Consider the following 72089-nt stretch of genomic DNA (forward strand, 5'->3'; position numbering starts at 1 on the left):
CAACCATGCCTAGAGGTCAAAACCTCGGTTCGATCCCGTGCGCATTGTTAATTTGTGCCAGGAAGGGCTCTCAACAAGGGAAGTGTCCAGGCATCTCGGAGTGAACCAAAGCGATGTCGTTCGGTCATGGAAGAGATACAGAGAGACAGGAACTGTCGATGACAAGCCTCGCTCAGGCCGCCAAAGGGCTACTACTGCAGTGGATGACCACTACATACGGATTATGGCTTGGAGGAACCCTGACAGCATCACCACCATGTTGAATAATGCTTTTCGTGCAGCCACAGGACGTAATGTTACGACTCAAACTCTAGGCTGCATGATGCGCAACTTCATTCCCGACGTCCATGGCGAGGTCCATCTTTGCCACCACGACACCATGTAGTGCGGTACGGATGGACCCAACAACATGCCGAATGGACCGCTCAGAATTGGCATCACGTTCTCTTCACCGATGAGTGTCGCATATGCCTTCAACCAGACAATCGTCGGAGACGTGTTTGGAGGCAATCCGGTCAGGCTGAACGCCTTAGACACCCTGTCCAGCAAGTGCAGAAAGGTGGAGGTTCCCTGCTGTTTTAGGGTGGAATTATGTGGGGCCGACGTGCGCCGCTGGTGGTCATGATAGGTGCCGTAACTGCAGTACGATACGTGAATGCCATCCTCCGACCGATAGTGCAACTGTATCGGCAGCATATTGGCGAGGCATTCGTCTTCATCGACGACAATTAGTGCCGCCATCGTGCACATCTTGTAAAGACTTCCTTCAGGATAACGTCATCGCTCGACTAGATGTTCTCCAGTCATGAAACCTATCGAACATGCCTGGGATAGATTGAAAAGGGCTGTTTATGGACGACGTGACCCACCAAGCACTCTGAGGGATCTACGCCGAATCGCCATTGAGGAGTGAGACAATCTGGACCAACAGCGCCTTGATGAACTTGTGAATAGTATGCCACGACGAATACTGGCATGCATTGATGTAAGATAACGTGCTACTGGGTACTGAAGTACAGATGAGTACAGCAATGTGGACCACCACCTCGGAAGGTCTCGCGGTATGGTGGTACAACATCCAATGTGTGGTTTTCATGAGCAATAAAAGTGTTGTAAATGATGTTTATGTTGATCTCTATTCCAATTTTCTGTACACGTTCGGGAACTCTCGGAACCGAGGTGATGCAAATCTTTTTTTGGTGTGTGTATTTTTGAGAAGAAAAATTCTTGTTAATGTTACCTTTCTCTCACTGTAACATCATATGCGGACAGCCACCATTATTTTTATAAAGAATAGCTAGTCGGCAACATAGATAATGACAGTTAAGGGGAGTAACAAAGGTGATGTGTGTGTGTGTGTGTGTGTGTAAGATGTCGATTTTTATTTTTTATGGAAATTTGGTTTTTGGCGTCTTCTCCTTAATTTGGTGTATATATCGTTGGTTTTGAATGACTGATAGCATTTTCAATTTATTTTGAAATAATATACTGCACAAGTAATTTCTACAAGTTCCATGAGCACTTGTTCAGTTATGTCAAGGTATCTGGGAAACTGTGGGCTCTAGTAGGTGGTGGTTTATGCTGAAAACTTCCTGATGCATAGGTTGGTTACACTGATATCACTTCCTGTCTGTGGTAAAACGCTTGGTATCATCCACGTTTTGTAAGGCCTATTACATCTTTCGTTGTGTATATTTTAACTTGCTGGTTATTAAGTTATGTTTCTCTCTCTTTAAATAATTCTACCAAAGGGAATATTTAAGAAAATAAGAAATAAGGGAAAAAGATTCTGTAGAAAATATCCTGTTGGAAGTTTACATCTAGAGAAAGAGGTTATGGCAAGCAATCAAGTGCTGCCAAGGAGGGGCTTGTGTATAGTAATGAAGTGTACAGTGAAACCTGTGGTAATGATATCTGTTTAATATCAGGTTTAGGTGTGCTAAAATGAATGTTTAATCAAAGTGCATGCTGTAATTTGTGTGGTAGAGAGATAATAATTTCTGAAAATGTCTTCAAAAGGAACAGTTTAGCTGAGTGTCAAGCAGGCAACGGAATTGCCAGATTCGGTCAGATGCTGATAGCACTGAACAGGATCTGACGGACCCAATGGTGCGTGTCTACTGAGCCATGCTTCCAGTGGCTCTCTACCGCCAGCAATATAGGACACAGCCCACTTGCACGTGGAGCTTCTTCGCTATGACACGGTAGTTCGTGCTTTAATACAGAAAGACTAACCCTTGTTGACGTTGATAGCTGGACTCAATTTCTTGCTGCATTATTTGTAATGCGTCTTTGTACACATGGAGAAATGCAAGTTAAGTAAATCTTCTGTGTTAACTTGTTCGCTGGTCATTTCTGCTCCTGTCCAGCTTTGCTATGACGATAGTTGCCATATTACTCTGCAGCCCACCTCTCCTTAACGCTGTGTACGAAGTCGTACACAACAGTCTGAAAGAGTCTTGTTCGAGCTGTGACAGTGGACAACGGAATAACGTAAAAACAACAGCTTTCTTGAAACGAACGTCAGATATTTCTCTGGGATGAGGTGCGTTAGTAAAGGCCATAGGTCTGAAAAAATTTAGTGTGCTCTTATGAATCTGTCTTGCCCCCTTACTAATGTTTCAAGATACACCGATGCTTTAGGGGAAACCGTAAACGTAATAGCAGAAGAAGTCTGCAGTAGTGGAAGCGACTGAAGAAAATGATGGTAGCAACGACATTTGCATAGCAATTGACGGATCATGGCAGAAAAGAGACCACAACATAAAATTTTATGGAGATATCATAAGTATTGATACCAGGAAGGTGCTTGATGTTGAAGTATTGCCAAAACATTGCCATGGATGCACAGAAGTAGGCACCAATAATGAAAAGAAACAATCGCATGAACACGTCAGAATACGTATGAGGGATCCAATGGAGGAATGGGAAGTGTTTCAGCTGTGAAGATCTTTCAGCGCTAACAAGTAGAATGTGGTGTTCGATATGTTAAATTCATCGGAGATGGTGATTGCAGTTAATTGAAATCAATAATTAACAGCAACCTCTATGATGAGCTAGAACAACAAAATTTAGAATATTTCTCCTATGTGCAGAAACGAATGGATACTCAACTGCATAAAATCGGGCAAAACTTTTCTAGCAAAAAGCTTGAAGATGGCAAGGCTATTAGAGGACGTTTGACTGACAAAACCATCAGTTAGCTAATGAACGTTATGGGCAAGCCATTAGAAAGAATACAAACAACCTGGAAGGAATGGGAAAAGCAGTATGGTCAATGTTTTTCCACATTACGTCAAGTGACGCGAACCCACTACACAACTCGTTTCCACTCGACTGGTCGAAATATCGCAAGTTGAGGCAGTAGGAACCGAATACATCCATAGAAACACCATCCCTGAAGCTGATAGAGCAATAATAAAGCCACAATTATCATCTCCTAATCTTCTGAAGAAATATCTCACAGGAAAAACTCAGAATGTAAATGAGTCCTTCAACAACGTTGTATGGACCAGGGTACCCAAAGACGTATTTGTGGGCTAGAAAACACAAAACACTAAGGTCAATGATGCTGTAATCACCTTCAATGATGGAAATGCAGGAAGAATAGAGGTTCTGAAGCAATTTGGAATTATGTCTGGACATAATAAAGAAGCATTCCTGAGCCGTGCGTGACTCGTGTTCGTGCCATATATTACTTAACATCCAGTTTTTAGCCTACTGTCACCTTGTTACGTTAATTTCAATTACTGGTGTCACTGAGTTCCTGCTTTGCCTGCCCGTGAGTGGCAGCAGCAGCGCTTATCGATATAAGCCTTGCCGTATTATCTTCGCTGCACTGCTATTACTTTCCGGTCGTGGTATGTCGTCGAGTGGGTTGGAACGTGCCAGCAGTTACAGGGTGTTTCAAAAATGACCGGTATATTTGAAACGGCAATAAAAACTAAACGAGCAGCGATAGAAATACACCGTTTGTTGCAATATGCTTGGGACAACAGTACATTTTCAGGCGGACAAACTTTCGAAATTATAGTAGTTACAATTTTCAACAACAGATGGCGCTGCAAGTGATGTGAAAGATATAGAAGACAACGCAGTCTGTGGGTGCGCCATTCTGTACGTCGTCTTTCTGCTGTAAGCGTGTGCTGTTCACAACGTGCAAGTGTGCTGTAGACAACATGGTTTATTCCTTAGAACAGAGGATTTTTCTGGTGTTGGAATTCCACCGCCTAGAACACAGTGTTGTTGCAACAAGACGAAGTTTTCAACGGAGGTTTAATGTAACCAAAGGACCGAAAAGCGATACAATAAAGGATCTGTTTGAAAAATTTCAACGGACTGGGAACGTGACGGATGAACGTGCTGGAAAGGTAGGGCGACTGCGTACGGCAACCACAGAGGGCAACGCGCAGCTAGTGCAGCAGGTGATCCTACAGCGGCCTCGGGTTTCCGTTGGCCGTGTTGCAGCTGCGGTCCAAATGACGCCAACGTCCACGTATCGTCTCATGCGCCACAGTTTACACCTCTATCCATACAAAATTCAAACGCGACAACCCCTCAGCACTGCTACCATTGCTGCACGAGAGACATTCGCTAACGATATAGTGCACAGGATTGATGACGGCGATATGCATGTGGACAGCATTTGCTTTACTGACGAAGCTTATTTTTACCTGGACGGCTTCGTCAATAAACAGAACTGGCGCATATGGGGAACCGAAAAGCCCCATGTTGCAGTCCCATCGTCCCTGCATCCTCAAAAAGTACTGGTCTGGGCCGCCATTTCTTCCAAAGGAATCATTGGTCCATTTTTCAGATCCGTAACGATTACTGCATCACGCTATCTGGACATTCTTCGTGAATTTGTGGCGGTACAAACTGCCTTAGACGACACTGCGAACACCTCGTGGTTTATGCAAGATGGTGCCCGGCCACATCGCACGGCCGACGTCTTTCATTTCCTGAATGAATATTTCGATGATCGTGTGATTCCTTTGGGCTATCCGAAACATACAGGAGGCGGCGTGGATTGGCCTCCCTATTCGCCAGACATGAACCCCTGTGACCTCTTTCTGTGGGGACACTTGAAAGACCAGGTGTACCGCCAGAATCCAGAAACAATTGAACAGCTGAAGCAGTACATCTCATCTGCATATGAAGCCATTCCGCCAGACACGTTGTCAAAGGTTTCGGGTAATTTCATTCAGAGACTACGCCATATTATTGCTAAGCATGGTGGATATGTGGAAAATATCGTACTATAGAGTTTCCCAGACCGCAGCGCCATCTGTTGTTGAAAATTGTAACTACTGTAATTTCGAAAGTTTGTCTGCCTAAAATTGTACTGTTGTCCCAAGCATATTGCAACAAACGGTGTATTTCTATCGCTGCTCGTTTAGTTTTTATTGCCGTTTCAAATATACCGGTCATTTTTGAAACACCCTGTAGTTTGGACATGGCAGTGTTTGAGCTGGCACGCGGCCCAAGTTCAGTCGGGGCGCGACAGCAGTGAGGCCCGGACCGCCGTGACTCGCCCGACGGTTGCCGACACGCATGATTGGAGTGGGGACGACTCTGCATGGTCGTCAGTCGGCCGTCTTGCCGGACGACGTGTATTTGGCTGGCGATCGCTTATTGGTTGGCTGTGTGTGCCGACACGTGATTCGTCTCTGTTATTGTGCAGTCACTGCCGTTAGCATTGTCTAGTTCGTCGTGCAAGAAAGAGTTCGTGAAACTGCGTGTAGGTTGTGTGATTTTGACTGACAAGTTATTTTAAATGTCGCTGGCGTACTGGCTATGAGGATTCGGTAGGCTGGCGTGGAGCAGCGAGGAATTCTCGGCGGGGCGTAGTTTGGCCGGGGCCCGCTGGCTGTCTGTACGCGGTGTCGGAGTGTGTGGCGCTGTTTCCATTTCTACGAGGTCCGTGGCTCACCGACCCTGGACACGAAGGTTGAGTTTTGATTTCACCTACCAGCAAGTCAAGATTGTTCACATTGTGTCGTTTGGAGTTCGTTGTCGGCTGTTGGGATATTCCCGCGAGTAACAACGTGGTTTTCAAGTTGCATAATTCTAGCCACCCTCCGGTGGAGTTTCATTGTCTTTGGTTATTTGAACTGAAGTGGACCATCGGAATCTTCTGCGGTTACCTGCCCTGATCGTTGACGTAAATTTCAGGCAGTGTGGTTTCTTCATTGTGTTGTTGCTGACCAGCAAAGTGTGTAGTTCGACAGCTCCGTGTATGATTGGTTGTGGGCGCCAATATATTCTACGTTGTTGCGTTCAGCTCCCTGTTGTGCCTTGGTCGGGTGAAGAGGAAGTTATCTTGTCGGTGGGTCCGCTGACTGTCAGTCGGTTGGGTTGTCGTCGGATCGTGTATGGTTGCCCCGACTGACTCTCACGTAAGCGAACGTTAGTGTTCGAATTACATCTGGGCGCACTGGTGTGTGGACTGCCTTATTTTTTTTAATTGGTTCTTGTTGTTGGGCCGAGTGGGATTAGCCGAGCGGTCTAGGGTGCTGCAGTCATGGACTGTGCGGCTGGTCCCGGCGGAGGTTGGAGTCCTCCCTCGGGCATGGGTGTGTGTGTTTGTCCTTAGGATAATTTAGGTTAAGTAGTGTGGAAGTTTAGGGACTAATGACCTTAGCAGTTAATTCCCATAAGATTTCACACACATTTTTTTTTCCTTGTTGTTGGTACTTTTAAGGCTTCTAGCCGGTGCGGTGTTTTAAATTAGAGTTGTTTTACTCTTAAGGCCTTCAGCCTAGTTTAAAGTACTGTTTTACGTAAGCCCTTTGAGATTTTAAATTTTTAAGCCTTTGGCCTTCAGCCGATTTGAATTTAACTTGTTTACTTCAACCTATTGAATTTTCAAGTCTTTGGCCTTCAGCCTGTTTGAGTTTCAGTTGTTTGTTCTTAAGGCCTTCAACCTAAATTAAAGAACTGTTTCACCTAAGGACTTTGGTATTTAAAAAAATTGATGTTTTGGAGTTTTAAGTGTTCGGCCTTCAGGCGATTTGAATTTAACTTCTTTACTTCAGCCTAACTAAAGAACTGTTTTAAGATAAGGCTTGCCTTTTAAATTTCTGATTATACTTGCGTTTTTAGTTATTGGCTTTCAGCCGTTTTTAAATTAATTAATCCCCAAAGATTAAAGCTGCGTGTTTGAAAAAAATTTTTTGGGCTCTTGTAATGTTTGATGAAATAATAAAGTTGTATATTCGAGTGTAACTGGCAGCCTCTTATTTTGGCCCCTTTCCACAATTTATTCTATCTGTCCTGTCCTGCGGGTTAAGCAGGGCGTTTCAATTCCTACATGAACTGGATAGACAGCGAGTCTTCAAGGCAGAAACTATGGCAAAAAACACAGCGGAAACAGCAAGATCCCTCAGACGGAGAAAGAGACTGCGTCTGTTTGATTCTCAAGAAGATAAAGATTACAAAACTGGAGAATTTTAGGTTGTCTCTTCATTTAATGTTAAGTTTTCTTTACTTCAACTTTCAAGTGCGATTTCTGAAAAACTACCTTTTCTCCAAATGTTTCCCATTATCTCAGAAACTACTTAAGCTAAACCGCCAAAATTTTTAGTTCTTATTGACAGCGGTGATATGTTGATGTGAATGTGCAATGGTAGAAATAGCACTCGTAGTTTGATCATAACAGATATTTCTTAAAAAATTACGTAGTTTTTAAAAGCTTAATTAAAATATTCATATCTTGATTCCTAATAAAGGTAGATAGTAAATCACTGAATGTGTAAGATATGACTCTACAACGTGACATAGTTCTGTTTTATCTTGCGTAGTTCCTGACAAAATGGGACAGAAGTATGTTAAACACAACATTAACAGGATAGAACATTGACACTGCCATTAATGATGAGTGTATTCATTATTGAATCAAGCTACAAAACGGGGCAACACGACATATTCGTTTAACCTAGTTCCTTAATTACTTCTTCCCTTTGGTACTCTATACGATATCTTTTTATATAAGTGCCTGGGTCTCGACCAAGCACAAAGTTAATAGTTGTGTCACTGTAATACAATGAGACCCATAGAGAGCAATGGCTAGCCGCCTGCCTACGCCGCAAACAGGGAAGACGGAGTCCAATAAATCTGCTGATCACGACAAAAGATTAGAAGATCGAAATTGAAGCAGTGATAAATTAAACTGTCTCTCTCGCCGCTGAGCTTCAAAGATAATTTTCTGGGTGAAGACGATACTAATATTTCGTAAATATAATAGTGGATCGGGTTATGGTACCTCAAAGATTCCAGAGGTTGTTGGTGTTGTTGTGGTCTTCAGTCCTGAGACTGGTTTGATGCAGCTCTCCACGCTACTCTATCCTGTGCAAGCTTCTTCATCTCCCAGTACCTACTGAAGCCTACATCCTTCTGAATCTGCTTAGTGTATTCATCTCTTTGTCTTCCTCTACGATTTTTATCCTCCACGCTGCCCTCCAATACTAAATTGGTGATCCCTTGATGCCTCAGAACATTTCCTACCAACCGATCCCTTCTTCTGGTCAAGTTGTGCCACAAACTTCTCTTCTCCCCAATCCTATTCAATACTTCCTCATTAGTTATGTGATATACCCATCTAATCTTCAGCATTCTTCTGTAGCACCACATTTCAAAACCTTCTATTCTCTTCTTGTCCAAACTATTTATCGTCCATGTTTCACTTCCATACATGGCTACCCTCCATACACATACTTTCAGAAATGACTTCCTGACACTTAAATCTATATTCGATGTTAACAAATTTCTCTTTTTCAGAAACGCTTTCCTTGCCATTGCCAGTCTACATTTTATATCCTCTCTAGGGGACTGATGACCATAGATGTTAAGTCCCATAGTGCTCAGAGCCATTTGAACCATTTATCCTCTCTACTTCGAGCATCATCAGTTATTTTGCTCCCCAAATAGCAAAACTCCTTTATTACTTTAAGTGTCTCATTTCCTAATCTAATTCCCTCAGGATCACCCGACATAATTCGACTACATTCCATTATCCTCGTTTTGCTATTAATGATGTTCATCTTATATCCTCCTTTCAAGACACTGTCCATTCCATTCAACTGCTCTTATAAATCCTTTGCTGTCTCTGACAGAATTACAATGTCATTGGCGAACCTCAAAGTTTTTATTTCCTCTCCATGGATTTTAATTCCTACTCCGAATTTTTCTTTTGTTTCCTTTACTGCTTGCTCAATATACAGATTGAATAACATCGGGGAGAGGGTACAACCCTGTCTCACTCCCTTCCAAACCACTGCTTCCCTTTCTTGCCCCTCGACTCTTATAACTGCCATCTGGTTTCTGTACAAATTGTAAATAGCCTTTCGCTCCCTGTATTTTACCCCTGCCACCTTTAGAATTTGAAAGAGTGTATTCCAGTCAACATTGTCAAAAGCTTTCTCTAAGTCTACAAATGCTAGAATCGTAAGTTTGCCTTTCCTTAATCTTTCTTCTAAGATAAGTCGTTAGGTCAGTATTGCCTCACGTGTTCCAGTGTTTCTACGGAATCCAAACTGATCTTCCCCGAGGTCGGCTTCTACTAGTTTTTCCATTCGTCTGTAAAGAATTCGTGTTAGTATTTTGCAGCTGTGATTTATTAAACTGATAGTTCAGTAATTTTCACATCTGTCAACACCTGCTTTCTTTGGGATTGGAATTATTATATTCTTCTTGAAGTCTGAGGGAATTTTGCCTGTTTCATACATCGTACTCACCAGATGGTAGAGTTTTGACAGGACTGGCTCTCCCAAGGCCGTCAGTAGTTCCAATGGAATGTTGTCTACTCCGGGGGCCTTGTTCCGACTCAGGTCTTTCAGTGCTCTGTCAAACTCTTCACGCAGTATCATATCTGCCATTTCATCTTCATCTACATCCTCTACCATTTCCATAATATTGCCCTCAAGTACATCGCCCCTGTATAGACCCTCAATATACTCCTTCCACCGTTCTACTTCCCCTTCCAGAGGTAAACAGCCGTATTCTCCATAACCTCTGAGCTACCAGCAGCGCCGGTCGGCCGTTGGTCGTGACTAGTGCTGCGTCCACGGAAGCAGCAAATAAAATGACCTCGCTACAGTCGCATCGTCAGATATCTTTCACACAGGACATCAGCAAGCCGTCTGATACATTTTCGCAATGTCATTTTATGAACAAAATACGATCTTGGCGTGTATCGACCAGATATCTGATTGCATTCCGGACTTCCTCGGAGATAAGACTCAGTGCGTCTTTCTTAACAGAACAAAATCGACAGATATAAAAGTAATTTCGAGAGCACGCAAAGGCAGCGAATAGCACCATTCTTATTTACAATAAATATAAACGATGTATTTATGCAGACGGAAGCGACGAATGAAAATTTGTGCCAAGGTGGGATTCGAACTCCGGTCTGCTGCTTTCTAGGCAGATGCGCTAACGAGATGTTGCATATATAGGGTGAACATTAATAAAACCGACAAACGGCAGGGACGGATTTCTGACTTGAAATAAAGAAAAAAAAGTCGTATGAATATATGTCTGGAAACGCATCGTTGCCACGGTAAATGACGCTGACGGATGGAAGTTCATCTCATCACACGCCGTGTGTTCCTTGTATGTTGCATCATCGATGTGCACAATCGTCATTTGTGGGCTACAGAGAACCCTCGGGGAATGCTTGAGGCGATCATCAGCGACGGTTTAGCATCAGTGTGTGGGCAGGAACTTTTGGCGATCACATACCTGGAGCCGTTATTATTCCACAACGCCTCGACGGAGGACCGTACCTCTACATCTACGTTTGTACTCCGCAAGCCACCCAACGGTATGTGGCGGAGGGCACTTTACGTGCCACTGTCATTGCCTCCCTTTCCTGTTCTACTCGCGTATGGTTCGCGGGAAGAACGACTGCCGGAAAGCCTCCGTGCGCGCTCGAATCTCCCTGATTTTACATTCGTGATCTCCTCGGGAGGTATAAGTAGGGGGAAGCAATGTATTCGATACCTCATCCAGAAACGCACCCTCTCGAAACCTGGACAGCAAGCTACACCGCGATGCAGAGCGCCTCTCTTGCAGAGTCTGCCACTTGAGTTTGCTAAACATCTCCGTAACGCTATCACGCTTACCAAATAACCCTGTGACGAAACGCGCCGCTCTTCTTTGGATCTTCTCTATCTCCTCTGTCAACGCGACCTGGTACGGATCCCACACTGATGAGCAATACTCAAGTATAGGTCTAACGAGTGCCTTGTAAGCCACCTCCTTTGTTGATGAATTACATTTTCTAAGGGCTCTCCCAATGAATCTCAACCTGGCACCCGCCTTACCAACCGTACCTATGCTTTCTGCGGAATATTCTGCCTGGGTTGCTTGAGACTGTGCCTTTGGCAGTTTGACAGGTTATGTGGTTTCCTCATGACGGAACAACACCCCAACTCCTATCTAGAGTTCGCCGACACCTTATCAACATATTCAACGTTGGATAGAACCTGTATCATGGCGTGCTGGATCACTGAACGTAAATCCCCTGGATTTTTACCTCTGGGGCTATCTGAAAAGCATTGTGTACCCTGAACCTGTTCCTGATGTCCAGATGTTCACAACGCCTGTGACGCTATTCGGAGACAAGTCAGAACGTGCTAAAGAGTGCGGCAGTCCATCATGCGACGTTTGAACGCGTGCATTGCATCCCATGGAGGTCACTTAGAACATACGTATTGACATGGCTGCGATGCAGCTATTTACTGTGTTCCAGGATGATTTGCTGTCGTTGCACTCACGCCATATATTTCCGGATATATGTTCATAGGACCATTTTTCCTCCATTTCCGGTCGGGAAACCCTCCCTGCAGTTTGTCGGTTTTATTAATGTTGGCCCTGTCCACATAATAGACGCCTAAGACTTGAAAAGGTCTCTGGAACCATATAACTTCAATTGATAAATATATATATCATCTAGTGGAGAAACTCAGAAGACCCGCGAAGGTATTGGCAGATGATGCAGTTGCCTATAAGGAGGTAGCAACGCCGTAAGATTGCAGTGAACTGGAGCAGGAAGTTCAGAGGATCCATGACTCGTCCATGGACTGACAGTTGACCCTGAACGTAAATAAACGTAACGTCCTGCTTAGAAATAGGCGAAGAATTAGACTGCTGTATGATTTCATTATTTTTTACTGTCAACAAATCACTGGAAACACCTAACTACCGTAAAATACGAAGAACTAACAAGTTACAGCGAGCTAAATTGTAGAGAAAGAAGGTGTCAGACTGAGATTCATAGGAAGAATCTTAAGAAAATGTAATTCATTCGCGGTAGAAAAGGCTCACAAAACATTTGTTTGACTCTGCCTCGAGTCCCGCTCATCCGGCAGGGACTGTTACCATGTTGCACTGGTCGAAGAGGTGGCGGAGATGCGGCGTATTACTTCATGGAATCGTTTAGTAGACGCAACAGCGTTGCGAAGATGCATCACAAACTCCAGTGGCAGACACTACAAGAGAGGCATCGCACATCACAGAGATGTCTGCTGTTGAAAGTTCGAGAGAGTACATTCGGGGGAGAGTCGGACGGCGTATGAAATAACACTGGTAGACGAAAGTTTTGTCTCCTATGGCACACCAGCCAATATTTTACTTGTAAAAACCATCTTCAGACGCACCACTCTTCCGATATTTTGGAATCTTATTGTACTCGTTAACGTAAATATTTCGAAAACTTCTAATTGTTGCTCTCGCAGTTGTCACATGACACTTTGAAACGTCCCCTTAGAACAATTATACACGACTGTGCTTAAACTGACACAATATTTTTAGCGCAACGCAATCTGACTTTCAGAAATCCCTACAAAAGAATGGCCCTGACTAACATTAACCTATACCTTTCACAAATCACTTACCTCACAAAAATCATCATTACTCGAACTACTGCAATACAGCGAGCGCCACTACTGCCAGCTAAATAAAAGATTCAAACTACTGAAGGCACTAACTACTGATAGGCATAGTTAGCAAATGAAAGATTTTGATAGAGAACGAACAATGTATTTACCTTAATAGTGTTGAAAAATCATAATATACATAGCAGTTCATAATGTCCAGTATTACAAATTATCAAAACTCCGTAATCTCTCTCCCCACATCCACCACTGCTGGCGGCTCACCTCCAACTACGCAATGCTACGCGCTGTTCACATCCAGCTGCCGCTGCCCAACACTACAATGGCAGACAACAATGCAAACTAGCCACAGACTGCACACAGCACAGCCAGTGATTTTCGTACAGAGCGCTACGTAACGTTGCCAATAAGAAAACATAAACAGCCTACTTACAACTTCATAATTTATTGCACACATTCGACAATTTGTATAGTGCTTTGTCTCTCAAACCACAATCTTTACACATCTTGCATTTATTGGGTCAGTTTTTAATTTATTTGTCCACACACGCACGCACACACACACACACACACACACACACACACACACACACACACACACATTTATATACAGGGTGTTTCAAAAATGACCGGTATATTTGAAACGGCAATAAACACTAAACGAGCAGCGATAGAAATACACCGTTTGTTGCAATATGCTTGGGACAACAGTACATTTTCAGGCAGACAAACTTTCGAAATTACAGTAGTTACAATTTTCAACAACAGATGGCGCTGCGGTCTGGGAAACTCTATAGTACGATATTTTCCACATATCCACCATGCGTAGCAATAATATGGCGTAGTCTCTAAATGAAATTACCCGAAACCTTTGACAACGTGTCTGGCGGAATGGCTTCACATGCAGATGAGATGAACTGCTTCAGCTGTTCAATTGTTTCTGGATTCTGGCGGTACACCTGGTCTTTCAAGTGTCCCCACAGAAAGAAGTCACAGGGGTTCATGTCTGGCGAATAGGGAGGCCAATCCACACCGCCTCCTGTATGTTTCGGATAGCCCAAAGCAATCACACGATCATCCAAATATTCATTCAGGAAATTAAAGACGTCGGCCGTGCGATGTGGCCGGGCACCATCTTGCATAAACCACGAGGTGTTCGCAGTGTCGTCTAAGGCAGTTTGTACCGCCACAAATTCATGAAGCATGTCCAGATAGCGTGATGCAGTAATCGTTTCGGATCTGAAAAATGGGCCAATGATTCCTTTGGAAGAAATGGCGGCCCAGACCAGTACTTTTTGAGGATGCAGGGACGATGGGACTGCAACATGGGGCTTTTCGGTTCCCCATATGCGCCAGTTCTGTTTATTGACGAAGCCGTCCAGGTAAAAATAAGCTTCGTCAGTAAACCAAATGCTGCCCACATGCATATCGCCGTCATCAATCCTGTGCACTATATCGTTAGCGAATGTCTCTCGTGCAGCAATGGTAGCGGCGCTGAGGGTTTGCCGCGTTTGAATTTTGTATGGATAGAGGTGTAAACTCTGGCGCATGAGACGATACGTGGACGTTGGCGTCATTTGGACCGCAGCTGCAACACGGCGAACGGAAACCCGAGGCCGCTGTTGGATCACCTGCTGCACTAGCTGCACGTTGCCCTCTGTGGTTTCCATACGCGGTCGCCCTACCTTTCCAGCACGTTCATCCGTCACGTTCCCAGTCCGTTGAAACTTTTCAAACAGATCCTTTATTGTATCGCTTTTCGGTCCTTTGGTTACATTAAACCTCCGTTGAAAACTTGGTCTTGTTGCAACAACACTGTGTTCTAGGCGGTGGAATTCCAACACCAGAACAATCCTCTGTTCTAAGGAATAAACCATGTTGTCTACAGCACACTTGCACGTTGTGAACAGCACACGCTTACAGCAGAAAGACGACGTACAGAGTGGCGCACCCACAGACTGCGTTGTCTTCTATAACTTTCACATCACTTGCAGCGCCATCTGTTGTTGAAAATTGTAACTACTGTAATTTCGAAAGTTTGTCCGCCTGAAAATGTACTGTTGTTCCAAGCATATTGCAACAAACGGTGTATTTCTATCGCTGCTCGTTTAGTTTTTATTGCCGTTTCAAATATACCGGTCATTTTTGAAACACCCTGTATATATATCACTTGCTCCACCAGAAAATTTAATAGTAATATTAGGGCCTTCTTCGTACAGTTACCGATCGAGGTGGCGCAGTGGTTACCACACTGGACACGCATTCGGGAGGACGACGGTTCAATCCCACGGCCGGCCATCTTCATTTAGGTTTCCCGTGATTTCCCTAAACCGCTTCAGGAAAATGACGGGAAAGGGCACGGCCGACTTCCTTCCCCGTCCTTCCCTAAACCGATGAGACCGATGACCACGTTGTCTGGTCCCCTCCTCCAAAAACAACCCAACCTCGTATAGTTCCAGGAAGTGACAACTTTTTTGACGGTTTTCCAGTATGAAAATGAAAATACACTGAAACCGAATGGACTACAGCAGCAATTGTTACGTTCAAATTGGGACAGAATGCTGATTTCGGAATACAAGCACCGAGGAGCAGCGGGATGTTGTTTCTCAGCGGAGAGGCAAAGCGTGACAGAAAGCAGCAGCGGCGTAGTGACGCTGTCGAGAACTGGTTGTTTACACAGGCGATTGCGGCGTCGGTGCAATGTGCCATGAGCAATGGCGTCACTTTGTTTGAGTGCGTGAAAGGGCTTTGGTTCTACTCACACTGCAACGGAAAGGAAAGAGACGTCACCGTCAAACGATGTCGTGTTCGCCGGACAGTGTGGCCGAGCGATGCCGGCACGGCAGCTCAGCGTGTTCGGTCAGAGGGTTTAGCTACCCTCTGTAATAAAAAAACTGAGTAAACGGGTCAACGAACAACCTGAAGGAGTGTCCTCGGACGTCCGCCACGAACAAATTCAACAAGCAATATAGAACAAAATGAGATTTTAAAAAAAAGAAAAAAAGAAAAAAAAGCGGTTCTAGGCGATTCAGTCTGGAACCGCGCGACCGCTACGGTAGCTGGTTCGAATCCTGCCTCGGGCGTGGATGTGTGTGATGTCCTCAGGTTAGTTAGGTTTAAGTAGTTCTAAGGTCTAGGGGATTCCTCCACACCTAATCAGACTTTATCACAACAGCATCCTAGCTTCAGTTGTGGGTTACGGCTCGGGAGTCTGGGCGCACAGGCTCACGAGTGTAGTGCCCGCCATGGCAGTGAGAAGAGTCCAGAGAAGCATGCTACTAAGAGCTGTGGGTGCTTACAGAACATCTCCAGGGGGGGCCCTATTAGTCATAATGGGGCTCTGCCCTCTGGACATTAAGATAAGGGAACAGGCGGCCTGGTATTGGGCCAAAAAGGGTAATTACGAGAAGATTGTACATATTATGGGTATCAGGGTGGGGGACAAAAGAGAAATAAGGAAAAGAGGGGAGGAACTCTGGCAGGAGACTTGGGTGGTAGAAGAGGCTGGACGACGAACCTTCCAGTTTCTACCTGATATGAGGGAACACCTGGGTATGAAGTACTTCGAGCCTACACGAGGTCTGATTCACTTTCTCACTGGCCATGGACCCTACCCGACATACTTATGTCGATTTGGGAAAAGGGCAACACCAGCGTGCGACTGTGGCGATCCGGAGGGTACACCCGAGCATGTTGTTTACGAATGTCCCCTCTTCAATGATGTCGCAAACACACTACGAGACAGACTTCCTAACCATGACACGTATCAACTGCTCAGATGTGAGGAAACTTTTCAGACCCTAAACACCTTGGCAAACGAGGTATCTCGAAAAGTTTTAACTGAATATTTAAGAGAGATACAGTAAATAACAAGGATAATAATTACCGATTGCGACCAAGAGCCCTAGTCCCATACCGCCTGTGCGTGGACTGGCCGACTTCATCCGAGTTGGAATCCGCCATGTGCAGGACTAGGAGGAGTAGGGATCAACCACCGATTATGACACACCAGACATGACGTAGGATAAGTTAGTTTGTAGGACTTAGTTATAGGAAATTAGGATAGGTACTGCAGCGAATTATAACGTCGAGGCCTGCCCAGTGCCAGGGGCATGTTCTTCGGGATTAGCTCGAAGAACAAGGCATATTATAGTAGGTTTATATTCTTACTGGCACACATGTGACGCTGCAGAATATACATAAATTCAATTAGTTATAGGAATTAGGTATAAACAATAGATGTAGATATTAAATGCCCATTGTTGTTAATGTAACTAAAAACTAGCTGCACAATTTAATATAAATGTATAACTGTTAGGACCCACTAATTAGCTTAAGGAAGTGGGTTAACTTGTATAATTATAATGGTTATCAATAAAGAATTTTTAAAAAAAAAATGGTCTAGGGGACTGATGACCTCAGTTGTTAAATCCCATAGTGCTCCGGCCCTATTTGAACCATTTTTTTATGGTGTGTTCACACCAGACGGAACAACAACACAATCTCACGTCGGTTGGTCAGTACCGAGTGGTGAAAGTGAGATTATGACATACCGTCGGTCGCAATTAGTATCAGGATTAAGAAACTAGCAGTGATAAAGTTTAGAAGCGGCCAAAGCAAAAATCATAAGTAATGTTCTCGACGACGTTTGTACGGTTAAATATTGAGAAATAAGACATATAGGACCAGTGCCGTCGAAGCATTTCAGAATATCGACATTTATTTGCTAGAGGAAATATATACACACAGGCATATCAACCAATATGTAGAAGACGATAAACAAAGACTTTTTATCTTATCCATTGGGGTATTTTTTCCGTCTAAGTACCAAATGTCAAAACTGACTGTATTTATCTCTTTCAATGAGTTGAGTTTTTCACTGTTAGAAAAGGTTATTTAATGAAAATATCTAATCAGTTTATGTTCTTATTTCTGCAGAAGATAGACCTAAATCATTTTCGGTTTTAATATCTCACTGTACAGACTGAATAACATCGGTGACATGCTACAGTCCTGTCTCATTCCCCCCTCAAATAATTATCCACTGTCTTCTTCTTCGGCTCTTACAACTGCCGTGTAAATGTTGTAAACAAGTTGTCGCCCCCTGCTACCTTTAGAATTCCAAAGAGGGTACACGGTGTTCGGAAATTCCCGCTACAAACTTCTAGGACTCGTAGAGAGGAGTGAGTACATAATATTTTGAATAGGAACGCATTTTTGGAGACGTTCTGTTCCCGTTCTACGGCTGTTTCATTTCAGATGTGTAACGCGTCCGCGCCTGTTGAGGGAAAGAGAAAAGTCTAGGAGCTGGTATGCAATAGGGCGGACAGGTTGCCGTGTACTGTGTCAGACCGTCACCTATTCTCACTGCCACTGCGAGGCTCCTGTAGAGACAGAGGAACATCTGCTGCCACGAGTTCTGGCCGCTGAAATTGAACAGACGCCAGGTGTGATGGAGAGTGGGTACCAGAGCATGCTTCGTACTCGTACAATGTGTGCAACAAAGTTGTTGGGCGCCACATCCGGCCGCTTTTGTAATCGATGAGTACTGTTCTGCAAGTTCAATATGCTGGTTTCTTGTTTCCTTTTTTTTGGAATAATGTAAACATGTAATGTTTAAGTGCTAATAGAAACAAATATGCTTAAGTGATAAATGGATGTTTCGTTATGTTTCCTCCGAACTGTTACCTAATACGCTACTGGCCATTAAAATTGCCACACCAAGAAGAAATGCAGATGATAAACGGGTATACATTGAACAAATATATTATACTGGAACTGACATGTGATTACATTTTCACGCAATTTGGGTGCATAGATCCTGAGAAATCATTACCCAGAACAACCACCTCTCGCCGTAATAACGGCCTTGATACGCCTGGGCATTAACAGAGCTTGGATAGCGTGTACAGGTACAGCTGCCCATGCAGCTTCAACACGATACCACAACAATAGTGACTAGTGTATTGTGACGAGCCAGTTGCTCGGCCACCATTGACCAGACGCTTTCAATTGGTGAGAGATCTGGAGAATGTGCTGGCCAGGGCAGCAGTCGAACATTTTGTGTATCCAGAAAGACCCGTACAGGACCTGCAACAAGCGGTCGTGCATTATCCTGCTGAAACGTAGGGTTTCGCAGGGATCGAAATAAGGATATGCCACGGAACGTAACACATCTGAAATGTAACGTCCACTATTCAAAATGCCGTCAATGCGAACAAGAGGTGACCGAGACGTGTAACCAATGGCACCCCATACCATCACGCCGGGTGAAACGCTAGTATAGCGATGACGAATACACGCTTCCAATGTGCGTTCACCGCGATGTCGCCAAACACGTATGCGACCATCATGATGCTGTAAACATAATCTGGATTCACCCGAAAAAATGACGTTTTACCATTCGTGCCCCCAGGTTCGTCGTTGAGTACACCATCGCAGGCGCTCCTGTCTGTGACGCAGCGTCAAGGGTAACCGCAGCCACGTCTCCGAGCTGATAGTCCATGCTGCTGCAAACGTCGTCGAACTGTTCGTGCAGATGGTTGTTGTCTTGCAAACGTCCCCATCTGTTGACTCAGGGATCGAGACGTGGCTGCACGATCCGTTACAGACATGCGGATAAGATGCCTGTCATGTCGCCTGCTTGTGATACGAGGCCGTTGGGATCCAGCACGGCGTTCCGTATTACCCTCGTGAAACCACCGATTCCATATTCTGCTAACAGTCATTGGATATCGACCAACGCGAGCAGCAATGTCGCGATACGATAAACTGCAATCGCATAGGCTACAATCCGATCTTTATCAAAGTCGGAAACGTGATGGTACGCATTTCTCCTCCTTACACGAGGCATCACAACAACGTTTCACCAGGCAACGCTGGTCAACAGCTGTTTGTGTATGGGAAATCGGTTGGAAACTTTCCTCATGTCAGCACGTTGTAGGTGTCGCCACCAGCGCCAACCTTGTGTGAATGCTCTGAAAAGCTAATCACTTGGATATCACAGCATCTTCCTCCTGTCGGTTAAATTTCTCGTCTGTAGCACGTCATCTTCGTGGTGTAGCAATTTTAATGGCCAGCAGTGTAGTTGTATTGTGTCACGTCTGATTCAGTTCCTCAAGCAGAAGTGGATGTCTTAAACATTTTTCTTTGGAACCGGTGTAGAACTGAAACGTTGCGTTTCCGAACACTGGTTCCTATTGTAAATGTTATGTACTCACTCCCTTCTACGGGAGTTTGCAACGGGAATTTCCGGACACTTTGTGTATTTCGCGAAAGGAACGCGAGAACAAAGTTGTAGAGATTCGAACTCATACAGATGTTTATAAAGATATGCTGTTCAGGCGAACCAATCGCTACTGAAACATTAAAAGGCCAAACCACAGTGGCACATGAAATAGCCTCAGCTGCAAACCGTAATGCGGAGTAAACGTAACAAATCCAGGCAAATAAACGAGTAAATAAATAATAAATAAATAAATAAAAGAAGTCAGCTGGTAGGAAGCCAGTATTATGCCCACCTCTGCTTTCAGACAACCCGCAGGTGCTTCACCATTTGAATGGGAGCGGGTCGTTGGCCTCAGATGATGTTACTGGCGGCGAGAGTCCTTTGCAAGGAGACGCTCCACGCCGCCATTGTTTCCCTTTTTGTGCGGCGAGGTCACGCCAGAGGGTGAAGCTGAGGGTGAGGGTGAACGTTAATAAATTGGAGCCGCAGGAGGTGACGTGCCTGCCGCCGGCTGCAGGGTGTGGCCATTAGCCGCTGCAGGGGAGGCTGTGGTCCCACAAAGCACCGACCGACACCTCCACTGCGGGGCCGAGGTAGTGACCCCTCTCCACGGCGCGGCGGCAAAAGCGGGCGCGGGAAGACGCTTGTCCACTGAAAGTCAATTTACTCCCCCCAACAACAAACACAGGCATGGAGCAGGCTACACGTTTTCGAGCCCCCAGCCTAACAGAAGAACCCAAACGGGGTGGCGTTGTGGTCAAGACGCTCAGGAGTCGCATTAAATTCCCCCACTTGAATTGCCCTCTCTGTTTATCGATTGGATAGCCACTGAATTGCTATTTATTTATTTAATGAGATAATAATAATTATTAAAAGGTGGCAATTTTATTTAAGCACTGTTTTTACTCTTTCGATTGTTGCGAGTCAGCGATAGTACAATGCTGCTCGCTTTGGAGAATACACATTTTATAAGTATTATTTGGTCCAGGAAACACTTTTGCGATCACCGTTGCGATTTAGACGGTATTCGCGTAATTGTACTGATTAAAAGTTATCGTTTCCGAGCCCGCATCTCGTGGTCGTGCGGTAGCGTTCTCGCTTCCTACGCCTGGGTTCCCGGGTTCGATTCCCGGCGGGGTCAGGGATTTTCTCTGCCTCGTGATGGCTGGGTGTTGTGTGCTGTCCTTAGGTTAGTTAGGTTTAAGTAGTTCTAAGTTCTAGGGGACTGATGACCATAGATGTTAAGTCCCATAGTGCTCAGAGCCATTTTTTTATCGTTTCCGAAAGACGCAGGTTGGATTAAAGCTGTGTGCGCTTTTGCGCGTATAATGAAAATATTCATAACACGTCGCGTAACAAAAAGAAACATGCGAATCACAACCGTGATCAAACGAAGAAAATATATGATAACGTAAATGTTCTTCGCTGTTACTCAGGACAGGCTCAGATTAGACCTTGCAATTTTTAGTTACAGGAAATCACAAGACGTTACACTAGAGATATTTGTTTTGAATAACTTGTATTTACCTTCTCTCTCTCTCCTTTTTACAGCCTTTATACCTTTACATCGATTAAGGAACGTTTCCTTCTCTACCGACCAGTACGAGAACAAAATTCAGACTCAACAAAATGTCTTACATCGAATTATTACATGCTTAACCCTTAACAATCATATATAGTTTCGTAATACAAACAATGCTAATTTATTCCGTGCACTAGAAAGTCTTTGATACACTGAGCACAAAAATGAAAATAATAAAATTATAATTACATTTTTAATATCATGAATACTTCTTTACATCGTTAAAATAAGGTTTGACATCGTCGTAATATTAATTTTCATCGTTGTACCACTACACACTGATTATTCAATTTTTTTTCGGTTACCCTAAATCGTTAAAGGCACAAAAGGACATTGCTGATTTACTTCACATTTACGTGTTTTCTCCTAAAGCGCTCCACACATCAACGATACATCGCCCGATACTTCCCTCGGCAACAATATCTCCTGAAATCGACCGCTCTCTTCGATTAAATCACGCACGAGCAATTTACTATACATTTTCAATTATTATTTCGAACGTAATTGTGCTGTAAAATTTTGTTACGGAAGAACTGCTGTGTTTGGCAGCAGTGATAGTTTTTATGTGTAAGTCGACAGTTAATGGCAGACTAAATGAGCTGAAATCTATCAAAGTTGATCTGGGACTATTTTCTAAGTATTTACTATTCAAACCTAAATTGCCTGTTATTCAACGAAAAAGCTATGAGTATCTACACCAACAAATTCTTTCTTTCTTTCGCTTACGCCATAGTCCCGCAGCGATCGCAGGATCGGCGTGTTTACAACGGATTTGGCAAGGTTAGTGTAAGGGATGGCCGGATTCCCTTCCTGCCGCCACCCCATACCCTCCGGGACGGAATCAGTGTACCCCCAACTGTCTGTGTCTAGTGTACATCGTGAAATAGCGCGGACATGTTTCAAATGTCTGCGACGCGTGTAACTGAGGCGGAACGTGGGGACCAGCCCGGTATTCACCTAGCGGGATGTGGAAAACCGCCTAAAAACCACATCCAGGCTGGCCGGCACACCGCACCTCGTCGTTCATCCGCCAGGCGGATTCGATCCGGGGCCGGCGCGCCTACCCGAGTCCAGGAAGCAGCGCGTTAGCGCTCTCGGCTACCCTGGCGGGTTATCTACACCAACAACAAAAGCTTGCAAATACTAACCACTGAAAATTCTAAGAGCATCAACGTTTGAATATTTGGATCACTTTTTAATGTAGCTGATAACTCCTTTGATATCAGAATCCAGAATAGTTAGTGCCACCTGGGTGAGTCTGGAAATTCTACAACCCATCTGTTACTCAGCGTGGCCATACCGGAACGAAACAAAACTACGCAACCAGCCAGAATTCGGGGGTTCTTTGATCACCAGCGATTCATCGGACTGCTTGGGAATTACTAGCGATCAGCGATCCATTGCTGAGAGTCGATATCTACAAAAACATGTGCGACCTACGGAAAAATCGCCCAATCTGGCGACAGATTGCTGCGATCCGAAGCTGCCCTAGGAAGCCCTTAACGAAGTATCATAAAGAGAGCGGCAGAGATTTCAACATAATTGTGTGGCCAGACTACAGGCACATTTAATTTTTGACATTTTGCTAAGAGGAAAGTTGACAGTTTATAAGTGCTACAACTAGCGTAACAATGCCGTATGTGCTCACGGGATCAGAGTGAGTGATGGAAATTAAAAAAAAAAAAAATGTTATTCCTTGGATGAGGAAGTATTGTTGGATAAGTGAAGCTGTGGTGTAAAATATTTCAGTCACCAGTTATTAGCATTCACCATAACGATGGCGATCGTTAGATAGGTTACGTAATTTGTAGGAGTACCCCATGAGTGTGCGTCATGAGGTGCGTAGTTAAGTATTAGTGGCACAGAATCAGGTTAGGACTATGGCTGTATGAAACGATTTCCTGTGGTCGGAGAACACAAAAGAATACTGATAAATTGGTTTACTGTCATATACATCATATACAGAGTGATTCAGTTAAGCTGTTCACCCCAGATATTTCCTGAACCGACCGGGATACCGTAGTTCTCTTTTCACTCAAACGCATTGTAAAAAGTGCGCCTCTCAGAACCCCTAATTCATTCACTCCGTCCGTTGCAGTCTTGATCTGACCCTCTACGTATTGTTCCAGCGCCATTGTAATAACAATTTCTTGGACATTCGCTGAATTGCCATTATTATTGGACACCGTTTGTGGTTGTGCGTACAACTCAATTGTTCTCTTCATATTCCTTCTGCATTCACGGAAAATAAGTAGCATACCTATATTCTCGTGGTTTGTGAGAGACATTTATTTTCCCAACGTAACCAGCACTCGACACAATTAAATGACACAGAAAAAATGAAAGCTGTACGCCCTTTGCGCCATTTTTATAGTGGTATCTTGGAGCTGCAAAACCGTTTTTCCTCCTGTTTCGAAGTGATATATTTCCGTATTTGGGTATAAAATTACATACTTTCTCATAAGACAACAATCCATTTCAAGTTCAAAACAGACAGCGCCCTAAATCCTAACTTCTAAATATTGTAATTACACCGAATCTAGTAATCGTGTTGAATTCGTTTGCTTCACAAGACGAGTGCGAAGAAGCTACAATACACACAGCAAAATGACATATTTCAGTGGACAGAGCATTTCTACGAGTTCTGATGTGTGATACACGTACCGTGGTGTGGTTGCGCTGTGGGAGAGGCGTGTCAAAACGCGTAGACGAACCATCCGATCCGTATTCGTAGCACGGACTTTGTTCATGCCTACACATAGGCAACCCACGTGACATACCTGCAATGGCAGGTTGCTGTCGCACCTTCGCAGGATTTCTTGTTAGCTTTTTCAGTGTGTTGCATCCACTTTGATGTTTGGCACGTCGCAAATTGTGCCCATATTCGGCGCCTGTTATGTGAAATAAACCTTAAAGAGATGCTATTTTGAGAACTTTAACAACACTGCAGTGCGTCAGCAATCGTGAATAACTTAATGATTGTAAAGAATCCGCCTCGGTTACAAATAGAAACCGGATGTTGACCTAGGTTTCGGCGCGGATAACCACGTCTTCTTCGGAACACTCTAAAGCTACAAACTGCCTGAAGAGGCATGGTCCATAGACCATGGACCATGCCTCTTTAGACAGTTTGTAGTTTTAGTGTGTTCCTAAGAAGGCGTGGTTATCCGCACCGAACCCTAGGTCAACATCCGGCTTCTATTTGCAATCGAAGCGGATTCCTTATAGTCGTTAGATGCTGTTTTCCCCTGATATGTGTCTGTCTTCCGTATGTCTTGTAGTTTTCGCCCAGTCATGTCGTGAAACCCGAGAGATTCTACAGAGTATCTGCTAGTCTAGGGGTAGCGTCTTTGATTAGTATTCAAAACGTCCTCGGTCCAGGGTTCTTACGGCACTAGTGCCTAATTCTGAATAAAAATCGTCATTAATGGCTGCCGTATACCTACGTCGTAAGAAGTCACCCTCATTCTGTCAACGCCCTTGACAAAGAGGAGCGTTCAGAGGTTCGGAACACTATCTTGCCCTTGGTGTGGGAAATTGCTCCTACAATGAGGAAGAAACAGTAATGATAAACAGCATGAGGATGCAGAAGGCAATGGAAACCACTGCATTAAAGACACACAACGTGCATCCACAGGACACATCGCCTGTAATTGAAAAAGCGACATGACGGTCTCTTCATTGGCAAACATTACGGACTGAACCCCCACTCAGATTTCCAGTACCAGACTGCCATATGGTGCGTGACCATGAGAAAAAGACTGAGTAACCAACGAAAGAATAACGTTCTACGAGTCGGAGCGTTGAATGTCAGAAGTTGGAACTTGGTAGGGAAACTAGAAAATCTGAAAAGGGAAATTCTAGGGCTCATGTAGTGGGCGTCAGTGAGGTGAAATGCAAAGGATTTCTGGGCAGACGATTCTATGGCTATATCAACAGTAGCAGAAAATGGAAGAGCGGGAGTAGGATTCGTTATGAATTGGAACATAGGACAGTGAGTGAGTTCCTGTGAGCAGTTCTGTGATAGGGTTGTTGTCACAAGAATCGACAGCAAATTAACAGCGACAACAGTAGTTCAGATGTACATCCCGAATCGCAAGTAATCAGGACGTAGACAAAGATGAAAATCTAATAATCACCGGGGATTGGAATGCGGGTTGGAGACGAAGGAGTGGAAAAAGGGACGCGGGATAATATGGACTTGGTAGTAGGAATGTGAGAGGAGAAAGACTACCTGAGTTATGCAGCAAATTTCAGATGATAACAGCAATATTCTGTTCAAGAATCACAAAGAGGAGGAGCTATACCTGAAAAAAGCCGGTAGATACAGAAAGATTTCCGTTAGATTACATCATTGTCAGGCAGGGATTCCGAAATCAGATATTGGATTGTAAGGTGTACCCAGGAACAGATACAGACTCAGATCATAATCTGGCAATGATCAGAAGTAGGCTGAAGTTTAAGGGACTAGTCAGGAAGAATCAATGCGCAAAGAGTGGGATACGGAAGTACTAAGAAATGAAGAGATACGCTTGAAGTTCTCTGAGGCGATAGGTACTGAAATAACGAATAGCTCAGAAGGTAAATCAGCTGAACACGAACGGACAACTCTAAAAAGGACAATCACAGAAGTTGAAAAGAAAAACGTAGGAGCAAAGAAGGTAATTGAAAATAAACCATGGATAACAAGAAAATCCTTCAGTTGATCGCCAAAAAAACGAAACACAAAAATGTTCAGGGAGAGCCAGAACTACAAGTCACATAGGAATGAAATAAATAGGAAGTGTAGGGAAGCCAAGGCGAAATGGCTAAATGAGAAATGTGAGGAAATAGAAACGTTGTCGGAAAGACTGACTCAACATATAGAAAAGTCAAAATAACATTCGGTGAAATTAAAAGCAAGGAGGGTAACATTATGCAATGGGAATTCCACTATTAAATGCAGATGAGAGAGTGAACAGGTGGAAAGAATACATTAAGGGCCTGAATGAGGAGGCAATACATATCTGATGGCGTGATAGAAGAAGAAACAGGAGTCGACAGGGAAGAGATCAGGTATCCAGTATTAGAATCAGAATTTAAAAGAGTTTTAGAGAACTTGAGATCAATTAAAGGAGTAGGGATGGGTAACATTCCCTCTGAGTATCTAAAATAGTTAGCGGGAGTGGCAATACAGCGATTATTCACACTGGATTCTACTATGTATGAGACTGGCGATGTACCAGCAGACGTTCGGAAAAATATCATCCCCACAATTCCGAAGACTCCAAGAGCCAACAAGTGCGAGAACTATCACAGAGTCAGCTTAACAGCTCATGTATCCAAGCTACTGACAAGAATAATATACAGACGAATGGAAAAGAAAACTAAGGATCTGTTAGAGGATGATAACTTTTACGATAGGCGAGGCCACCGGAGAGGAGGCAGTTCTGACGTTGCGGTTGATAATGGAAGCAAGACTAAAGACAAATCAAGACGCGTTCATGTGATTTGTCGACCCGTAAAAAGCGATCGACAATGTCAAATGGCTGAAGATGTTAAAAATCGTGAGAAAAATATGGGTCACCTATAGGGAAAGACGAATAATATACACACATCAAAAAGATGAAGATTAGATGGGTAGATCACATAATTAATGAGGAGGTACTGAATAGGATTGGGGAGAAGAGGAGTTTGTGGCACAACTTGACCAGAAGAAGGGATCGGTTGGTAGGACATGTTCTGAGGCATCAAGGGATCACCAATTTAGTATTGGAGGGCAGCGTGGAGGGTAAAAATCGTAGGGGGAGACCAAGAGATGAATACACTAAGCAGATTCAGAGGGATGTAGGTTGCGGTAGGTACTGGAAGATGAAGAAGCTTGCGCAGGATAGAGTAGCATGGAGAGCTGCATCAAACCAGTCTCAGGACTGAAGACCACAACAACAACAACATCAAAAAGGTTTGGCATCACCTCGGTCCCGAGAGTTACAGAGCCTGTACAGAAAATTGGGATAGAGCCCAACATAATCCTCATTTCCATCCTTCTTAATACTCATGAAAACCACACATTATATGTTGTACCACCATACCGCCAGACCTTCACAGGTGAATCCACATTGCTGTACACACGGACACCTCTACTACCCAGTAGCACGTCCTCTTACATTGATGCGTGCTTGTATTCGTAGTGGCATACTATCCACACGTTCATCAAGGCGCTGTTGGTCCAGATTGTCCCACTCCTCAACAGCGATTATGCGTGGATCCCGCAGAGTGGTTGGTGGGTCACGTCGTCCATAAACAGCCCTTTTCAATCCATCCCAGGCATGATCGATAAGGTTCATGTCTGCCCCCCTTCTAACAGCCGTGTACCGCAAGTCTCTAGAGGAACGGAAGGTTCCAAATGATTGGAAAAGAGCACAGGTAGTCCCAGTCTTCAAGAAGGGTCGTCGAGCAGATGCGCAAAACTATAGACCTATATCTCTGACGTCGATCTGCTGTAGAATTTTAGAACATGTTTTTTGCTCGAGTATCATGTTTTTGGAAACTCAGAATCTACTATGTAGGAATCAACATGGAAATCCGGAAACAGCGATCGTGTGAGACCCAACTCGCTTTATTTGTTCATGAGACCCAGAAAATATTAGATACAGGCTCCCAGGTAGATTCTATTTTTCTTGACTTCCGGAAGGCGTTCGATACAGTTCCGCACTGTCGCCTGATAAAGTAAGAGCCTTCGGAATATCAGACCAGCTGTGTAGCTGTATTGAAGAGTTTTTAGCAAACGGAACACAACACGTTGTTATCAATGGAGAGACGTCTACAGACGTTAAAGTAACCTCTGGCGTGCCAAAGGGGAGTGTTATGGGACCATTGCTTTTCACAATATATATAAATGATATAGTAGATAGTGTCGGAAGTTCCATGCAGCTTTTCGCGAATGATGCTGAAGTATACAGAGAAGTTGCAGCATTAGAAAATTGTAGCGAAATGCAGGAAGATCTGCAGCGGATAGGCACTTGGTGGAGAGAGTGGCAACTGACCCTTAACATAGACAAATGTAATGTATTGCGAATACATAGAAGGAAGGATCCTTTATTGTATGATTATATGATAGCGGAACAAACACTGGTAGCAGTTACTTCTGTAAAATATCTGGGAGTATGCGTGCGGAACGATTTGAAGTGGAATGATCATATAAAATTAATTGTTGGTAAGGCGGGTACCAGGTTGAGATTCATTGGGAGAGTCCTTAGAAAATGTAGTCCATCAACAAAGGAGGTGGCTTACAAAACACTCGTTCGACCTGTACTTGAGTATTGCTCATCAGTGTGGGATCCGTACCAGGTCGGGTTGACGGAGGAGATAGAGAAGATCCAAAGAAGAGCGGCGCGTTTCGTCACAGGGTTATTTGGTAACCGTGATAGCGTTACGGAGATGTTTAACAAACTCAAGTGGCAGACTCTGCAAGAGAGGCGCTCGGCATCGCGGTGTAGCTTGCTGTCCAGGTTTCGAGAGGGTGCGTTTCTGGATGAGGTATCGAATATATTGCTTCCCCCTGCTTATACCTCCTGAGGAGATCACGAATGTAGAATTAGAGAGATTAGAGCGCGCACGGAGGCTTTCAGACAGTCGTTCTTCCCGCGAACCATTCGCGACTGGAACAGGAAAGGGAGGTAATGACAGTGGCACGTAAAGTGCCCTCCGCCACACACCGTTGGGTGGCTTGCGGAGTATAAATGTAGATGTAGATGTAGATGTAGAGAACATGCTGGCCGCTCTAGTCGGGCGATGTCGTTATCCTGAAGGAAGTCATTCACAATATGTGCACGATGGGGGTGCGAATTGTCGTCCATGAAGACGAATGCCTCTCCAACATGCAGCTGATGTGGCTGCTGTATCGGTAGGAGGATGGCATTCACGTATCTTACAGCCATTACGGCGCCTTCCATGACCACCAGCAGCGTACGTAGGCCCCACATAATGCCACCCCGAAACAGCAGGGAACCTCCACCATGCTGTACTTGCTGGACAGTGTGTCATAGGCGTTCAGCCTGACCGGGTTGCCTTCAAACACGTCTCCGACGATTGTGTGGTTGAAGGCATATGCGATACTCATCGGTGAAGAGAACGTGATGCCAGTCTGAGCGGTCTATTAGGCATAAATGACCTTGTGGATGACATCGGAAATTCACTGAGGCTTTTTGCAGATGATGCGGTGGTGTATCGAGAGGTTGTAAAAATGGAAAATTGTACTGAAATGCAGGAGGATCTGCAGCGAATTGACGCATGGTGCAGGGAATGGCAATTGAATATCAATGTAGACAAGTGTAATGTGTTGCGAATAGATAGAAAGATAGATTCCTTATCATTTAGCTACAAAATAGCAGATCAGCAACTGGAAGCAGTTAATTCCATAAATTATCTGGGAGTACGCATTAGGAGTGATTTAAAATGGAATGATCATATAAAGTTGATCGTTGGTAAAGCAGATGCCAGACTGAGATTCATTGGAAGAATCCTAAGGAAATGTAATCCGAAAACAAAGGAAGTAGGTTACAGTACGCTTGTTCGCCCACTGCTTCAATACTGCTCAGCAGTGTGGGATCCGTACCAGATGGGATTAATAGAAGAGATGGAGAAGATCCAACGGAGAGCAGCGCGCTTCGTTACAAGATCGTTTAGTAATCGCGAAAGCGTTACGGAGATGATAAACTCCAGTGGAAGACTCTGCAGGAGAGACGCTCAGTAGCTCGGTACGGGCTTTTGTTAAAGTTTCGAGAACATACCTTCACCGAAGAGTCAAGCAGTATATTGCTCCCTCCTACGTATATCTCGCGAAGAGACCATGAGGATAAAACCAGAGAGATTAGAGCCCACACAGAAGCATACCGACAATCCTTCTTTCCATGAACAATACGAGACTGGAATAGAAGGGAGAACCGATAGAGGTACTCAAGGTACCCTCCGCCACACACCGTCAGGTGGCTTGCGGAGTATGGATATAGATGTAGATGTAGATGTTATTGGGCCGATCTGTAACGCGCTGCATGGTGTCGCGATTGCAAAGATGGACCTCGCCACGGACGTCGGGAGTGAAGTTGTGCATCATGCAGCCTATTGCGCACAATTTGAGTCGTAACACGACGTCCTGTGGCTGCCCGAAAAGCATTATTCAACATGGTGGCGTTGCTGTCAGGGTTCCTCCGTATGCAGCGGTCATCCACTGCAGTAGTAGCCCTTGGGCGGCCTGAGCGAGGCATGTCATCGAAAGTTCCTGTCTCTCTCTGTACCTCCTCCATGTTCGCTTAACATCGCTTTGGTTCACTCCGAGACGCCTGGACACTTACCTTCTTGAAATCTCTTCCTGGTACAAAATAACAATGCGGACGCGATCGAACCGCGGTATTGACCGTCTAGGCATGGCTGAACTACAGATAAAAAGAGTCGTGTACCTCCTTCCTGGTGGAATGACTGGAACTGATCGGCTGTCGGACCCCCTCCGTCTAATAGGCGCTGCTTATGCATGGTTGTTTACATATTTGGGCGGGTTTAGTGACATCTCTGAACAGTCAAAGACACTGTGTTTGTGGTAGAATATCCACAGTCAACGTCTATCTTCAGGAGTTCTGGGAACTGGGTGATGCAAAACTTTTTTGATGTGTGTATAAGATCTGCAAGACCAAGACGGAACCATAAGAAGGAACACCAAGAACGGACTGCTGGCCGGCCTGTATGAGCGAGCGGCTCTAGGCGCTTCAGTCTGGAACCGCGCGACCGCTACGGTCGCAGTTTCGAATCCTGCCTCGGGCATGGATGCGTGTGATGTTCTTAGCTTAGTTAGGTTTAAGTAGTTCTAAGTTCCAGGGGACTGATGACCTCAGATGTTAAGTCCCATAGTGCTCAGAGGCATTTTAACATTTTTTTTTACTTTTTTTTAACGTATGAGTTCCCCCAGAATATGATGCCATAAGAAAGCAGAGAATGAAAATAGACGTGGCAAGCTAATTTAGTGAGATGTAAATCGCCAAAATTTGCAATGACCCAAGTACCATAAGTAGCTGAACTCAAACGTTTCAGCAGATCTTCAGTGTGTTTTTTCCAGTTCAACCCCTCATCAATGCATACACCCAGAAATTTAGAATATTCTACCTTAACTACCGATTTCTGATCGAAGTCTATATTTATTAATGGTGTCATTCCATTTACTGTGTGGAACTGTATGTACTGTGTTTTGTCGAAGTTCAATGAGAGCCCATTTGCAGAGAACCACTTCCTGATTTTCCGAAAAATATCGTTTACAATTTCATCAGTTAATTCTTGTCTGTTGGATGTGGTAGCTATACTTGTATCATCGGCAAAAAGTACCAGCTTTGCATCTTCGTGAATATAGAATGGCATGTCGTTAATACACTCCTGGAAATGGAAAAAAGTACACATTGACACCGGTGTGTCAGACCCACCATACTTGCTCCGGACACTGCGAGAGGGCTGTACAAGCAATGATCACACGCACGGCACAGCGGACACACCAGGAACCGCGGTGTTGGCCGTCGAATGGCGCTAGCTGCGCAGCATTTGTGCACCGCCGCCGTCAGTGTCAGCCAGTTTGCCGTGGCATACGGAGCTCCATCGCAGTCTTTAACACTGGTAGCATGCCGCGACAGCGTGGACGTGAACCGTATGTGCAGTTGACGGACTTTGAGCGAGGGCGTATAGTGGGCATGCGGGAGGCCGGGTGGACGTACCGCCGAATTGCTCAACACGTGGGGCGTGAGGTCTCCACAGTACATCGATGTTGTCGCCAGTGGTCGGCGGAAGGTGCACGTGCCCGTCGACCTGGGACCGGACCGCAGCGACGCACGGATGCACGCCAAGACCGTAGGATCCTACGCAGTGCCGTAGGGGACCGCACCGCCACTTCCCAGCAAATTAGGGACACTGTTGCTCCTGGGGTATCGGCGAGGACCATTCGCAACCGTCTCCATGAAGCTGGGCTACGGTCCCGCACACCGTTAGGCCGTCTTCCGCTCACGCCCCAACATCGTGCAGCCCGCCTCCAGTGGTGTCGCGACAGGCGTGAATGGAGGGACGAATGGAGACGTGTCGTCTTCAGCGATGAGAGTCGCTTCTGCCTTGGTGCCAATGATGGTCGTATGCGTGTTTGGCGCCGTGCAGGTGAGCGCCACAATCAGGACTGCATACGACCGAGGCACACAGGGCCAACACCCGGCATCATGGTGTGGGGAGCGATCTCCTACACTGGCCGTACACCACTGGTGATCGTCGAGGGGACACTGAATAGTGCACGGTACATCCAAACCGTCATCGAACCCATCGTTCTACCATTCCTAGACCGGCAAGGGAACTTGCTGTTCCAACAGGACAATGCACGTCCGCATGTATCCCGTGCCACCCAACGTGCTCTAGAAGGTGTAAGTCAACTACCCTGGCCAGCAAGATCTCCGGATCTGTCCCCCATTGAGCATGTTTGGGACTGGATGAAGCGTCGTCTCACGCGGTCTGCACGTCCAGCACGAACGCTGGTCCAACTGAGGCGCCAGGTGGAAATGGCATGGCAAGCCGTTCCACAGGACTACATCCAGCATCTCTACGATCGTCTCCATGGGAGAATAGCAGCCTGCATTGCTGCGAAAGGTGGATATACACTGTACTAGTGCCGACATTGTGCATGCTCTGTTGCCTGTGTCTATGTGCCTGTGGTTCTGTCAGTGTGATCATGTGATGTATCTGACCCCAGGAATGTGTCAATACAGTTTCCCCTTCCTGGGACAATGAATTCACGGTGTTCTTATTTCAATTTCCAGGAGTGTATAGTGGAATTGGGCAGTTTCCGAATCTTATATGTGTCCCTTCTAACTCTGCCATCTCGCATATTTCTGAAAGAAACAAAATGTGAAAAATACAATTGGCCAGTGATGCACCTATGTCAGGGGCTCATCCTATGAGCATGTTCTATAAAGGTCAACGAACACCAGTTTCAACATAAAATTAGTTTTTTTTAATGGCGCATGTATGTTTTTTTCTGCAGAAATGAGAACTAGAGGTGCAGTTCGTAATGGCAGACATGGTTTACCTGAAACTTCCTGGAAGATTAAAACTGTGTGCTGGACCGAGTTCGAGTCTCGGTCCGGCATACAGTTTTAATCTTCCAGGAAGTTTCATATCAGCACACTCCGCTGCAGAGTGAAAATCTCATTATGGTTTACCTGTTTTAAACCTCACATATTCTGAAACATTGGACTTTAAACAATGGGAGCGGAGCCGCGTTTTCCGCCGTAATGGGCAGGGCAAGGTTTGCCTGCACTGACCTGCAGCCTGCTGCAAATAGACCATTGTCAGTTCGCACGCTCTGCCTACACTGTTCAGTCTACTAGTGTCTCCTTCTCTCGGAGTACACTGTGACTCATTTCACATACGCTTCGGACAGTCCTTTCTCTGTTCTGGTGTGGATTGTGAAATTTGTAATCGTCTCGTCACTTTACCGGTCTTCAGTAATGAAGAAAAGCTAGATATGATGTTAATTTACGGTGAATGTGACAGAAATTGCAACCAAAACTGTAGCAGCGTACTCTTAAAAACTACCCAGATCTACAACGTCCTTCACGTCGTATACCATTTCCAACATCTGCGCAAATCTCGTGGAAAAAGGCAGCTGGACAACGAGTGGTAATTTGAGCTGGACACCCGCGACATGTTTCGGAAGTCGTTACGGAATCTAATATTCCGAAGTCCACAGCGCCAAGAGTGTGCCGACAATACCAAATTTCTGGCATCACCTGTCACTACGGACCACGCAGTGGCCGACTGCCTTCACTTAACGACCGAGAGCAGCGGCGTCTGCGTAAAGTTTTATCAGTGGTAACGCTGACAGACAAGGAACTCTGCGTGAAATAGCCGCACACATCCATGCTGGACGTACGACGAACGTATCCGCTACGACAGTGCGGCGAAATCCGGCGTTGATGGCTCTGGGAGCACACCACCGACGCGAGTGCCTCTGCTATCAGCACGACACCACCTGCAGCGGCTCTCCTAAGCTCGTGACCGTACCGGTTGGACCCTAGACGAATGGGAAACAGTGGCCTGGTCTGATCAATCCGGATTTCAGTTGGTAAGAACTGATGGCAGGGTTCGAGTGTGGTGCAGATCCCACGAAGCCGTGCAGCTAAGCTGTCAAAACGGCACTGTGCCAGCTGGTGTCGGCTCCACAATGGTGTGGCCTGTGTTCACGTGAGAAGGACTGGGTCCTCTGTCGGCGACATGGAGACCACTCGCAGTCGTTCAGGGACTTCACCTTTCCAAACAACAATGGAGTTTTTACGGATCACCACAAGGCATGTTTCTGGGGCGCTATTGTTCGCGATTTGTTTGAAGAACATTCTCGACAATTCTAGCGAATGATTTTGCCACCCAAATCGCCCAACATGAATCCTATCGAAAATTTATGGGACATGATCGAGAGGTCAGTTCGTGCACAAACTCCTGCACCAGCGACACTTTCCCAATTACGGACGACTATAGAGGCAGCATGGCTCAATATTTATGCAGGGGACTTTTATCAACTCGTTGAGTCTGAAACCTTCCCGTCTCCTCTGTATATTTTTTGTTACGCAACCTTCCCTTCTACAATAACCTATGATCCTTCCCTTAGGACAGGGGCGGGCAAACGTTGCACGCGGCTCATGAGCGCACAGCGCTGCACGTGTGCTGCTCGCGTGCAGGCGTCGACCGGGGCTGTGGCGACAGCCGGCAGGTTGCGGCAGTGTAGTGCCAGGCTAAGCTGCGGACGTTGATGCAAAGCGAGCACTATGTAGTGAACGTTGTATTTCAAGAAACGGAGAAGTGGAGATTTGCTATATTTTAAAAAGTGATGGGAGAATCATTTTTTCTTTGCGCAAAAACGTGAAAATTCGAAATGTTTAATATGTGGCAGCATTCTCGCTGGTCAACGGAAGTTTGGTATTGAAGGCCATTATAATAAATTTCACAAGGACGAGTACAATTTATTGTCGGATTCTGAGCGGATGGGGAATTGACTGAGCTTAGGAAGAGGGATCTGACGATACCAGATGAATCTGTCGTAGTTGGCCGGCCAGAGTGGCCGAGCGGTTCTAGGCACTAGTCTGGAACCGCGCGACCGCTATGGTCGCAGGTTCGAATCCTGCCTCGGGCATGGTTGTGTGTGATGTCCTTAGGTTAGTTAGGTTTAAGTAGTTCTAAGTTCTAGGGGACTGATGACCACAGCAGAAGTCCCATAGTGCTCAGAGCCATTTGAATTTGTCGTAGTTGCTGTTGTCACGAGAGATCTGCGACTTTCTCTCGTCATGTCTCTCATCTAATTGATTGAAAATTTTATGGAGCACTGTTTTCAAGTTTTCAGGACGACAACAATAATAGCCCAGCGGTACGTGCAAGTTATAAGACTGCGCTTAATATAGCGAGAGCTGGAAAACCATTTGCTGAATTAATAAGTCTCCGTTAAGAGCAAACATCAGTGATGAAAATTTACGTAACTGTTTGTGTTTGTCTGTATGTAGAAATTTTGTTCCAGATATTAAACGTATTGTAAACTTCACCTGTGATAATTAAATAAAACGTATCGTAGGTAATAGGTACTCTTTCAAATCATGATTTCCTTCAAGCACTCCTACTAACCTTATTCATTCACTCAATAAAGCAAGCTAGGAAACAAAACGCATTACAGAGGAAGGAGCGGACAGAAGGTATGGTCGAGATGGGAGATAAGCGGGTGGCCAGCTTGCCCCTGTGTGCACGCGGAACACCTGTTAATTGCATGCGTGCAAGTGCACCGCACATGTGCAGGATTCCTGCCCGCCCCTGCCTTAGGATTTCTATCTCTTGCTTAATAATAACTAATGAAATCTTCCCTTTGAAATTAATTCTCTTTCTCAATAATAGTAAGTGCAATCTTCGCATACAAATTTAAATGCTGCTTATTAAAAGTGATTTGCTGTTATTTCGACGACACATTCTATGTTCGTCGTGGCCCTCAGTCGTTACCTGCAATAACCCAAAACTGTTCCTTACCTTTTTTACTGTTACTGGATCGCCATGTGACTGCTACACCGAACTGCGACACGAATGTACTTACTCTGTTCTACTATACTCTATTAACTGCTGGTGGGCTGTCATAATAAGTGGCTGTATTTATTACCAAAGCTGACGTTATTCTTTAATAGCAAAGCTGACGTTATTCTTTAATTAATTTGACTGACGTTACGTAATTCATAGTTACACTTTTTCATGACAACAATAAAATTTTGCGAAGTTTTACGTTGATCGTTTTTTGGATGGATTATAATCAGTAATGCAATATTGCTGGCAAAAATTAATTATATTCTGAATGAAATGATTTTACAAACTTTCAAATGGGACTTACTTTTTACAATAATGTTATAAAACTTTCAAATGGGACTTACTTTTTACAATAATGTTACAACTAGCATTGCGCAAACATACCTTCAGGAGTCCCGAGTTTCTCAAGTAAAAAAAAAAAAAAATATCAATAATATTGGTTCCTCTTCTGATAATATTTAGCTGATGTCTCTGTACATCCGCTTATAATCTCTTGTAAATCATAGCTGGTGGCTGGTAGGCACACCGCTCCTCTCAACCTCTCGCTTCAGACCTGCTACCGACTCGCTTCACATCTCGCTTACTGCCGACTTCCTACGAACGCTAAAGTGCGGTCTCTCCCGGCAAGAATGCTTTCTGGTGCAGACAATCCCTGCTACCATTAAAAAATGAATCAATGCGTGGTCTTTCCCGCTCTTTTCTTAAAATGTATCCATACACCGTCTCTCCCGCCCTTTTGAAAATTACATCAATGTGCGGTGTCTCCCGCCAACAATACTTTGGTGCCGACATTCCCTGCTACCACAATTATTTCCAAAATGACAAATACTAATTATTCCTACTTAATCCTATTAATAAAATATAAGCATCTTTCATAAATTGTGGTTTGACAATAGACAATAGAAACATACACGTCTTACAAGTCCATGCCACGACGAGTTGCCGCCCTACGCCGTGGAAAAGAAGGTGCGACGCAACGTTAGGAGGTGTCCCGTGACTTCTGTCAGCTCAGTGTATATGAGTTGGTGAGACACCCTATATGTCAACCGCAAACTGCGCGTGGCGTGACTGTGCTGCAGTCTGTTTTTACTATTACAGGGTTATTACAAATGATTGAAGCGATTTCACAGCTCTACAATAACTTTATTATTTGAGATATTTTCACAATGCTTTGCACACACATACAAAAACTCAAAAAGTATTTTTAGGCATTCACAAATGTTCGATATGTGCCCCTTTAGTGATTCGGCAGACATCAAGCCGATAATCAAGTTCCTCCCACACTCGGCGCAGCATGTCCCCATCAATGAGTTCGAAAGCATCGTTGATGCGAGCTCGCAGTTCTGGCACGTTTCTTGGTAGAGGAGGTTTAAACACTGAATCTTTCACATAACCCCACAGAAAGAAATCGCATGTGGTTAGGTCGGGAGAGCGTGGAGGCCATGACATGAACTGCTGATCGTGATCTCCACCACGACCGATCCATCGGTTTTCCAATCTCCTGTTTAATAAATGCCGAACATCATGATGGAAGTGTGGTGGAGCACCATCCTGTTGAAAGATGAAGTCGGCGCTGTCGGTCTCCAGTTGTGGCATGAGCCAATTTTCCGCGGGCTACGCGTGAAACTTGCCCGCACGCGTTCAACCGTTTCTTCGCTCACTGCAGGCCGACCCGTTGATTTCCCCTTACAGAGGCATCCAGAAGCTTTAAACTGCGCATACCATCGCCGAATGGAGTTAGCAGTTGGTGGATCTTTGTTGAACTTCGTCCTGAAGTGTCGTTGCACTGTTGTGACTGACTGATGTGAGTGCATTTCAAGCATGACATACGCTTTCTCGGCTCCAGTCGCCATTTTGTCTCACTGCGCTCTCGAGCGCTCTGACGGCAGAAACCTGAAGTGCGGCTTCAGCCGAACAAAATTTTATGAGTTTTTCTACGTATCTGTAGTGTGTCGTGACCATATGTCAATGAATGGAGCTACAGTGAATTTATGAAATCGCTTCAATCATTTCTAATAGCCCTGTACTTTTGTTCAGCAGACCTGCTGTTGGAGATGAGATGAAGGACACCTGAGCAGTGTTCTGCAGAAGCGTTATTTGCAGAAGCAGCGGCTGCAGCTGGGATGCTGGGTTTTTGCGGCGGTGGTTTGCACAGAGTCGGCAGGCGACAGCGGCTGCTGCAGCCTCCGCCTGCTCGGCAGCGGCGGGCCCCGCGGTCTGCCGCAGGCGTCCGTGCGTGCGCCAAAACCAACAGCGAGCGGTCGGAGGCAGCGAGCAGCGCGTGGTCGGCGGCGCGTTTTGCACGGGACGCGGCGCAGAATCGGAATGTCGCCGACTTCTATCTGCAGCCGCCGGCTGCACTGCCCACAGCTCTGTAGTTGCCGTGCGTCACGGCAGTCGTCTTGTCCACTTCTTCTACAAATGATGCTAGACGTAGAAGACATCATTTATTGGAATTGAATGTGGAAATTCCGTATATTCAAACAGCTGTGCAGATCCGAATCTTCCTGGCAGATTATAACTCTGCCGGACCAGTACTAGAAGTAGGAACCTTAGCTGTGAAAGTCAGTGCCTTAGTGACACAGTGAATGCTTTCCGTCTGGTTATGTATCGTTACCTTCGTATCTCTCTTCCTCTCTTTCCCTCTATCTTATCGCATCCCGGCACAGCCTCACTATATCAGAATGAAGTAAGTGCGAACTGCGTAGCACAAGCGGGACTTTAACGACAATGCGTTAGTTATAAATTGAAATGGGCGATATGATACTGCGTGAAGAGTTTGACAGAGTACTGATAGACCTAAGTCGAAACAAGGCCCCAGGAGTAGACAACATACCATTAGAACTACTGATAACCTTGAGAGGGCCAGTCCTGACAAAACTCTACCATCTGGTGAGCAAAATGTATGAGACAGCCAATCCCAAAGAAAGCAGGTGCTGACAGATGTGAAAATTACCGAACTATCAGTTTAACGCGAATTCTTTACAGACGAATGGAAAAACTGGTAGAAGCCGACCTCGGGGAAGATCAGTTTGGATTCCGTAGAAATGTTGGAACACGTGAGGCAATACTGACTCAACGACTTACCTTAGAAGAAAGATTAAGGAAAGGCAAACCTACTTTCCTAGCATTTGTAGACTCAGATAAAGCTTTTGACAATGTTGACTTGAATACTCTCTTACAAATTCTGAAGGTGGCAGGAGTAAAATATAGGGAGCGAAAGGCTATTTACAATTTGTACAGAAACCAGATGGCGGTTATAAGAGTCGAGGGACATGAAAGGGAAGCAGTGGTTTGGAAGGGAGTGAGACAGGGTTGTGGCCATTCCCCAATGTTATTCAATCTGTATATAGAGCAGGCAGTAAAGGAAACAAAAGAAAAGTTCGGAGTAGGTATTAAAACCCATGGAGAAGGAATAAAAACTTTGAGGTTCGCCGATGAGATTGTAATTCTGTCAGAGACAGCAAAGGACTTGGATAAGCAGTTGAACGGAATGGACACTGTTTTGAAAGGAGGGTATAAGATGAACATCAACAAAAGCAAAACGAGGATAATGGAATGTAGTCGAATTAAGTCGGGTGATGCTGAGGGAATTAGATTAGGAAATGAGACACTTAAAGTAATAAAGGAGTTTTGCTACTTGGGAAGCAAAATAACTGATGATGGTCGAAGTAGAGAGGATATAAAACGTAGACTGGCAATGGTAAGGAAAGCGTTTCTGAAGAAGAGAAATTTGTTAACATCGAGTATAGATTTAAGTGTCAGGAAGTCGTTTCTGAAAGTATTTGTATGGAGTGTAGCCATGCATGGAAGTGAAAAATGGATGATGAATAGTTTGCACAAGAAGAGAATAGAAACTTTCGAAATGTGGTGCTACAGAATAATGCTGAATATTAGATGGGTATATCACATAACTAATGAGGAGGTATTGGATGGAATTGGGGAGAACAGGAGTTTGTGGCACAACTCGACCAGAGGAAGGGTTCGGTTAGTAGGACATGTTCTGAGGCATCAAGGGATCACCAGTTTAGTGTTGGAGGGCAGCGTGGAGGGTAAAAATCGTAGAGGGAGACCAAGAGATGAATACACTAAGCAGATTCAGAAGGATGTAGGTTGCAGTAGGTAACTGGGAGATGAAGAAGCTTGCACAGGATAGAGTAGCATGGAGAGCGGCATCAAACCGGTCTCAAGACTGAAGACCACAACAACAATAACATAAATTGCTGTCAACCTTTATATCAGAGATGAGAGGGAGAGAATCTCCTTGGTTTGAAGCAAATAAGTTTCCTGAAAATAGGTAACAGAATTGCATTAGGTAGAAAAGATTGGTTAGTTTCTATCAAGCTTATTCTCACATGTACTTTGTGAGGTGTTGGACCATAAACCCCTTAGTAAGATTCAGTCTATTTAGTGGGACTTGCTACTTCAAAGCTAACTGCCGGTATATACGAAACAAGTACAAAGCAATCACTTGTTCTTGGTTAGCACTGAAATCTGTCTAAGTAATTGAGACAAAGACTGACAGCCTCTGTTCAACACTATTCCAATGAAACTCTAAAAATCCTACTTGACCTGCAGTTCCTTAGAGTCCACCAGAGTCTATCACCGTCTTCTCGTAGTTGAAGTCTTTATCAACTGTATCGGCTGCTATGGGCCTACTCGTCCCCGCTGGTGTCTCGCTGCGGAATCTCCAAACTGCCGGCACTGGCTCTGAATCTGCATCTGAATCTCTGCTTCTAGCTATTCCGCCGCCTGGCCTTTTATTTCGTTTCTCATGTACTTGGTTGCACACCAGTTAATTTGTTTCACACCACCCTTTCATTTCTGAGTGATCGGATTGCACAACAATGCCTATGGTTCCACACGACACTCTCGTTTCTAATTGGTCTGCTTGCGCAAGAATGCCTCCGGTTCCACACGACACTTTCGTTTCTAGCTGCACACAACTTAATTTGGTTCCACACGAGTCTTTTCCGCACGTGACTGACACTCACTCTTGCTGTATTATCGCCTTGGTGTTTCCGTCTTCCACTGCGGAAGTTTAACTCATGCTGCTTCCCCTGGCAGGAAGTCAAACACTAACTTATTTGATCAACAAGCCATACTTGGCAGCCTCCGCTGCTTATCTTGTCCATGCGTCCTGGTGGACTATTTCTTAATGTCGGCTGGCTGTTTGCCTATGGAGCCTGGACCCTTATTATGGTCACAAAAGCAAGAATAAAAATTAAAATTTTCTACGGTCACAACAATCTATGATAGAGTGTGCCGGACGAGTGTGTGGCCAAGGCGCCTCATTTACACGTGCTTACCCACTTGCTTCAATGCTCGGAAGAATTGAATTTAAGGGGGCCGGCCCGACGTCTAGTTATTACACTCCTGGAAATTGAAATAAGAACACCGTGAATTCATTGTCCCAGGAAGGGGAAACTTTATTGACACATTCCTGGGGTCAGATACATCACATGATCACACTGACAGAACCACAGGCACATAGACACAGGCAACAGAGCATGCACAATGTCGGCACTAGTACAGAGTATATCCACCTTTCGCAGCAATGCAGGCTGCTATTCTCCCATGGAGACGATCGTAGAGATGCTGGATGTAGTCCTGTGGAACGGCTTGCCATGCCATTTCCACCTGGCGCCTCAGTTGGACCAGCGTTCGTGCTGGACGTGCAGACCGCGTGAGACGACGCTTCATCCAGTCCCAAACATGCTCAATAGGGGACAGATCCGGAGATCTTGCTGGCCAGGGTAGTTGACTTACACATTCTCGAGCACATTGGGTGGCACGGGATACATGCGGACGTGCATTGTCCTGTTGGAACAGCAAGTTCCCTTGCCGGTCTAGGAATGGTAGAACGATGGGTTCGATGACGGATTGGATGTACCGTGCACTATTCAGTGTCCCCTCGACGATCACCAGTGGTGTACGGCCAGTGTAGGAGATCGCTCCCCACACCATGATGCCGGGTGTTGGCCCTGTGTGCCTCGGTCGTATGCAGTCCTGATTGTGGCGCTCACCTGCACGGCGCCAAACACGCATACGACCATCAATGGCACCAAGGCAGAAGCGACTCTCATCGCTGAAGACGACACGTCTCCATTCGTCCCTCCATTCACGCCTGTCACGACACCACTGGAGGCGGGCTGCACGATGTTGGGGCGTGAGCGGAAGACGGCCTAACGGTGTGCGGGACCGTAGCCCAGCTTCATGGAGACGGTTGCGAATGGTCCTCGCCGATACCCCAGGAGCAACAGTGTCCCTAATTTGCTGGGAAGTGGCGGTGCGGTCCCCTACGGCACTGCGTAGGATCCTACGGTCTTGGCGTGCATCCGTGCGTCGCTGCGGTCCGGTCCCAGGTCGACGGGCACGTGCACCTTCCGCCGACCACTGGCGACAACATCGATGTACTGTGGAGACCTCACGCCCCACGTGTTGAGCAATTCGGCGGTACGTCCAACCGGCCTCCCGCATGCCCACTATACGCCCTCGCTCAAAGTCCGTCAACTGCACATACGGTTCACGTCCACGCTGTCGCGGCATGCTACCAGTGTTAAAGACTGCGATGGAGCTCCGTATGCCACGGCAAACTGGCTGACACTGACAGCGGCGGTGCACAAATGCTGCGCAGCTAGCGCCATTCGACGGCCAACAGCGCGGTTCCTGGTGTGTCCGCTGTGCCGTGCGTGTGATCATTGCTTGTACAGCCCTCTCGCAGTGTCCGGAGCAAGTATGGTGGGTCTGACACACCGGTGTCAATGTGTTCTTTTTTCCATTTCCAGGAGTGTATGTTGAAAGTGCGCAACGGATAACGCGGGGGAGGGCTCAAGCAACCAAGCGGGCAAGTAAGTAAATGCCACGCTCTAACATGAAATAAAAGGACTCCACTTTGTTGATAACATTGCTCTCCACACAGGACTGGGGTTTGTAATGACCAGTAAATCCATGACATCGAGTTTATAAGACATTTATTATCTATATTTCCAGAAATTTTAAAAACTTAATAATTGCAGCAAACAAAGACAAGTCAAATAACTTCTAGTTTTGTCTCGCACTGAAGGTGCTTAAACTAACAGGCATCTTGTTGCTACTTAAGCACTGGGAAAGAGCGTGGAACTAGGTTGCTGCCCTTGTGGTTCGTCTGCTGGGACAGTGATCGAAATTCGCACCCAAGATTACTACTTGGACCGAATAACAAAAATTCTTTTGGCGGGAAAACGGGGGACAAAGCAGACACAAACGTCTCCCATATACAAAAAAGTAAGCAAATTCTTAAAAAAATAAAACATCCTGTGAAATATGGCACACGCAAATAAACAATTAACAGCACACGCAAGCATCCTCACTTTAACTAATTTTCAAGAACGAACTGATAGCTCGCTGGCAGTGCAATTCGACACCACGTGGGTGACCGATACCAACAGCTAATTTCTTTGTACTTGCTTTCCATTCTATACAATTATTCACACGCTCAACCTATTCTTTATCAAAGTAGTTAGGACGTGCTGCTTGCAAACGGGGGTTAAAAGGATCCGTGAACAAAATTTACGAGATGGTCTAAAAAATTACGTCACACGCTTAGAATCTTAACTAACTCACACGAAACACACGCATCTCCTACCAGGTTTCACAAGGAATCGTCATCTAAATTATTTATCAGCCGTTACGACCACGTGTCAAGTTAACTAGGCGGGGTGAGGACCCAGGTTAATTTTATTATTATTATTCTGGATTAACAATGTGAGTACATTTTTCCAGCACCTATTCTATATTACAGTAAGTTACTAATTATTGTTCTCCACTCTTCTCTATTTGTCCATAAATCTTCAGGAATGTTGTTCTTCCTCATTGCTGACTGAACTCCCTGTTTCCATGTATCAGGTGGTCGTCCCCTTTTTCTTCTTCCAATTGGTACCCAGTTGATTATACATTTTGGTAGCCTTTCCTGTTCCATTCGTCTGATGTGTCCATACCATTTAAGTTGTTTGTGCTCGATGAAATCAATAACTGAATTTTTACATTTCATCTTGTCTCTGATTACTTCATTTCTTATTCTTTCTCGTCTTGATATTCTTGCTGAACGTCTCCAGAAATCCATTTCTGTGGCTAATAATTTTGATTTCAGTTGCCATTTTGTTGTCCACACTTCTGAACCATATGTAATAATGCTCCTAACTATTATTTTAAAAATCCTTATTTTGTTATCAGTTGTTATGTGTTTGTCCCAGAGAATTCCATTCAATAAAGAGATTGTCGTCTTTCCAGAATTTATTCTTGACCTAATTTCTTTGTCCTGTTTCCCATCATTTGTAATTTTCACACCTAAATATTTATATTCCTCAGTAGCTGTTATTGTTCCCATCCCTTCTTCTAATATTAAGTCTCCATTCACTCCACCAATTACCATGTACTTTGTTTTATTCATGTTTACATTTAGACCTGATTTTTTATATTCTTGAATCAATTTTCTGGTCATATACTCTATGTCCTCATAGTCTTGGGCTATATACAGTTGGTCAACTACAAATTGTAACGAGTATATTGTTCTATCATTTATTGGTATTCCCATAGCGTGACATTTTTTCTTCCAATTCTGTAAAGTTACTTCTGTATATATTTTATACAATGTAGGTGAGATGCTACATCCTTGACGTAATCCTTTTGTGACTTGGAATCCATGTGATAGATATTTACCAATTTTTATTTTTGAAATAGAATTTTTATATAAATTTTGAATTGCTTTAATTATTCTTGGATTTATTCCTATTGATATTAAAGCTTCCCATAAACTGGATAAAGGCACACTATCATAGGCATTTTCTATATCTATGAATACTAAATGTATAGGTTGTGCCCGAAGCATTTTTTTTTTCAATAATTTGCTGTAGGCAAACGATATGATCAATTGTTGATCTTCCAGCTCTAAAACCTGCTTGTTCTTCAGCCTCCTTTTCTTTGTATTCTTGTTCTAACAAATATTTTGATTTCAGTTGCCATTTTGCTGTCCACACTTCTGAACCATATGTAATAATGCTCCTAACTATTAACATTGCAAAACGCTGCTTCTAAAAGTGAAACTATACCATTTTTTAGAGCTATTGCTGCTCTCGTGTGGTGAAGGCACCAAGTGATTGCATCACTATAAATGGATAACGCGAGCCCCCATGCTCACCTCCTGAAAAGAAACCCTAACTGAAAACTTTAATTGTACAGGCAAAATTTCTCAAAAAGTGAATGAATGGCCGAAACGACACGCTAACTAATTCAGTCCTGGAAAAGAGCAGACTAATAACAGTGTAACACACAATACCTCACCCCACAGTGAAATTGGCGGCAAAGACGGAGACCGCTATCGATTCCGTCCGCTCATTTCAGCCGCTACCCCAAGGGTGACTCTCATGGCGGCTCTCAACAGCCGTTCCCCTTACATGGAGGGGAGGGTGACCTGTTACCGACCCCGAACTACCCCCTGGCAAACAGGTGCCTCATCGCTGTCTTTACTCCAGGCTTAGGTTGGCACTAAACTGACCTACAGGGTGACCACATCTGTGCCTTGGCACTACCAGCGTACGAACTCTTAATACAAACCCCAAAGTTAATTAACCCCAGGCAACGTAGACGGATTAAGGAAAGGAAGTGCATTTGTGTAATTATGAATTAAATAAACAGGTGGTCCACTTCTTCACTCGAGTTAAACTACGAGGGAAGTTCAATAAGTAATGCAACACATTTTTTTTCTCGGCCAATTTTGGTTGAAAAAACCGGAAATTTCTTGTGGAATATTTTCAAACATTCCCGCTTCGTCTCGTATAGTTTCATTGATTTCCGACAGGTGGCAGCGCTGTACGGAGCTGTTAAAATGGCGTCTGTAACGGATGTGCGTTGCAAACAACGGGCAGTGATCGAGTTTCTTTTGGCGGAAAACCAGGGCATCTCAGATATTCATAGGCGCTTGCAGAATGTCTACGGTGATCTGGCAGTGGACAAAAGCACGGTGAGTCGTTGGGCAAAGCGTGTGTCATCATCGCCGCAAGGTCAAGCAAGACTGTCTGATCTCCCGCGTGCGGGCCGGCCGTGCACAGCTGTGACTCCTGCAATGGCGGAGCGTGCGAACACACTCGTGCTACTCTTCAGAAATTGAAGAAACGACTTCAGCGTGTTCGTAGGCACAAAAATCTGAACGAACTTCTCCTTCTTCATGACAACGCAAGACCTCACACAAGTCTTCGCACCCGAGAGGAGCTCACAAAACTTCAGTGGACTGTTCTTCCTCATGCACCCTACAGCCCCGATCTCGCACCGTCGGATTTCCATATGTTTGGCCCAATGAAGGACGCAATCCGTGGGGGGCACTACGCGGATGATGAAGAAGTTATTGATGCAGTACGACGTGGGCTCCGACATCGACCAGTGGAATGGTACCGTGCAGGCATACAGGCCCTCATTTCAAGGTGGCGTAAGGCCGTAGCATTGAATCGAGATTACGTTGAAAAATAGTGTTGTGTAGCTAAAAGATTGGGGAATAACCTGGTGTATTTCAATGCTGAATAAAACAACCCCTGTTTCAGAAAAAAAATGTGTTGCATTACTTATTGAACTGCCCTCGTAAAAAAAATGTTGAAAGTGTATTCAATATAATGCAACAAAAAACTAATTTTAAAGAGATGGAACAAACTGTTCCCTCTCAGCAGCTACCCATGTATCAGAGAACATTGTACCTTGGGATACAAGGTTCTCTGAAAGTATATCGCTAGTAAGACAATTTTGAAGTCAGAACTGCGAAAACTGGCACTGCATTTTACGGACTATAAGAAACTCTTTTTTCTTCCAAAAATTGTCTCCAAAATTCAGGAGAATCTTACACTCCAAATTACTATAAAAATGTACAGTGTTTGATTTAAAATTCCCGCCAGTCCTAAAAATGGCCGTATATTCGATGCCGCGGGAAACCTATCTATATCTGGCAACATTGGATTCAACAGGCGGCAGCTGCAGTGCATCCAACTGCAGGGATCCACGAGCTTGCTAGTGTTGTCTCCCTCCCGCCCCGCCATCAAAGACCCAGAACAATGTCTGTCTTATGACCGGTCATTCCAGTCAACGGTGCAAATGAACTTGAACTGAAACTGATTTGTTATCGGTAACAGTAGAATATTTTTGTTAGTAGCTAGTTTCGTAACGGGAAAAATTAAATGTAATTCTTTCTACACTACTGGCCATTAAAATTGCTACACCAAGACGAAATGCACATGATAAATGGGTATTCACTGGACAAATATATTATACTAGAACTGACATATGATTACATTTTCACTCAATTTAGGTGCATACATCCTGAGAAATCAGTACCCAGAACAACCACCTCTAGCCGTAATAACGGCCTTGATACGCCTGGGCATTGAGTCAAACAGAGCTTGGATGGCGTGTACAGGTACAGGTGCCCATGCAACTTCAACACGATACCACAGTTCATCAAGAGTAGTGACTGACGTATTTTGACGAGCTAGTTGCTCGGCCACCATTGACCAGACGTTTTCAATTGGTGAGAGATCTGGAAAATGTGCTGGCGAGAGCAGCAGTCGAACATTTTCTGTAGCCAGAAAGGCCCGTACAGGACCTGCTACATGCGATCGTGCATTATCCTGCTGAAATGTAGGGTTTCGCAGGGATCGAATGAAGGGTAGAGCCACGGGTCGTAACACATTTGAAATGTAACGTCCACTGTTCAAAGTGCCGTCAATGCGAACAAGAGGTGACCGAGACGTGTAACCAATGGCACCCCATACCATCACACCCGGGGATACGCCAGTACGAGGATGACGAATACACGCTTCCAATGTGTGTCAACCGCGATGTCGCCAAACACGGATGCGACCATCATGATGCTGTAAACAGAACCTGGATTCATACGAAAAAATGACTTTTTGCCATTCGTGCATCCAGGTTCGTCGTTGAGTACACCATCGCCGGCGCTCCTCTCTGTGATGTAGCGAGCCTCAAGGGTAACTGCAGCCATGGTCTCCGAGCTGATAGTCCATGTTGCTGCAAACGTCGTCGAACTGTTCGTGCAGATGGTTGTTGTTTTGCAAACGTCCCCATCTGCTGACTCAGGGATCGAGACGTGGCTGCACGATCCGTTACAACCATGTGGATAAGATGCCTGTCATCTCGACTGCTAGTGATACGAGGTCGTTGGGATCCAGCACGGCATTCCGTATTACCCTCCTGAACCCACCGATTCCATATTCTGCTAACGTTCATTGGATCTCGACCAACGCGAGCAGCAAAGTCGCGACACGATAAACCGCAATCGCGATAGGCTACAATCCGACCTTTATCAAAGTTGGAAACGTGATGATACGCATTTATCCTCCTTACGCGAGGCTTCGCAACAACGTTTCAGCAGGCAACGTCGGTCAACTGCTGTTTGTGTATGAGAAATCGGTTGGAAACTTTCCTCATCTCAGCACGTTGTAGGTGTCGCCACCGGAGCCAGCCTTGTGTGAATGCAGTGAAAAGCTAATAATTTGCTTATCACAGCATCTTCTTCCTGTCGGTTAAATTTCGCGTCTTTAGCACGTCATCTTCGTGGTGTAGCAATTTTAATGGCCAGTTGTGTAATTAGATTGCAGCAGGCACAAGACAGATAATCTATAAGAACAGGTGTTCTGCTGTGGAAGATGGCCACACAAACAAACGTAAAAATAAAGATATTTATGTAATGCAGGCTATAAACTGAATGTAATAACATATGTAGAACAACATGGAAACAGAGCAACTGAGCTACATTTTGGCCCTCCACCAACAGAAGAAAACCATTCGTGAATGGCAGGCTAGTAAAGAAGAACTGAAAAAAAATGAAGAGGACTAAATCTGCAAATAGAGTACTGAAGGAAAAATGGCCAAAACTAGAAGATGACGTATTGAAGTGGATTCAAGGACACCATCAGTATGGCACTGGAATTAATACAGAAATAACTCTAGTAAACGCTGGTAAGCTAGCGCTGCAGTGGAACTTAACACACTTTAAGGGTGCAGTTAGTTGGTACTACAGGCTTATGAGGCGCCAAAGGCTTTGCATGCGAACCAAAACCAAAATAGCTCAGAAAATTCGACAAGAGTATTAAGAGAAAATATTATCTTTCCGTCGCTTTATTATTCATCGTGGAAAGAAAACTAGTGTGGAAATATGGGCGAAACTCCTCTGACATTTGATGTCCCGAATAACAGAACTATTGCCATGAAAAGTGCTAAAAAAACAAGTGGACATGAAAAAATGCACTACCCTGTTGTCCTTTCATGTTGTGCTGCGGTACTAAACTTAATCTAATGATCATTTTCAAGCGCAAAACAATACCGAAACCTTCTGAAATGCCGCCAGGTGTTGTTTTCCACGTACATGAGCAGCGTTGGATGGAGGAGGCTGGTATGAAATTACGGATTAACAGAGTGTGGCATGGAGGGAAAGGCGCTTTATTGAAGATGAGTTCAGTTCTTGTGCTGGATCAGTTTAGCAGTCATTTGAAGAATTCTGTGAAGCAGAAGTTGACACAGGAAAGTACAGAGTTTGCTGTTATTCCGGCAGTACTTACTTCACGACTGCAACCTCTTGATGTCTCGATAAATAAACCATTTGAAAATGTATATAAGAGAGGAATGGAACAAATGGATGATGGATGAAACCCAACATCAATTGATACCGAAGGGGGCTTTAAAACGACCTACAATCAAACAAGTGTGTTAGTGGGTAGAACAGTTGTGGTCTAGAATGAGAGAAGACATTGTTAAATCTTCCCAAGAAGTGCGGCACAAGTAACGCTCTCAATGGCACCGAAAACCATCTTATACATGAAGAGGTCAACGATGACGACGAAGAGCAAGAAGAAGAAAGTTCAGATGACTATTTTAGGGGTTTTAAGGTCACTTCCGTTTTATAAACTAAGATTTTTTTAATCCGGCTTTGCAATCTAATAATAAAAGTGGTAAAATGTTATTCCTTAAAAATTAATGTGCGTTTTACAGTCTGTAGTGACTTATAGTCCGTAAAATACGGTGTTTGGTTGTTGGTCAGAAATAAAGAAATATGTGTTTCAGTAATAAATGAAAAGCACCAGTTTGCTTTTGTTCTACAATATTATTTTTATTGCTAACCGGTTTTCGGCTTACAAGGCCATCTTCAGGCATGCCTGAAGATGGCCTTGTAAGCCGAAAACCGGTTAGCAATAAAAATAATATTGTAGAACAAAAGCAAACTGGTGCTTTTCATTTATTATTATAATGTTGTTCTACCAAGAACCGACGGAATATTCTGTTAATATGTGTTTCAGTATTTCTGAAAAATTAATCCCTGTGGTGATGAAATAATGAGTGAAATTAAAAAAAAATCATTATTAAAGGACTACTAATGCGTTTTCAAAGCTGGTGTTTAATTCCTCGGTTGGAAATAAAAATACACGTGTTTCAGTGTTTTTGTAAATTCAACCTCTAAGGGGGATGGAAATTTTTATGAAAATATTTCATGATTAAAGTATTTTATGAGCTATAGCTAAAAAATTAGTATTTGGCTTCTTGGTTACGAAAAACATAAGTGTTTCAGTGTTTTTGGAAATTCAATCCCTAAGGGCGTGAAACAGGGGATAGAAATTTTTATGAAAATATCTCGTTATATTAAAACATTTTTAAGTTAATTCTACGCAAATTTGTATTTGACTACTAAATAAATATATCAGTGGATGGAAGGTTCTAAGTAAATATCACCGTAAGACCTCAAGCGACAGGATTAACAAGGATATTCGACTCTAGCTGCTAGGATCGCTTTTCGGTCAGAATTACATTCGGAGAAAACCATGCTTCTAAGGACTTAATTAGCGTGCAAAGTTTAGGAGATGTTAAAATTTTTGGACAACATAAAAATTCGATTAAAGGAAAATAAGAAAAATCTGTGCAGACTCTACAGTCAACTATAAGCTAGTATTTTGTATCACGTTACAATCAGCTTTGTATACTTCTCTTTTCTTTGGTTTGATACTGGACCTGAAAAAGCACTTTAACTAAAATCGAAACCGATAATCCAAAAAAAAAAAAAACAAAAAACGCTACCCAGACAGTGTCTGACTATTTCCATTTCATTAAACGTGGTCAACGTGCTCTCGGACATCACGTATACAGTTATGGAATTCTACTACAATGGACCATGTGCAAGACGCGATGTTGCTGGCAATGTTGCCCTGAGACCTCAGACACTCAAAGAACTGATTAGCCTCTACTGTAGATCACGAGTCATTAGTCGAAACATGAGTCGCTGGGCCTCAGTCAGCACACACACGGGGATGCTATCGTCAAAAGGGTCAGGAGCACGCCGCCACGCTCTAGTCACGGTTCTTATTAGTCGCTTTTTTCTCTCTTGCTCGCCTCAGCCAGACTCATGCTCTAACTCAGTTGCTCATGAATGTACAGGGCTATTACAAATGATTGAAGCGATTTCATAAATTCACTGTAGCTCCATTCATTGACTTATGGTCACGACACACTACAGATACGTAGAAAAACTCATACAAGTTTTGTTCGGCTGAAGCCGCACTTCAGGTTTCTGCCACCAGAGCGCTCGAGAGCGCAGTGAGACAAAATGGCGACAGGAGCCGAGAAAGCGTATGTCGTGCTTGAAATGCACTCACATCAGTCAGTCATAACAGTGCAACGACACTTCAGGACGAAGTTCAACAAAGATCCACCAACTGCTAACTCCATTCGGCGATGGTATGCGCAGTTTAAAGCTTCTGGATGCCTCTGTAAGGGGAAATCAACGGGTCGGCCTGCAGTGAGCGAAGAAACGGTTGACTGCGTGCGGGCAAGTTTCACGCGTAGACTGCGGAAGTCGACGAATAAATCAAGTAGGGAGCTAAACGTACCACAGCCGACGGTTTGGAAAATCTTACGGAAAAGGCTAAAGCAGAAGCCTTACCGTTTACAATTGCTACAAGCCATGACACCCGATGAAAAAGTCAAACGGTTTGAATTTTCGGCGCGGTTGCAACAGCTGATGGAAGAGGATGCATTCAGTGCGAAACTTGTTTTCAGTGATGAAGCAACATTTTTTCGTAAAGGTGAAGTGAACAGACACAATGTGCGAATCTGGGCGGTAGAGAATCCTCACGCATTCGTGCAGCAAATTCGCAATTCACCAAAAGTTAATGTGTTTTGTGCAATCTCACTGTTTAAAGTTTACGGCCCCTTTTTCTTCTGCGAAAAAAACGTTACAGGACACGTGTATCTGCACATGCTGGAAAATTGGCTCATGCCACAACTGGAGACCGACAGCGCCGACTTCATCTTTCAACAGGATGGTGCTCCACCGCACTTCCATCATGATGTTCGGCATTTCTTAAACAGGAGATTGGAAAACCGATGGATCGGTCGTGGTGGAGATCATGGTGAGCAATTCATGTCATGGCCTCCACGCTCTCCCGACTTAACCCCATGCGATTTCTTACTGTGGAGTTATGTGGAAGATTCAGTGTTTAAACCTCCTCTACCAAGAAACGTGCCAGAACTGCGAGCTCGCATCAACGATGCTTTCGAACTCATTAATGGGGACATGCTGCGCCGAGTGTGGGAGGAACTTGATTATCGGCTTGATGTCTGCAGAATCACTAAAGGGGCACATATCGAACATTTGTGAGTGCCTAAAAAAACTTTTTGAGTTTTTGTATGTGTGTGCAAAGCATTGTGAAAATATCTTAAATAATAAAATTACTGTAGAGCTGTGAAATCGCTTCAATCATTTGTAATAACCCTGTATTATGGCCGCCACGTTGCGGAGCAAGTACTGCAGCCGCCACGGGGAAAGGGATAGTTGGGAGGCCATCTGACTGCATTACCCTCAAATCTTGTAACCGTCGGTATGACTGTCAGGTTGGGAAAGATGGGTGGCAATACCGCATTTGATGACGACCAATGGCGGGCGCTCTACGCTTGGTATAAGTCGTATCAGAGGTCGCCCAGTCACTCGGCTTTCAAATGTCACCGTGTTACAAGGGGTAGTTATAGAGTTTAAATTATCGCCTAGGAAAACTGAACCTACGCCACTGATTTTTTGTTGGTTTGCACTTACATGTCTGCAGTCCTGGTACACATTGAAATCTCCGCTCTATAATGTCGTACACACCTAGAGGAGCCAAAACAAAATGGCGAAGCTCTCTGAAAAAGAGGAGTGTCGCGCAGTAATTTGCTTTCTACATTCTGAAAGGAAAAACCCTGCAACATTCCACGCTTAGTCGGTGTGAGTGTACGGAAAAAAAGCAAGACCGTATGACAAAGTGCTGAAGTGCCGCTGACGCTCACAGTGTGGTCAAACAAGCCTGAAACACAAAGGAATCAGGAGCAGACCATCTCCGGGAATCGCGAGAGAAAGGGGGGTCACTGGTGCTCTCCGACCGGAATACCACTACCGACGTGACAGTCGAAAAACTGAACATTAGTCGCGGATCAGTTTCCATTATCTCGCACGGAATTTTGAACATGACAAAAGTCACCGCCAACTGGTTTCTGCGACTGCTCACACCCAGTCAAAACGGTCAGCGCACTTAGACACCAGCTGACATGTCAGGCCAATGAAGATGGCTACTTTAGCCGTCTAATCATCACGGAAAACTGGTGAGTTCATCACTATGATTCCGAGACAAATGGGCAAACATGTGGCTTCACCACCGTCGAAAAATACGAAGGGATGAGCCTCATCAGGCACTATGGTGCTGAGTATTTTTTGGAACTCACATTCTGTGTTTGTGGGACACACATAGTGTATTGTAAACAGATTACGCTTTTAAGGGGAAAACCGTCATAGAAGCATATTATCGAAATTTCCTGAAGATGCTCTGAGAGGCTGTATAGACCAAGCGTTGCGGGAAGCTATATCCAAGGGGATATTTTCGGTTCGCCTCTGTGTCCTAGCTTATTCCGCGCACGACATAGTGAAACAAGCTGCTCGTTTGGGCTACCAAATTTTGCCTCTCCGTCTCCACCCCTCCCCCTATTCTACATCTGCATCTACATCTACATCCATACTCCGCAAGCCACCTGACGGTGTGTGGCAGAGGGTACCTTGAGTACCTCTATCGGTTCTCTCTTCTATTCCAGTCTCGTATTGTTCGTGGAAAGAGGGACTGTCGGTATGCCTCTGTTTGGGCTCTAATCTCTCTGATTTTATCCTCATGGTCTCTTCGCGAGATATACGTAGGAGGGAGCAATATACTGCTTGACTCTTCGGTGAAAGTATGTTCTCGAAACTTTGACAAAAGCCCGTACCGAGCTACTGAGCGTCTCTCCTGCAGAGTCTTCCACTGGAGTTTATCTATCATCTCCGTAACGCTTTCGCGATTACTAAATGATCCTGTAACGAAGCGCGCTGCTCTCCGTTGGATCTTCTCTATGTCTTGTATCAACCCTATCTGGTACGGATCCCACACTGCTGAGCAGTATTCAAGCAGTGGGCGAACAAGCGTACTGTAACCTACTTCCTTTGTTTTCGGATTGCTTTTCCGTAGGATTCTTCCAATGAATCTCAGTCTGGCATCTGCTTTACCGACGATCAACATTATATGATCATTCCATTTTAAATCACTCCTAATGCGTACTCCCAGATAACTTATGGTATTAACTGCTTCCAGTTTCTGACCTGCTATTTTGTAGCTAAATGATGAAGGATCTATCTTTCTGTGTATTCGCAGCACATTACACTTGTCTACATTGAGATTCAATTGCCATTCCCTGCACCATGCGTCAATTCGCTGCAGATCCTCCTGCATTTCAGTACAATTTTCCATTGTTACAACTTCTCGATACACCACAGCATCATCTTCAAAAAGCCTCAGTGAAATTCCGATGTCATCCACCAGGTCATTTATGTATATTGTGAATAGCAACGGTCCTATGACACTCCCCTGCGGCACACCTGAAATCACTCTTACTTCGGAAGACTTCTCTCCATTGAGAATGACATGCTGCGTCCTGTTATCTAGGAACCCCTCAATCCGATCACACAATTGGTCTGATAGTCCATATGCTCTTACTTTGTTCATTAAACGACTGTGGGGAACTGTATCGAACGCCTTGCGGAAGTCAAGAAACACGGCATCTACCTGGGAACCCGTGTCTATGGCCCTCTGAGTCTCGTGGACGAATAGCGCGAGCTGGGTTTCACATGACCGTCTTTTTCGAAACCCATGCTGATTCCTACAGAGTAGATTTGTAGTCTCCAGGAAAGTCATTGTACTCGAACACAATACGTGTTCCAAAATTCTACAATTGATCGACGTTAGAGATATAGGTCTATAGTTCTGCACATCTGTTCGACGTCCCTTCTTGAAAACGGTGATGACCTGTGCCCTTTTCCAATCCTTTGGAGCGCTACGCTCTTCTAGAGACCTACGGTACACCGCTGCAAGAAGGGGGGCAAGTTCATTCGCGTACTCTGTGTAAAAATGAACTGGTATCCCATCAGGTCCAGAGGCCTTTCCTCTTTTGACCGATTTTAATTGTTTCTCTATCCCTCTGTCGTCTATTTCGATATCTACCATTTTGTCATCTGTGCGACAATCTAGAGAAGGACCTACAGTGCAATCTTCCTCTGTGAAACAACTTTGGAAAAAGACATTTAGTATTTCGGCCTTTAGTCTGTCATCCTCTGTTTCAGTACCATTTTGGTCACAGAGTGTCTGGACATTTTGTTTTGATCCACCTATCGCTTTGACGTAAGACCAAAATTTCTTAGGATTTTCTGCGAAGTCAGTACATAGAACTTTACTTTCGAATTCATTGAACGCCTCTCGCATAGCCCTCCTCACATTACATTTCGCTTCGCGTAATTTTTGTTTGTCTGCAAGGCTTTGGCTATGTTTATGTTTGCTGTGAAGTTCCCTTTACTTCCGCAGCAGTTTTCTAGCAGTTTCTCTTCACAAGGCTCCAGACAGCTGCTTCTCTTTCGCCGGATGCAGAAGCCATTGCGTGGCAGACATTTTTAGAATGACTATGAGGGAATTTTCAAGATGGAACGTTTCCTGAACATGCGAGTGTAAACTTCTACATCCAAGGCCTCTGCCAAGTCATACAGCGTGGGAAAAATCTGTTACGTTGCAGGGTGAATACGTGGAGAAATCATTAGTTTTCATGGTCACAAGTTTATTTTTCCGAGGTGAAAGCCAAAACCTTATGACTGCTCGCCGTAGATGTGTGACGAGATTACCTCCGGGTCTGATGTACCTTGTGTTGGTACAGTAAAACCCCTTTTAATGAATCTCAGGGCACCAAATAACTTGTTCCTTAAAAGAGGGTTTTCCTTAATTAAGGGTTTAGGTCAAAATGCACTAAATAAGTGTTCCAGAATCAAAATTGGAACCTAGGCTATTTAGGCCATATAAATACTCCATAATCACAAACTCACCTTGTGCTGCATACAAAAATACAGTGAACATGAAAATGTTTCTTGGCAAATTTAAAACTACTCGATATATTAATAATACTTTTTTTTTTTTTAATTTCAAGCTATTTTGGATGTTAGGTCACATCAAAAGTCATCAACTGGTATCTTCATTTAAAAGGAGAAAATTTTATTTAGCTAATAGCCATATTACACGCTATTGTAAGTAGACTACACAGCTACAGTATACACTTAATGCCAAGTTCTCTGACAACTGCGTGGCTCAAAACAGTTCTAGCTGTCATTTTTTAAATTTTTAATAGGTTTGAGTAATTTCATATATGTAACAACATTGTACTTCCTAGTTCTAAGTTTTCCGTCAAAAATGTGAATCAAAAAACTTCATAATGTGTGTCAAGAAACGTCGCAGTCTATAATAGTTTTTTTAAATTTCTACATATGCAACACCTTTGCACTTCCTGTGGCTAAGTTCTTTGACCAGAACCTACAAGTTTTTGTATGAGCAACATCTTTACATGTGCTACATCTAAGCACTTTGACCACAGCCCACATGTTTGTATGTAAAAATAGTGTATTTCACGAGTGCACATCATAATAGTGTAATATGGAGCTATACTTGGTAAAACTATGGACGTGAAAATGACCATAAGTGTTTAACTAAGTGGCAAAAATATCACCACAGCATAACTGTAATAATGGTGCTTCATCGTTTTGTAAGTACAGGTATATTTTCGTCAAATGCTGCCTTACCACTTACAATTGTCCCACTTGTATCTTTGTAGTCACCAGCAAATATTTTTTTGTATTTATACAGTGATCTCCAACAGTACAAACATGTACGTGAACGTATAAACATCTGAAGATGGGCGCAAGCCCGTAACCGGTCGTGTGACAAATAAACAACCTTTTATTGTGACTGGTAGCGGATATTTTTCTACAACCCCATAAAGGAACAGTCACGGAGTTCGACAGCATCCACTATGGATAAAATTCATGTAACATACTTATTCCTAAAAATCGGGATTTACAAAAAAAAAAAAGGTTCAAATGGTTCTGAGCACTATGGGACTCAACTGCTGTGGTCATAAGTCCCCTAGAACTTAGAACTATTTAAACCTAACTAACCTAAGGACAGCACACAACACCCAGCCATCACGAGGCAGAGAAAATCCCTGACACCGCCGGGAATCGAACCCGGGAACCCGGGCGTGGGAAGCGAGAACGCTACCGCACGACCACGAGATGCGGGCGGGATTTACAAGAAAGCGTGATTCGTTAAAACCGAATTTCAGGAACACTGTTTTTATGGCGTTATCGCCGGGACCGACGAAAGTATTCCTTAAAAGCGGGTTCGTTAATGCGGGGTTTTACCGTATGAACAAACGAGCAGAAGATTTCCAGCCTCGCTGCTGGTGAGACGCGTGCCCTGGACCACGACCCACGAACACCGGCAACGGTCCGGTCGGTGCGCGGTCGGCAAGAAAGTGGCGGCAACGGCTGCCCAGTCCGCACCCACAGCCGGCGTCTCCAGAGCGTGGCGGCGACAAGTGCTCCTGGAGAGCGCTTCCTGGACACTTTCCTCGACCCACTAGCGCGACATCTCCACCACGGAGCCCCCGCTCCAGAATTAAAAGCGTTCCACCACTTCAGGTCGTCTTCTGCCGGGGGAGGCGAAAAAGTGGGCCCTGGGCCATAGCGCTCAGTCAGACTGCACATTTCCCCCACCGCCACACCACGCTTTCTGAGCGGGGAGAGGTGGAAGAGGGGTAAACGACGAAAGCACCGTATTAAAATGGCAATGCAGTCGTCCTGCATACGACTTTTTTCCTTTCAGCAACACAGATCACTAACGAAACAAATATTCCGTATTACTTAACTATTTTTGGCGTACTCAAGACATAATATAATTTTTCTCTGATATAAACGGTCGGCATCGGAGACAATTTCACAGATTTTCGTACTGAGATTCCCACGTAATCGTGACATATTTATTATCATAATGGAGAAGAAATCGTTTCACACACATATTCTGATGGAAACACTGTATCACGTTTGCAAACTCATTATGGAGACGTGGAAACTCTCGCTCAGGAAAACAATGTAGACGACCTGGACGGTTTTAACGTAAAAGTATTTGTCTTTGAGACGGGAATTACACTGCAGACCATCCAGTTACATCTGCACACTCCCTGGGTCGCTTTGAACTGAAACGACAAACACACCCCAAAACAGTTGGACAACATGTGTAACATTGGCAATGACCTCAAGAACGTGTAGGAACCGCCTGGTGACACAACGACATCGCACAGTGGGCTTTGGCATTTAATCTGTGAAGAATGATATTGTGTTTATTCTTTGGTTTTGTTCTAGCGCTATGCCGTATCTTTGTATATATCTTGGCTTTGGTCTTGTTCCTGTGTTCAACGACATGCGAAAATAAAGTTATATTTTTGAACGCATTAATCTCTCTCAAAAATAATTATTCATTAGCCTGAGTGACTTTAGTTGTGCCGGCTGTAGTGACCGAGGGGTTCTAGGCGCTACAGTCTGGAACCGCGCGACCGCTACGGTCGCAGGCTCGCATCCTGCCTCGAGCATGGATGTGTATGATGTCCTTACGTTAGTTAGGTTTAAGTAGTTCTAAGTTCTAGGGGACTGCTGACTTCAGCAGTTAAGTCCCGTAGTGCTCAGAGCCATTCGAACCATTTGAACTTTAGTTGTGACCCTAAACACTGAACATAAAGAAAATTACGATGCACAAACAAGATAATTCAGCGACTTCGAAAAGTTCACGGAGGAATGAAGAGATGCAGCTCTTGAACCTTCAAGAGCAGATACAGGAACAACTTGAAGCACTGAAGTTAGCATTTTAGCCGCCTATTACTCCAACGTCAAACACGCGTGCGGCCGTACAAACCAACAGCCCGACGGAAAGCATGCAGTACGTAAAAATTTGAACACCGCGGTTCCCGCCTGACAGACTGCAGCTATGGTTTGCAATGATTGAGCTCACGTTTTACCCAAAGCAAGATCCATGATGAGCAGACGAAGTTCGCGATAACGGTGATCGCGCTGGATGCTAGAGTAGCAACCGCAGCAGAAGATGTAATACTCCGACCTCCAGCAGAACGACCGTACGCGGCGTTGAAAAATGTATTACTCACCAGAATGCCTAAATCGTTAAATCAACGCGTACGGAAGGTGCTTAAAGAAGAAGCAATAGGTGATAGGCCACCGTCGGAATTTTGGAAGCATTTGCGCGGTATCGTCAACGCAGAAGAATTGTCAGATGCGGCGCTGAAACACATCTGGCTAGATCAATTATCAAGCACGGTAAAAGCCGCACTAGTAACTCGTGAAAAAGACAACATGCAGAATCTCTTGGAGATAGCAGACAAAGTCCATGCGACGATAGGCAATCCGCATATGGCTTGCATGGCAATCTTTAACCCTTCGTCGGGCGCAATCGGCCTGACAGACACAGCTGACGTGTTTTTCTCCCTCTCTCGCCAAGTAGGCGGCGTGGGATTTCCCGGCCACTAGTAGCTTCCTATCTTCCGGTAGTGTTTACAACTCACTCCATTAGTGTTGGCGAGACCCTCGTGGAGACGAGGTGTGACGTTCGTGGCCTCTCAAGCTCATTGCGCCTTATCACGTCTCACTTACGAAGGTGCGTATTTTTTGTTCTTTTTCATGAGAGTGCTTATTTTGTTCATTTGATGGATGAGTGACGTGAATTTTTGTGAATTATTTACGCAAATATACAGGATGATTCAAAAAGAATACCACAACTTTAAAAATGTGTATTTAATGAAAGAAACATAATATAACCTGTTATACATCATTACAAAGAGTATTTAAAAAGGTTTTTTTTCTCTCAAAAACAAGTTCAGACACTCGAGCAATATCAACCCGATATTCCAACTCGTTCCACACTCTCTGTAGCATATCAGGCGTAACAGTTTGGATAGCTGCTGTTATTTCTCGTTTCACATCATCAATGGTGGCTGGGAGAGGTGGCCGAAACGCCATATCCTTAACATACCCCCATAAGAAAAAATCGCAGGGGGTAAGATCAGGGCTTTTTGGAGACCAGTGATGAAGTGCTCTGTCACGGGCTGCCTGGCGGCCGATCCATCGCCTCGGGTAGTTGACATTCAGGTAGTTACGGACAGATAAGATCCAATGTGGTGGCGCTCCATCCTGCTGAAATATGAATTGTTGTGCTTCTTGTTCGAGCTGAGGGAACAGCCAATTCTCTAACATCTCCAGATACTGTAGTCCAGTTACAGTAGCACCTTAGCTTTCCCTTTCCACAAACACCCATTCTCTGTAAACTGTTTATACTAACGTTTAATACATCACCTATCAGGAGGTTTAACACCATACTTCGTTCGAAATGCACGCTGAACAACTGTCGTCGATTCACTTCTGCCGTACTCAATAACACAAAAAGCTTTCCGTTGAGCGGTCGCCATCTTAGCATCAACTGACGCTGACGCCTAGTCAACAGCGCCTCAAGCGAACAAATGTACAACTAAATGAAACTTTATAGCTCCCTTAATTCGCCGACAGATAGTGCTTAGCTCTGCCTTTTGTCGTTGCAGAGTTTTAAATTCCTAAAGTTGTGGTATTCTTTTTGAATCACCCTGTATACTATTTTGAGCTCGGCCTTTCAGGCACATTGCGCCTGAACACGTAATTATCCTGGTGTTTTCTCTTTTATGCCCCAGATTTTCCACAAATATGGCTCGGAATTACTATGATCTGCCTAACCCACGTCATCTTGAGGAAATACAGGATTTGCTGGTGTGCGCTGAAGAGGAAGACCCCATGCTGATTGAGGATCTTTTGGATGAGAGTGACATTGATTCCGAAGACGAGGTGGAAGAATGTGAAGGTGATTCTGTAACAGAGCAAGATGGTGAGGAGACTGATGAAGATGAAGAAAGAAGGGACAACAAAACAAATAGCTTTTATTTAGGAAGAGATAATAAGACCATGTGGGCCAAAAAGCCACCTGGGAAAAGAAAGTGCAAGGAGTCTCACAACGTCATCACTCACCTTCCTGGAGTCATAGGAAATGCTAAGAATGCTGAAATTACAGTTGAATGTTGGAATAATATATTCACTAATGACATCCTTGATATGATCGTTGGATATACAAACCAATACATGGACACTATCAAGGATCGTTTCTCCAGAGAGAGAGAGACATCAGTTCCACAGATGTAATCGAACTAAGGGCCTTTATTGGCTTCTTGTACCCAGCAGGAGAATACAGAGGGAACCGTCAAAGTCTTGAGGAACTTTGGGGGACTGAAGGCGACAGCGTTGAAAAATTCAGCCTCATGATAACATCAAACGACTGAAGAGGCTGATACGTTGCCTTCGTTTTGATGACCAAATGACCAGAATCCAGCGGAAAGAATTTGACCGGCTCATACCGATTCGTGAAGTTTTCGAAAAGTTTGTGGAAAATTGTCAAAAGAGCTATTCCCCTGGTGAAAACGTCACAATAGAAGAAATGCTTCCAGGTTTTCGTGGAAGATGTGTTTTTCGGCAGTACATACCATCAAAACCAAACAAATATGGAATAAAACATTTTTCTCTTGTTGATGCTAAAATGATATATACAGTCAACACGGAGATCTACGTTGGATTACAGTCATTGGGTCCCTTCTGTGTCAGCAACAAGCCAAGTGAAGTTGTTAACAGAAAGCCTTCATTGGGATCTGGTCGCAATATTATGGCAGAAAACTGGTTTTCTGATTTTGAACTCATCGACTATTTGAAAACAAAAAAGCTGTCATTTGTTGGAACTGTCAGAAAAAATAAAAGGCAATTGCCATCAGAATTTGTTGAAGTAAAAGGGAACGAACGATACAGCAGCATGTTTGGCTTTAATGATGGGAAGGTTTTGGTTTCCTACGTACCACGCCAGAACAAATATGTGATTCTTGTATCTTCGTTCCACAATGACGCTGTTATTGGTACCGAATGTGGAGAGAAAAATAGACCACAGATTGTTACTTTCTGCAATGCAACAAAAGGTGCTGTTGATACTGTAGATAAGATGTGTGCTGCTTACAGTGTCAGCCGAAACACAAAGCGCTGGCCAATGATAATTTCTTTCACAATGCTGAATGTGGGTGGTATCAACTCACAGATAATTTATCTTGGAAATCAACTGGAGAAAATGTGTAGAAGAGTGTACCTAAAATCACTGGCACATCAACTTGTTCTTGGAGAGCTACACAGAAGTATGAAAAAGGTTGGAATCCCCTCCAGCCTGATAAGTCGGCTCAAAAGATTTATCTCCACTGAAGATAGAGAGGAATCACCACGTTTCCCACGTCCAAAAAGGCGTAGATGCGCCACCTGCACTACAGAAACGGGTTGCAGAAGGATGTCAAACTATGAATGTAAAAACTGCCATAAAGCAATCTGGCTATCCGACACGAATATGGTCTGCCAACTTTGCTTTTCTGTGCGCCAATGTGTTCCTTCTGGTATTCTGAGTGAGTGTGAAAGACACCAGCATGAAAAAAGTGACTTGCAGTTGGAGTTTTTTTTTCTTAAATTTACTGTTTAATAAAATTTATGTACTAAAAACTGTACTGTTTGGTGGTGGTTTCAAAATTTCAGTCCTTTTAATTTTGTTACTGTTGTGGTTAATAATTTTTTTTTCGTCCACTTTCGTATGTTCTGTCTCTACACATTCCCATGAAAGTAACTGATTACGTTTAGGGAATTAAAATTGAGAATCTGAGATAATAGATGATTTCAAAATCTGTGCCTGTCAGGCTCATTGCGCCCGAACTCAGGAGTCCCAGAATTGCGCCTGACCAAGGGTTAACGGGGAAGCAGGGCCAGAAGTGATAGCAGCAATACAGAAGACTCAGTACACAGACGTCAACAAACAAATACAAGACCTAACACGATATAATATAATAAAATAATGGAATAGATGATAATAAAATGTTGAAATGCGTGGCTTTTTAAAATGTCTATGAATTAATGAGATTAATTTTTCGGCATGAACGACAAGCACAATAAGCTGAGCTATGCCTGGAAATAAGTTTGTATTAGTTCATATTATTTTACCGGGCGAAGTTGTTTCTTTCTCCGCTGTAGATTTGTGCTTACCATTCTTTATAATGCTACGTTTGGTCGCCGTGTTCACCTTTGAAGTCTTGACCGTGTTCCCATTAAGCTTATCGGATCTTCGTAATTTTCCAAAGTACACAGGTGGGTTTCAGGTCTTGTAATTATTGTACTATTTGAAATAACAACTCACACGACCTTTCTGTTAATAAAAAAATACTGTATTTTTCTGAACGGTGCACATATGAAATACATACTCCTCACTTATTCATAGCGACCCCAAAATGGCGGTCTACAATTGCTCGCTAAAAATGGCGTGCTTCTCACTCGTTCACTAGCTGAGCGCGAATCCTTCCTTCCTCCTACTGGTACCAGAAAAAATCCTCTGTTTTTTAACAACTGAAAGTCAAAAAATACATGACGGTAGACATAGGCTCTATGATGGGCTACCGCTTTATCTTCTCTCTTTGTCTTTAAGGGGCTCCGGAAAGGCTCAAAATAATGAAAAGTTCAATTTTTTACTTTTTTGCGTTTTCTGAATCTGCAGACTATTACCTTTTAATAGATATATAATTTATTCAACTCCGAAGACTACAACTATTTTTAAATTTTTTTTGAAATGTGTTCTACATGGGCGTGACCCACTGTGGCGCTGTTAAACTGCTGTCAAAAGGTGTTTTTATTAACGTCCGTGTTCATCAGGTACATTTTAGTGATGTGAGATAAAGTGTGTGTTGTGGCTAACCTGTGATGGTTCAATATATATCGCTGGTGTGATTGTCGATTGTTTCATGTTTATTTACTCTGTCGTTATCTCGAAAATATTCGTAATTAATTCTGTTTCTTGAGTCTCTGTTTTGTTGAAGTATAATAAAAGTAAAGTTATTAGAAATCCTCTGAAGGCTTTTAAGAAAAGGAGAAATGTTGGAAAGCCAAAGGTATGTGTTATTACTGTAAATAATAACATTCTAACATGGTACGAGCGATGCTTGCTTTAGACAAGGAACACCTTCGGGCTGCAGACAGGGCTGTAAAGAGTCTAGAAATACAAGCAAGAGTAAACAGGAGGAGGAACAAGAGGAAGCTGGAGGAGGAGTTTGCAGAGGATGAAGATAATCCATCCTATGGACCTGGAATGCACTAAAAAGTCAATCCAATCTTTGTCGCTCGATTCCCAAAACTTTTATTTTCTCATACTAATTACATGTTTTCTAAGGATCTTCCAAACATATTTGTTTCAAACTTTCAGTAAATGTTACACAGTACCTTCTGCATAATTTAACACAGCCTTTTTCCAAAAAACTGTATATTTTTGAATATATAAATAAAAACTGCAAAAACAATGTGAATTTTCATTACAATTGAAAAAAAAATCATCTTTAATAACTGAACAAAAATTTTGTAAAATCCCTGTGTTAAGTTGTAGCCCATATTCCAATAAATAATCTGTAAAAAGTTCAACTTCCTACCTCAAATACTTTGTGAGGAAAGATGTAATTTATAAGCGTTATTTTAACATTGCAAGTATAGGGCGTTCCGGAGCCCCTTAAAGAAGACGAAAACATAAAGGAAATGCGAAAGGTTTATCACAACGACAGATGACATTATTGCAGCAACGGGTCTCAGAATTGTTACAGAATGAAAACAGCAAGGCCAACAGGTTCGCGGATAGAGCAACAAAGTGTTCGCAGCCATGTTGTGTACCCAAACGTGAGCGTCGGCCAGCTGTAAGCGCAGCGGGTCGCGGTAGCACAGAAGAGCGCCTGCGACAACGGGGTGAGACAGACGCGAACTATGGACGGCTGAGTGACATCAATAATTTTCTTACCACCTGCAAACGGCTTTATATCAGAGATGTCAAGTCGAACCGTTGCTACCTAATAGACTCGGGATCCGATGTGTGTGTGTTCCCCTTCACTATCAGGGAACAGATATCACTCCATTGATGCAATTAACCGCAGCAAATAAGTCGCCCATTGTTGCTCATGGCACACGTAAAATTCAAGTCGCTTTGGGTTCCTCACAAAGCAGACAGTCGACCTTCATTCTGGCAGAGGTGCCAGAGACGACTTTCTTTGTGACATGCACTTTACCATAGATCTTGCTAATGCACAGATTAAACGAAATCAAGAGACACCAGATGGCATCACAGAACGTGACAGTTACCATGCTGGCAAGCATAACTGTGACGTGGTGTCACATGCTGCAAATGATAACACGGTCGCAGAAAAATCCACAGTAACTCACAAAACTGTACACCGCATTTACACCACGCCCAGTAAGCCAGTACATCAACGACGGCGCAGGTTAGCCGCCGATCGGTTCGTGGCAGCAAAAGCAGAGTTCGAGGCATTACTGGCATCAGGTGTCATACGTAGATCAGACAGACCATGGGCGTCATCCATACATTTGGTAAAGGAAAAACCTAGGTCGTGGAGACCATGTGGCGATTAAAGGAAGTTAAACACACGTACTATACCAGATCGTTACCCAGTGCCTAATATTCGCGATTTCACAAATCAATTAGCTGGGGCAACGATCTTTAGCATCATTGATTGTAAAAAAGCTTATCACCAGATACCGGTCGCAGAAGAAGACATACCGAAAACAGTAGTTACACCTTCCGGTTTATTCTAATGTGTCCGAATGCCTTTCGGGTTAAAGAACGCAGCTCAAACATGGCAACGATTTATTATGCAGTGTTGCGCGGGTTGAAAGGATGCTTCGCGTACCTTGATAACGTATTAATCTCATCAACGATGGCAGAAGCACTCAAGAAGCAACTGTCCGCAGTGTTCGCCCACATAAACCAGTACGGAATAACAGTCAACAAAGCAAAATGCGAACTGCGAAAACGGCAAGTGACGTTTCTAGGATATGAAGTTTTGGCGGAGGACAAGTTAGTAGTAATCGACAACATGAACCGCCCCAAGACTTACCATAAACTCAGAAAATTTTTAGGCGCGGTAAATTTCTATAGATGGCATTTGCTGCGAGCTGCACTAGTACAAGCGCCCTTGATACGCTTTCCCAGGTAAAAAGGCAAATGGCGAACGACCGTTGCAATGGAAAGTGGACATGGAGAGAATATTTCAACACATAAAGGCCGACTTACGAAAAGCAGTACTCATTACTCATCCGGTACCAAAAGCACCTCTGTCAGTAGTAGTCGATACCAGTCGAGACGTGTTGGGAGCCACACTGCACCAGAAAGTAAACGACAAATGGCAGCCTTTGGGTTTTTTCTCACGAAAACTTACAGACCCACAAAGGAAACAGAGCACATACGACAGAACTATTAGCGATATATGAAGCTGTCTCATACTTTCGCCCGTATGTAGAGGCAAGAGCATTTACTGTATATACCGACCATAAACCAATAACCTTCACATTCAGTAAGTCGCACGATAACTGCTCTCCATGTCAGTTTCGCCACTTAGAATGTATCAGTCAATTTACAACAGATACCAAGCATATCAAGGGAGTCGAAAACATAGTCGTCGATTTCCTGTCGCGGGTCTCTGTTATTTCACAAACCGCAGACTACGATACATTAGTCGCAGCACAAGCTAATGACACACAACTCCAACAGTACTTACAGGATGTAATAACCGGACTTCAGTTAAAATTAATCCAGCTGGCGGGCGTGAATGTGAAGATATGGTGCGACATAGCTATGAACAAACCCAGACCTTTGATCCCAAGGCAACTACGGGAAGAGGTTTTCGACAGCATACATGGACTCAGTCATCTGGGTAGCAGAGCAACTATCAAACTACTCACTGGACGTTTTGTCTGGCTGAGTATAAGGAAGGATTGCTGTGGCTGGGTAACAACAATAATGCTGTGGCAAAGGAACAAGATTGGACGGCATGTACTAGGGTATTTCGGAAAGTAAAGATACACTGTACGTCAGGGGAACAGAAGAGTTTTGGCGAGCAAGTTGGCAACACTGGTGTTAACCTTGAACCGTTAGCTTTCTCCTCGTGGTCGTTCGGCAGTTGAACGTTGCTTCTGGTTGGTGTAGGTCGTGTTTAAAATGGCTGCGCCAATTCAGAATCCCGCCAAATGCGAAGTGCGCTCCGTCATACGTTTTCTTCATGCAAAAGGTCAGCGACCAGCGGATATTCACAAAGAAATTGTTTCTGTTTATGGGAACATTATGAATCGACAAAATGTCACGAAATGGTGTTGTCATTTCTTTGAAGGTAGGACCGATGTTCATGGCGAACAAAGAACAGGTCGGCCATCTTTGATCTCTGATGCCCTCCTTCAGAGAATGGAGGAAGCAATTCGCGCGAATAGACGTCTCACATTGAAAGAATTGCATCAGATCATACCGGACGTGTCAATGACAACTCTTTATGATGTTGTGACTGTCAAGTTAAGGGTACAGGAAATTGTGTGTGCGCTGGGTTCCAAAACTGTTAACAGAAGAACACAAAAAGAAAAGGATGGGCTTTGTACTCGACTTCCTCACACGCTGTGCTGAAGCAGGTGATTAGTTCCTTGATCACATTGTGACAGGTGACGAGACATTGGTTTATCACCATACACCTGAATCCAAGCAACAATCAATGCAATGGCGCCATTCGAATTCACCAAAAGCCAAGAAATGCAAAATGTCGACTTCAGCGAAGAAAATCATGGCTTCTGTTTTTTGGGACAGATTAGGCATTCTTCTGTTGGAATTTATGCCTCCTGGACAATTAATGCTGCTGCATATTGCCAGACTTTGAAACGTCTTCGAAGGGTAATTCAAAACAAACGCAGAGGAATGCTGACAAGTGGAGTCCGCTTGCTTCATGACAACGCTCGGTCTCACACAGCGCTCGTAACCAAAGCACTACTCAAACAATTCAAATGGGACGTATTGGATCATCCGCCTTCCGTTACCTGAAGTCACATCTTGGTGGAAAACCATTCCACGACGATAAAGAGATCAAAGATGAACTGTGGTTCCGACAACAGGCGGCAACCTTCTATGACTGTGGGATACGAAAGCTTGTTCACCGACTTAACAAATGTTTGGATAATGGGGGTGATTATGTCGAAAAATAACAAATAATCCAGTTAATAAGATGTAACTGACGTTTTATAAATAAATGTTCTATTTAAGGACTGTGAGCCATTGTATCTTTGCTTTCCGAAATGCCCTCGTTCATAAAGCAGTTGGAGATTTTCCCACAGTAGCAAAGGGTTTCTCCCACGTTCATTTGGACATTGTGAGCCCCCTACCACCTTCGGAGGGCTACAAGTACCTGTTGGCATCGGTGAACCGGTATACAAGATGGGCAGAATCTTCTCCACTATCAGACATTTCAGTAGAGACGGTAGCTCGAGTATTTTTGGCTTCTTGGGTCTCCCATTTTGGATGTCCACTATACGTGTCAACTGATCAAGGACGACAGTTTCAATCCACTTTATTCCAACAATTAGCCAAGCTCTGTGGATTCCGCCATCACCGCACCACCGCTTATCATCCAGTGAGCAATGGCATGGTCGAGCGGTGGTACAGGACATTAAAGACAGCATTGATGTACCATAAGGACAGCTGGACTTCAACGTTGCTAGTGGTGCTGTTTGGTCTCCGAACTGCCAGCAAATCAGACCTAGGTGCATCCACGGCTGAACTGGTTTGCGGAGAGAACCTCAGGCTGCCGGCAGAATTTTTCGTTGAACCGACGGAAGCGACAGTGGGCGACATGCTTTACGTCTTACAAGTCCGCAACCACAAGGCACAGCTACGACCGACACCTGGTTCTCGACATGGCACCAACTCTCCATTCGTTCACAAGAGCAGCTTAGCGGTTGCCCTTATGTGTGGCTGAGGACAGACGCTGTACGACCACCTCTCCAGCCGCCATATACAGGGCCGTATAAAGTACTCGCGAGAGATGAACATACGTTGCAGATAAATCATGACGGGAAGCGACAAACAGCTTCCATTGAGAGAGTTAAACCGTCGCACATGTGGCCAGCAGCTGACGAAGAAAATCAAGACACCAGTGAAGAACCGCCGCCTACACAATATGACGAAGAGGTGTTGCCCCGAAGAGAGCAACACGCCAAGCCAGAAACAGGAAACCACACCGGAAGACCCATCGTCCTCAGAGAAGCGCTCGACGGCGGGCAGAATTATAAATACAAGTATCCTTATGTACCCGGAGCTCCGCTCTACAAAGTGGGGGAGGGGGCGGGGCTGTGTAGGAACCGCCTGGTGACACAACGAAATCGCACGGTGGACTTTGACGTTTATTCTGTGAAGAATGTTATTTATGACGTGTTTATTCTTTGGTTTTGTTCTAGTGCTATTCTATCTCTTTTTATATATTGATATTGTTCCTGTATTCAGCGACATACAGAAATAAAAGTTATATTCTTGAACGCATTACTCTCTCTCAAAAATAATTATTAATTAGCCTCAGTGGCTTTAAACGTTAAGGAAACTACCCTTTTAATTCTCTCAAGGCCACAATGATTTCTTTCCACCGCCAGTGAGCTTAAGGAGCTGGACTGTGTTTGTCAGAATTTTTACCATCTACAATGCGATTTTCTTTTCAAATGCATCCTTATCAAATCAGAAATAAGTTGATTCTCACCTTGTTATGTCTTACTGTGGGCGGTGTGCAGTCAAGTCCACTTAAAAGGCAAGGTCTGCCATAATCCGTAGGTAGCAGTCTTCCTCTGCAGTAGTAGCTCTCGGGTGGCCTGAGCGAGGCTTGTCATCGACAGTTCCTGTCTCTCTGTATCTCCTCCATGTCCGAACAACATCGCTATGGTTCACTCCGAGACGCCTGGACACTTCCCCTGTTGAGAGCCCTTCCTGGCACAAAGTAACAGTGCGGAAGCGATCGAATCGCGGTATTGACCGTCTAGGCATGGTTGAACTACAGACAACACGAGCGGTGTACCTCTTTCCTGGTGGAGTGACTGGAACTGATCGGCTGTCGGACCCCCTCCGTCTAATAGGCCCTGCTGATGCATGGTTATTTACATCTTTGGGCGTGTTTAGGGATATCTCTGAACAATCAAAAGGATTGTCTCTGTGTTACAATACCCACAGTCAACGTCTGTCTTCAGGAGTTGTGAGAACTGGGGTGATGCAAAACTTTTTCTGATGGGTGTACATTATCAGTTGTAAAGGAAAATACTGAACTGCGCAGTACAGGACCTTGGTGAAACAGATTGGAAGATGGCGACATAAAATTTATGTACAAACCGTAAACCCAAATGCATTTTTTTTCCATTCCACGAGTGGCATATAAGTTTTTAATTTGGTGGGGATGTATTGGTGAAGCGGAACAACACACCACAGTCATGAGTTAAAAGAACATATCCATTTGCCATGCCTATTAAAAAGCATCTTGCTACTGAACAAAATGGAAGGTACCAAAACCTTACAGTCCACACTGTCAAAACCTACTGTGACAATTAATAGCTAGTAGCAATAGCATTAAAGGGACACATTAAAAGTGGGGTCAATTTTAAACTTGCTAACTAAAAGCCGACGACTAAACGAGCTTACATAAGATAAGACCTGACAAATTTTACATAATGAAAGACGGGTAAAAATCACCCTTACAACGGAAGCGGTATTTTCAACCTCTGTCAAAAGCGAGTCGAATTTGGAAAGAACTTGGGAATATGAACCAACTTATCAGTAGGACGTTGAATGCCCTCTGATCTAGATGCATGCACTGATTCGCTTGACAAGGGTGTCATGAAGCAGTT

This window comes from Schistocerca cancellata, chromosome 7, assembly GCF_023864275.1.
Source record: "Schistocerca cancellata isolate TAMUIC-IGC-003103 chromosome 7, iqSchCanc2.1, whole genome shotgun sequence".
In the NCBI taxonomy this organism is placed as follows: Eukaryota; Metazoa; Arthropoda; class Insecta; order Orthoptera; family Acrididae; genus Schistocerca; species Schistocerca cancellata.